The 70,787-nt window shown below is 39.6% G+C and overlaps 6 protein-coding genes, 2 long non-coding RNA genes and 1 other non-coding gene across 12 annotated transcripts in view; 7 read left to right on the top strand and 2 right to left on the bottom strand.

Moving 5' to 3' along the window:
- LOC110941928 (ACT domain-containing protein DS12, chloroplastic) overlaps positions 1–3,333 on the top strand; it is a 4,099-nt gene extending 766 nt beyond the window's left edge. The window contains exons 2-10 of the mRNA XM_022183622.2: positions 390–444; positions 529–654; positions 1,423–1,517; positions 1,618–1,702; positions 1,806–1,865; positions 2,213–2,268; positions 2,402–2,507; positions 2,905–2,973; positions 3,061–3,333. Coding sequence (XP_022039314.1) covers positions 390–444; positions 529–654; positions 1,423–1,517; positions 1,618–1,702; positions 1,806–1,865; positions 2,213–2,268; positions 2,402–2,507; positions 2,905–2,973; positions 3,061–3,123 — 715 coding nt within the window. The 3' untranslated portion in view covers positions 3,124–3,333. The remainder of the gene's footprint in view (positions 1–389; positions 445–528; positions 655–1,422; positions 1,518–1,617; positions 1,703–1,805; positions 1,866–2,212; positions 2,269–2,401; positions 2,508–2,904; positions 2,974–3,060) is intronic.
- Positions 3,334–13,571: 10,238 nt separating this feature from the next.
- On the top strand, positions 13,572–17,150 carry LOC110941926 (4-coumarate--CoA ligase 2). The gene is made up of 5 exons (XM_022183620.2): positions 13,572–14,681; positions 14,820–15,018; positions 15,109–15,319; positions 16,420–16,522; positions 16,818–17,150. Exons 1-5 carry the CDS (start codon positions 13,695–13,697, stop codon positions 16,935–16,937), a joined length of 1,620 nt encoding a protein of 539 aa, XP_022039312.1. The 5' UTR covers positions 13,572–13,694; the 3' UTR covers positions 16,938–17,150.
- A 277-nt stretch (positions 17,151–17,427) lies between these two features.
- On the top strand, positions 17,428–19,287 carry LOC110941927. The gene is made up of 2 exons (XM_022183621.2): positions 17,428–18,702; positions 18,909–19,287. Exon 1 carries the CDS (start codon positions 17,480–17,482, stop codon positions 18,479–18,481), a length of 1,002 nt encoding a protein of 333 aa, XP_022039313.1. The 5' UTR covers positions 17,428–17,479; the 3' UTR covers positions 18,482–18,702; positions 18,909–19,287.
- Positions 19,288–21,090: 1,803 nt separating this feature from the next.
- LOC110941924 (serine/threonine-protein kinase BLUS1) lies at positions 21,091–29,334 on the top strand. 4 transcript variants are annotated; one of them, XM_022183618.2, is made up of 21 exons: positions 21,091–21,220; positions 21,821–21,985; positions 22,663–22,917; positions 23,093–23,217; positions 23,319–23,363; positions 23,503–23,584; positions 24,306–24,374; positions 24,454–24,624; positions 24,710–24,775; positions 25,549–25,617; positions 25,727–25,813; positions 25,898–25,941; positions 26,727–26,843; positions 27,154–27,271; positions 27,347–27,388; positions 28,080–28,196; positions 28,285–28,333; positions 28,408–28,454; positions 28,580–28,641; positions 28,725–28,807; positions 29,175–29,334. In XM_022183618.2, the coding sequence occupies exons 2-20, from the start codon at positions 21,833–21,835 to the stop codon at positions 28,774–28,776; spliced, it is 1,770 nt and encodes a 589-aa protein (XP_022039310.1). In that variant the 5' UTR covers positions 21,091–21,220; positions 21,821–21,832; the 3' UTR covers positions 28,777–28,807; positions 29,175–29,334. The 4 variants fall into 4 exon arrangements, with proteins under 4 accessions (XP_022039310.1, XP_022039307.1, XP_035846191.1 ...); XM_022183615.2 differs by having other exon boundaries at positions 28,725–28,776; positions 29,175–29,217; XM_022183616.2 differs by lacking the exon at positions 21,091–21,220 and adding an exon at positions 21,243–21,383 and having other exon boundaries at positions 28,725–28,776; positions 29,175–29,217.
- Positions 29,335–29,372: 38 nt separating this feature from the next.
- LOC110941925 (ABC transporter I family member 17) lies at positions 29,373–31,709 on the bottom strand. Its single transcript, XM_022183619.2, has 4 exons — positions 31,532–31,709; positions 31,086–31,415; positions 30,310–30,497; positions 29,373–29,875 (listed from the first exon to the last, which is right to left on the bottom strand). Exons 1-4 carry the CDS (start codon positions 31,545–31,547, stop codon positions 29,624–29,626), a joined length of 786 nt encoding a protein of 261 aa, XP_022039311.1. The 5' UTR covers positions 31,548–31,709; the 3' UTR covers positions 29,373–29,623.
- Positions 31,710–48,575: 16,866 nt separating this feature from the next.
- Positions 48,576–48,682, bottom strand: LOC118492724. Its single transcript, XR_004894726.1, has one exon. It is a non-coding gene; the product is annotated as a small nucleolar RNA R71 (small nucleolar RNA).
- Positions 48,683–56,376: 7,694 nt separating this feature from the next.
- On the top strand, positions 56,377–57,971 carry LOC110939405. The gene is made up of 3 exons (XR_002592235.1): positions 56,377–56,500; positions 56,974–57,027; positions 57,696–57,971. It is a non-coding gene; the product is annotated as an uncharacterized LOC110939405 (long non-coding RNA).
- Positions 57,972–59,386: 1,415 nt separating this feature from the next.
- Positions 59,387–63,373, top strand: LOC110943983. The gene is made up of 5 exons (XM_022185712.1): positions 59,387–60,620; positions 60,987–61,185; positions 61,303–61,932; positions 62,602–63,244; positions 63,365–63,373. Exons 1-5 carry the CDS (start codon positions 59,387–59,389, stop codon positions 63,371–63,373), a joined length of 2,715 nt encoding a protein of 904 aa, XP_022041404.1.
- A 159-nt stretch (positions 63,374–63,532) lies between these two features.
- Positions 63,533–65,128, top strand: LOC110939404. The gene is made up of 3 exons (XR_002592234.1): positions 63,533–63,656; positions 64,131–64,184; positions 64,853–65,128. It is a non-coding gene; the product is annotated as an uncharacterized LOC110939404 (long non-coding RNA).
- Positions 65,129–70,787: the final 5,659 nt, after the last annotated feature.

Here is a 70,787-nt window from a genome sequence, read left to right as displayed (position 1 = left end):
GAATGATCAGTTTTGAGTGATTGGGGATAGTGATTATGATGAAATGGTTATATAATTCTGATTTTAGTTATTCGAGTTTCAATACACTTTTTAAGCACAAATCCAATCCAAACACCCCCCCTAAAATTTTGAAATCATGAACATGTGTGTTTTGGTTCATATGACATGTATGGAGATTTAGGATTCTTGTTGTAATTCTGATTTTAGTTATTTGAGTCTCAATAATCACTTTCAAAGCATATATCCAAACACCTCCTAAGGTTTTTTTTTTTTTTTTTTTTTTTTTTTTTTTTTTTTTAAGTTAAGAACATTTGTGTTTGGTTCATATTGCATAAAAAAATTGTAGATTTAGGGTTCTTGTTCTAATTCTTGATTTGGGTTTTACCCAGATTGTCATATTCATTGAGTACTATGATTCCAAAAGCATCAGCTACAGCTATTGAGGTATCAAGATAAGGGATTTGGTAAATCTTTTATTATAGACATATAAATATTATTTTTTAATTTCATTGGCTGTTTAATTTTTAGGATGGAAGCTATCAGGATACTGATGTGGTTCCAACACCCAAAGTTATTATTGACCAAGACTCTGACCCGAATGCAACTGTGGTAGAGATTACATTCGGGGATCGCCTTGGAGCTCTTCTTGATACCGTATATAAGTCTTTTTGACTTTTTTTTAATCATTTTAGTGCTTGTTATTTTACCTGTATTAGAGGTGGCAAGATGAGTGGGTTGGGTGCCGGGTTTGAGTTGAAACAAATCATTTTCTAGTATGGGGTTGTGCCTATACTTTATTTTATATGATTAATTTCATTAACTTATAAAAACTAAACTATAAAGTCCCCGAACTTCATTTCTAACAAACATGTTTTTTTTTTTTTTTTGCATGATTAAGTGCCTGAACTTTACATAAATGACCCTTTTGATAAGTTGTTTTTTTTAACAGTTCTCCTACTTACAGTGGCGAAGCTTGAGATTTCCGATCGGGGGGTCGAAAACGTATATACCAAAAAATTTTAGAAAACCGGGGGGTCAAAAACGTATATACCCAAAATTTTCTATACGAAAACTACATACTCTCCACTACTAATCGAAAAGTTCGGGGGGTCGGTTGCCCCCTCCCGCCCCGACAAAGCTACGCCCTTGCCTACTTAACCATGAAAAAAGTAAATTCAAAGAACTATAATGCGATAATTGTGATTACAAAAAAAAAAAAAAAAGAAAAGAAATATTATTAAAATAATCTGATGTTCAAATAAAAATAATTTGGAGGTTGTATGCCTTAAAACTAAACCTTGAACAATTTTCAACATGTTTGACCACCAAAAGGAAAATTATAATCATTTAGTAACTTTTGCTACTTAATACATTTTTTTTTGTTTCACTACTATCAATAATTACGTTGAAATGTACGTGCAGATGAATGCTCTTAAAAATCTTGGCCTAAATGTTGTCAAAGCAAACGTTTGTCTGGATTCTTCTGGGAAGCACAACACGTTTTCAATCACAAATGCGTAAGTATTGAAGTTAATGTTCGATGATGTTTACCAAATCTGATACTAGTTGTAGGTTGTTTTTAGGCCAAAACAATCAGATTTGTTAATGTTTTTGCAGCTCGACTGGACGTAAAGTTGATGACCCAGAGTTGCTTGAGGCGATCCGTCTAACAATTATCAGCAATCTTCTAGAATATCACCCGGTATTACACCAATCATGTGTCTTTATTATAACATATATATAAATAATAAATATAAAATAAATAAATAAAGACTATTATTGAATTGTTGTCATTACTGATTCAGGAATCAAGTGCTCAATTGGCAATGGGAGAAGCCTTTGGAGTCGAAGCACCAGCGAAAAAGGTACCCATTCTCGTCTTTTTGATATATAAATCATCAAGTTTTCAAGCCAAAATGACCAATTTGCCCATGTTCTTGGGTTGTTGCAAGTTCACAAGCCAAAAGGGTATTTTGGGTATTTTGCTATTCACTAAAATTATTGTTAGTAAGTTTTGTTTCGTAATACCCAATGAATATTGTGCGTTCTTGGCTTCTTGTAAATTTTTAAAGGTAAAATGACCTTTTTACCCGTGTTTATGCTATTGTTGTTGGTCCTCAAGCTTACTTTAAAGGGTAGCTTAGACATTCGGCTAATATGTCAACCATTATAATTTGGTTAATTTTATCTAACGAGTTTTGAATTGCCTCAGCTTGACGTTGACATTGCAACCCATGTCCATGTTTATGACGACAGCCCTGATCGAAGGTAATATAAAATGGAGGGTATTTTTGTCTTTTCCATCATACCGAAACCTTTTAAAAATTTCAAAGTAAAAAAACTAACTTATTTGACTTCTAATCGTTAAATTCCAACCTCTTTTCGATGTTATATTATGCAGTCTGCTTGTAGTGGAGACAGCGGATCGGCCCGGATTACTGGTGGATCTTGTGAAAATTGTCACCGACATAAATGTTGCCGTTGAGTCCGGAGAGTTCGATACCGAGGTAAAAATAATATTTGGATAAACAGATTTTTCTTCTGATTTATTTATCAGTTTTTGACAATCAATTTCATACTAGCTGCTAAAAAAACAAATTTAAATTAATAAAGTAAAATTTTAATCTTTCTTTTAACCTAATTTAATTAATAATAAATTAAATTATCTAATGCTAATTAATCCATCTAAACTGAGCATCACATGATCTGTTTCTATAACTTTTAAATCTATTAAAGTTCAATGTTTGGGCCCGTACCTGGGTAGGTTCAGCCCATTGGGCCTGATCTGATCCAGTCCACAACCGAACTGGACCGGATCGGATCAAGGACTGGTTTTTGGGTCTTCTGAGTGGACCGGCTTTATTGACTCCTACTTACAACTGTTTTAATTGTTTCTCGATGCAGGGTTTGTTGGCGAAGGCCAAATTTCACGTCAACTACAAGGGTAAAGCTCTTATCAAACCGCTTCAACAGGTAAAACCGACACCATAGAAAACTATATTATACATTGCTAACATTAGTAAATATATATTGATACATGAAATTTTTTTTTTTTTGCAGGTTGTCACGAATAGTTTACGGTACTTTTTGAGGCGACCAACTACCGAAGAGTCGAGTTTTTGATAACAAAATGTTGTCGGGTCACAACGGAGAATGCGGTTTATAAACGACGATGGTGTTGTAGTGTTTCAGAAAATACTTGGGAGCTTACATTACAAAATGTAAAGTCATTTACATTTATATGATACCAAAAAACTACATTTATGGTTCATAAACAATGTTTAAAGCCCGACTCGGGTAGTTATGAAAGACCCCTTATGGGTCATTACCCAACCCGTTTTTGAAAACCCGTTAGATAAACGGGCTGGTGGATTGATCCGGTAGCTAAACAGTTCAGTCTTTAACCCGATAAATAGAATAACGGCAGGGGAGCAACAAGTTGTGACCGGGTGAGTTGATGAACCTGAATGTGACTCGTATAATTATTTGTGTCAAATACATCAATCATAATACGGACACATTGGCAAAACAAGTTGTTGGAATATGGGGTTGTAAAAATTAGATAAATGGACTGGTGGATTGATCTTAAAAAGAAACTTTTTTTTTTTGTTATTATTTTTTATTAAACAAATTATAAATAATCTGATTTAGATTTTCCAAATTATTAGTTCTTTTTGTTATTATTTTTTATTAAACAAATTAGAAATAATCTGATTTAGATCTTCTCAAATAATTCTTTCTCATTTAAATTTTGTTATTATTTTTTTATTAAACAAAAATTATAAAATAATCTGATTTACAGATCTTTTTAAATAATTCTTTCTCATTTAAATATGTAGATTTAACATGATTCGGTATCGTGTTAAGAACAGACACCTCTGGCTGAATTATTAAAAAAAACATTGAAAGATTTGACATGGCTGATCTTGACCCGTTTGAACAAGAAAATTCTCAATTTGACCCCGTTTATATTCCAATTTAGCATCATCCTTACTTCTTAATCTAGAAACTCATATTTAGGTATAGACTAGTTTTTGTATAGACTTTTTTTGGTTAAAAAATTAAAATTTAATGACAATACTTCACATTATGTCAAAATATGTATTTTAACAAAAATACCACTATAACAAAAGTAGGAAACCAATTTTTTTACCACATAGAAACTTACACGTATTGCTTTTGTATATTATATATTTATTTTTCCTAAGAGATGTGATTATGTTTAGTATGCTACGTACAAACGTTTATATGACATGTGGATGCTACGTACAAACGTTTATATGACATACACATACATACGTCATGTAGTTATTGATGTGTAATAACATGGACGTACACACGTCAAAATACAAGGGTCACATCATCGTAGTTTTCTACACTTCACGCATTAAATCACTTTGTGAAAGAACCTACCATACGCCCCCCCCCCCCTCCTCCACATACACATATAATAGAGAGAGAGATGATTAAATAAAAAGGTTGTTAACATGTACATGCCATTGATCCAAGAAGTAAATGGTTGAGATGATGAGGGTGCCACGTCAACAAACTTTGTTTACGTGAAAAGGGGTCTTATGGGGGAGGGGGTACATTGAGTAAAAAAACGTATCGTTGTTGATTTTTTCAAGTTCAACGGTTTTTAGCGCACATAACTTTGTTATACGACTTTACTTTTTGTTTTTTTTTTTTTCTAAAATATTTCACCATAAGATTGAGAATTATATTCTCTTTAATATGAGGGTATTCTTGTTATACTCTTTTTTACATTCAACTTAAAAAAAGTGTCCAACGTGTGTAATTAATAGTGTACGTAATTATAAGCATAGGTTGCGTAATTAATTATCATATGTGATGCTTCACTATTTTTATTAGTTATTTATATCATCACGTTATTATTTACATATGTTGCATAATTGTCGTGCATGATTAATTATACATGGATGCGTAATTATTTAGTGTGTGCTTAATTTTATGCGTAATTATGTAATATTCATGCATAAGTATGGCGTGGCTGAATTTACCCCTCTGGTGGCATGGTGGCATCATAAATATATGTTGTGTGACCATCATATACGTTGCATAAGTATTATGTTCTCTTTAATATGAGTGTATTCTTTTTATACTCTTTTTTACATTCAACTTGAAAAAAGTGTTCAACGTGTGTAATTAATGGTGTACGTAATTATAAGCATAGATTGCGTAATTATAAATATGTTGTGTAATTATCATATGTGATGCTTCACTGTTTTTATTAGTTATTTATATTATCACTTTTGCCCCTCATCAAATGACACACAATTCATCCTGGTGGCTTCATATCCCTTAGACTAAACGGTATGGGGGCCGGCCCTGCCCCGGCGAGCCTCGGCGTCGCACCCCCACACCCCCTGCCCCGGGCCGGCCTTGACTCACCTCTATATATGTTTGTATGTGTCTGGACACATTCTTTGTAAAATCAAGTTGAAATAGTAAATTGTACACTTGTATTAGTGTTTCAGGTATATAATGAAAGTTAGAATGAAATAAGTTAAATTTCAAATAGTAAAGTGTACACTTCGCCGTTCAAAAAAAAAGTAAAGTGTACACTTCTATATAGTGTTTCACATATATAATAAAAGTTAGAATGAAATATACGGTGATAACATTTAATGATTACTAGATATACTAGAGTGAAAAGGGTATCATGGCTATAAGGTGTGGTCATGACCCTCATGACCACCATGACTCTCTATGTTAGTGTCATGTAACTAATCTTTAATCCATCATCCAAAACCACTACCCTAAGGGTACGGTCATGACCCAAACCATTAGCCCCTTATTTATTATCTTTGTCTAAACAAAAATGAAATGATTTGTTGAAAAATAGAAAGGATGACCATGGTTGCCATGGTCTAATCTATGCAAACCATGGTGGATTAATCAAGAGGGTGATGTAGCCTTCCATTCATGTTCCTAGATGGCAAATCATGTCCATAATCCCCACACCCTATAGTCTTAGTGACCGGTGATACAACTACATAAATGATTGATTACTAATGCCTATGCCCATGTATATATAAAACACCATGTGGTAGAAAAGGCAGCCAATATGTAACAGTTTCTATTATATTTACAATAATATATATTGATGTCACGTGGAAATCTAATGTCCACTAGTAACCATAAATTTTAATAAATGATCATACATAGCGCGTTTCTTGAATCTTTTTAAGGTCAAATGGATTCAAACACGATGCAAGGTTAACAAGGTTGAAAAGAATAATCTAAACTAAAGAACGCGTTTGACTTTTTAAGGATATCGAAAATGAACATATGTTTACAGAAAAGATTAAGAGGAAAAAGATACAACCACATCAAAATTTACAGAAAAGATTAAGAGGATAAAGATACATGTTGATCAGTTTTATTTTAAACATAATGGAAAACATGTAAATAATACCTGATACAGCAGACATATCAGCAGAGAATCCAGACAGAGATGCAGCCATGAAGTTCCACATGGTAGTTAGCTTGATCCGGTTCCCCTTTAAGATGTATGTTCTTGATGGTAGTACTGCGTTCTTTAGGGTTGAAGAACTCGTAGTAATGGAGAGAGAGAGAGAGAGGAGGTCGAATTTTAAGTGATGTTATGATTGTCTAACCCTAATCACTCTCTAGTAATTAAAAGTAACGAGTCAAATATCTTTGGTAATATACGTGTGGTATATTCCAACACCTACATTAGTCGAGGTGGCCTGATATATTTTGTGCAATTGGGTTTTGTTCATAGCCATATTTTTTTTCTTTCTTTCCTGAACCAATTATGTTTTGATGACCATATATTCATATAATTGTCCGTTAAACTGTTAAACCGTTAAATCCTATCTTAAAGACGATTAAGACGGTTTATTTTGTGTTAACTATAGTTACATGATTTGGCAAGTTTCTTTTGATATCAATATAAAATTAAGCTTTCGAGTTTCGACCTTAGTTCAAAACTCTAAAACTCTCAAAATCTAAGTTAACAAACAAGCTCCGACCAAAGATAGCTCGCTCGTATAAACTAAACTCGTCAAAACTCGGGTTGGTTTGGCTCGCGGGCTGATTTCACTTGTGTAACTCACGCTTGTATGTATTAGTTTTTTCCTTGGATAATGGTAGATTGATATTGTATTTTTTTGAGTGTTTTATAATTTGAGATTTTTGTTAACTTGTTATCTAAGACTTTTATAGAAATAACAATAACGATACAAAGTTGTCAAAAATGAGAGAAAAGAGTCAATTCGTGGATAGAGTTATAGATGAGCCGAGTACGAGGCATGTTTCGGACTAGTCTTATTGTTGTTAGCTTGAGTACTAGTTGAGTGTTGACCCGACTCAGGTAGCTCGTTTAACAACCCAAATAAAAAATATACTTAAGGAAACTACAATTTGTGTCCCTGAACTTCAGTCACCGCAATGAATTTTTGGATGCGTGAGTCCCCGTGGTTTTAAATTCGCTACATATGGTGTCCTTCCATCAAGTCTTAATTAGTTTGATTGTTAAAAATCAGTGAAATTACCAATATACCAATTTTCTCGTGAAATCACCAAAACACCCTTGATTTTTTCTCAAAATCCTAACATATTTATCGATTCAAAATCCTAAGATCTTCTGCACATCTTCATCTGTTCATCCTAAAACCTTTCTGTAACACTCTTTCCCATTCATACCTAATATCTTAAAAATTCGAACGATTAGATCCCAGATTTCTATATTTTTTTTTTGAATTACATAGAACTTACTAGTCTGGGTGAACTGATAACCCAGACAAACCGACATAACGAATTATTACTCATATATTATAGTCCGAACACAAAAAGGTTTTGGACTTGAAAACTTCGTCACGCATGATCATGCTTTAACTATCCCGAAAGGATGTTCCCGAGGAAATGGCGGTTTAGAAGTGTTCGGTTTTTCGTGTGCTTAGTCGTCTGTCTGGTTCCCTCCTTAGAGAAGGCCTATCATATACACTAAAAACAAATAGTATTTAAATTAAATGGTCAAACACGATTAAAAGCAACAAAAAAAACAATTTTGCTAAAATAGGGTGCCTCCGCGCGTCGCGGAGGGGAAACCCAGCTCCCTCGCATGGCGTGGGGGAGCAAAATGTTGACTATTGTTGATTGAGTTCCTCGTCTCTCCCTGCATAGCTCGGGGGAGACACTTTTCCAGAAAGTTGCCAACATCAGTTGGCTTCTCCCACGCTTAACCAATTTTCCTGATTTTTGCTCGGTTTATGCCTAAAATGACCCAAACCCAAATTATTTCACTTAGGAAATTTCCCTTCAAACTTTAAACCCGCAATTCATTATCCTAACCCGGATTTTAGTTTTCGCCCTTTGTTCGGTTAGGTGTTTATTAACCAAACCGACCTATTAGGAAGGCATTGAGCATTTTAGCTCAATGCTTCCATTTCTTTTTCTTTATTCTCATTCTTGTTTTCTTTTCTTCAACTACAGTTATACGCAAATATCACAAATTCTTTCGGTTTGAAGCTTTACCTAACCGACCAATTAAGAAGGCGTTGATCGTTCATGCTCAAACCTTCTATACTTCTTATCATTGTTTGCCCCATTAACCCCCAACAATAACCGAATTTATGGTTGGTTTTCTTGGACAATACCTTAGCATTCCAAAACTTTCTTTCAATTAGGTATTTTATCCAAGCCCATTATTCGATGGCGTTTTAGTCAAATTTAAGCTATTTTCTAAGTCGGAGATCTTCTATAAGTTTAAATGGGCACTAGAGGACACATTTAGCTCATTATCCCATTAAAATTAATTATGTCATTAAGGACATAAAGATTCCTTATGTCCTCTTACTTAAAAACTCGTTTTAGCCATGTTTCATATCATAAACGTATTTTTGGCTCTAAGGACCATTTCAGTTAATTATTAATAATACCACTCAGCACTCATGAGGTGGTTTGTTACCCCAAGGCTAGCTCAACCACCTTTTTTTTTGTATCCTAAGCCCTTACCCAAGGGTATGACCCGTTACAAATACCTGGCGGGGTCGAAGTAATGACCCGTTACCAATAACCTTCGATTCCTTTTGCTAATTCGTGGCAATGCATACCCTTACCATTCTGCTTATTCGTAAGTTTAGAACTCAACAAGACAAGCATTAACTATAAAATTCACATGGTGATAATATAACAACTCTAAACCGACACCCTCATAATTTTTCCGACACCCTAAAAATATTTAAAATATCCTAATATGTCCTTAAATACACCCCGTATGTGAAAACCGAGCCCAAATTATGATTTAACATTAAAAATAAAATAAAAACAAAGAAATTCACCTTGTCGCGGGCCGCGTAGCCCATGGCTACGTCTTACGCGGGCCGCGACAACTTAAAAAACCTGGCGAAACCCTAGGCCGCCACGTAGCCCAACACCCGGCAAGCCTACCTGCTGACCCGGACAAGCTACCCTGTTGACCACCTTTGACGCGGGCCGCGTAGGCCCTTGTCTTGTTTTATGCGGGCCGCGAGAAACCCGAACTCAGCCCCTATAAAGCTGGAGCTCGGGCCTTCAGTCGAATTCGTCCAAAACTTTCTTTCTTTCTCTCAATTTTACGTAGTGTACACTATACTCGGGTATTATACCCCCTAAATAGCGAAGTTCTGCTCCGTTGTAAGTATCATAACCCCTGGATACGTATTAGATACTCTGCCCGATTGATCTAGGGTTTTGTAACGGCTGTCGTGGTTCTGTCCGACGTAGTCGTTGGAATGCCGTCTCGGGGAGGGTATTGCTAATGTTAAAATGAGTTATTATACTAACACGCGTGCATTTGTGTAATTTATAGATTATTCCCAGGAAATCCTTACTGAAAATCCTAAGACATCAATGTGAGTAATCTCCTTTTTGCAAAATTGTTTTTACAAAACCTCACTTAATTAATTATATATTAAGCAGTCATTGAGTATTTGTAAGGATACAATTACAGTCGGTAAATTTGGGGTTTTGTATACAAAATTTGTTACTGCCTTGCGAGGAGTAATATGACCATAAGTCGGAACGACAGTACCGTGTGGTGGTAATTGATATGACTTGGAAACAAATGTAATTGCGGAATCGCCCTCAATACTGTACAATGGTGTTTATTAAAACTTGATTGAACTGGGATTCACTCACCAGTATTTCCCACTGACAAAATGTTTTTAAAACGCGTTTCAGGTAACAAAATGTGAAAGCCAAATAGAAGGAAGCTGGACAGCACTGAAGGCTTGGAAAAGTGGCAATAAAGTTACCTAAAATGGACAGATGTTTTTATTAAATGAAAATAGGAGTTATTCCTATGAAAATGTGTGTACTGAAAACCTGGGTTTTACCCATGTGTTTAATATTATGAAAGTGTGGTATTTACTCTGATAAAATATTTCCTAACTACGGTCCTGATGTAACATCCGCTGCCAAATTAGACAAAAACAAGATACCACCAAAACTGGCCGCGGCCGCCCGTTCCCGGGTTTGTACTAGGGGGACGGGGGTTGCGACAGATAACATCATCATTTGACCCGTATGACCTAGTAGTCCATTTAACCCTTTTTTGGTTGACCCCTTTAGGTGTCTCAACCTAACCATTTATTGTTTATCAATAAAATATGATTCAACACAATATTTACCCATTTGATCCGTTATAGACTTATGGTTTACACTATAGGGTCTTATCTCTACAATTATTTATTTAATCACCAACATGTGATTATTTACTATTTTACCTATTTGACAAGTTATGGTTTACACCATAGGGTCTTATTTAAGATGACTTTTGATAGGGTCTAAACGAGTGGAGCTGAGCCAAGTCTGAGTTTGGCACGTTTTAACTTAAGAGGGCTCGAGCTCGGCTTGTTAGGGCTGTATTTTTAAAACTCAAGCTCAGATCGTTTATTATTTATGATCCATTTATTTTTTACATATGTATTTATAATTTTTATATATAATATATTATATATTATTCAATATCTTTTCATTATTTTACATATAACAAAACACAAAAAATAAAATAAATAAATAAAAAACATGTTTAGGCACGCGAGCTGACTCGAGCTTGTTTATTAAATGGGCATCAATAAAAGCTCAAGCTCGAGCTCATACTCATTTAAACTTGACTCTGTTTGAGTTTTAAAGAATCAATCCTTTGCACTCTTTTTATAGGTGAATTTAACATTGGTAATAGACATTCAACATTCAATAAGGATCCCAAAATTAGCGACGAATGGCGGTTCGTTCCGGAGTGGGCGCGGTATCTTACTTCAGTTGCGGAGCTCTCGGAAATGCAAGACGTTGACTTCCTTCTTAATAATGTAAGTCTCTCTTGCGATCTTGATAGATGGTACTGGGGTGACAAAGGTACTGAGCAGTTGTCGGTGGCTGACATCAAGGATTGGATTAGAAAAGATACGGAAGTCAGGCGTGAACATTTGATGCGATGGGAATCATGGGTCCCTTTGAAGGTAAACATTTTTGTTTGGCGTACGGAAATGGGCCGCATTCCGACTAAGGAGGCCTTGATTAGGCGGAATATCAATATCCAGGATAGCTCGTGTCCGTTGTGTAACTCTGGAGTCGAATCTGTTTTGCACCTTTTCACTGGATGTGGTTTTGCGCATGGCGTGTGGTCGGCGGTGGGTAGCTGGGTTAGGGCGGCAATTTTTTTGGTGTTTGACTTCAATGATTTACTGTCGTTGCATGAACAGTTTAGCGATAAGGGAGCTCAGAAAGTGGTTAGAGGGATTATCTATACTTCCTGTTGGGCCATTTGGATCATGAGGAATGCCAAAATTTTTAAAGATGCGAATCCTAAAGCGGTAGAGACAGCGGCTTTGATTAAGTCTTGGTCGTTCTTATGGCTAAAAAATAGATCAAAGTATGCTAGGCTTGAGTGGAAGGAATGGTCTAAAAACCCTCTGTATCTGATGTTTTTTTTGTGGTGGCCCTCGCTTTGAGGCCTGCCCGTGTTTTTTAATGAAATTTTCCGTTCAAAAAATAAAATAAAATAAAATAAGGATCCCAATTTCCGTTCAAAAAAAAAAAAAAATCCGTTCAAAAAAAATAAGGATCCCAATTGGTATGTAACACAATTTATAATTCGGTATAAGATTAGGATTAGCAATAATAATCCTATTACTCTCATTGACTCATTGCCATCCCCTGGGCATGTAAGCAAATACTCAATTTCAAGTCTACCATTACATAAAACGATTTTTTTATACATTTTAATAATGATTTTAATTATGATTAACCCTTCAAACAAACAAACAAACATATTTTGACTGTAAATAAGGTTTATCTCCTTGTTTTGTTACATGCAAACAACATTTCCACCGTAAAAGCTTTGAAAATATATACTTGTTTGGTGAAAATATATAAACTCACCAAATCCAAGAAAGTTAGCTCATTTAGTAAGAATTATCAAATTATCCAGCTGGTTTTAAGTTTTGGAAACATGTAGTGTCGTAAATTACCAATATGAAGTGAAAACACACCATTTTTTTTTTAAAAACATTTTCGTTTATTAATATAACCAGAAAACTTGTTAAGTTACATCAAAACAGAAGGTAGACGGGCAACAAGCTGCGCCGCCAACCCTTTCTGAATTGCAAACCCCAACCTCCCGAACACAAACCCCTGCCCCCTTGGGGTCGAACAATTGCTGTGGATAACCCGTTGAACCCTCGTTTCCGGCGCTAGGGAGCCAAAAGTATCAAAGGCAAAAGGGATAACAAATATAATGCTAAAAGGGTATTAGTCTAGTTCATATCAATAGGGTTATGACCAAAACAAGGTTAGATTGAAACGAATCGTTTTAGAAAGTAAGTATCAAAATAGGTTCTGCCGATATATTTGTTTTGTGGTGCCTAGTGGGCTAGCAGCACACGAGGCAGATGTGGTCATGACAACAGTGGTGATGGTAAGATGACAAGGGACAAAGCTTGTGGAGGTCGCGGCAATTGTGATTGTGACAACAACAATGGTGTTATTTCGATAGCGTAGTTTAAGATCATAGCTTCGACAGTGGAATAGTGGTCATGCGACGACGAAAAATACTTGATCGTGGTGGACCATGGCACTTGGTAATAAAAACCAATTCTAAATCAGCAAATTGATAAAACTAACTAATTTAACATGCCATACAAACTAAATCAAACTATTTAATAACTTACCTTATTTAACTCATTTAATAGTTTCACGTGTAATTAAAACAAACCATATATTAAAAATTTACACCCTAGAAATATATAAAGAATGACACAAGATCGAGACATACATATAGAAATACAAAAAGAAATATAATTGATTTATATGGCATGGATGCATAATGCAAATCACTAGTGTGGTAGGTAAGCGAAATGGAGGAAAATGGTTTGGTTAATGTGATCTCAAGTCAACTTGACATCCAACAAAGACAGGTGGACCCACCTCACCAAAAACACCTACTCCCCTTCTCCACCAACCACACATCAAACTTCCCATTTTACCCCTCCCATTACTCCTTAATCTCCACCATGCCCTTCTCCACCAACCCCCGTCACCCACCAAAACCACCACCAACCTCCCCCCATTTAAGCATTTTTCCCCATCACCAATAACCAGCAGCAAGCACCCAATTTCACAAATCAATTTTCAAACATAAACATATTCGTACTCATCGTTATATTATGGAGGGTAAAACGGAGATCATTTTCCGATCAAAGTTACCGGATATTTACATACCAAAACACCTGCCGTTACACTCTTACTGTTTCGAAAACATTTCTACTTTCAAAAACCGCCCGTGTTTAATCGACGGTGCCACCGGTCACGAATACACCTACGCTGACGTCGAACTGACGTCACGCAAAGTCGGTTCCGCACTTTACAAACTCGGCATCAACAAAGGTGACGTCATCATGATCCTGCTACCGAACTCGTCGGAATTCGTGTTCTCGTTCCTCGGCGCGTCGTTCATCGGCGCCGTGTCCACGATGGCGAACCCGTTCTTCACTCCGGCGGAGATTATTAAGCAGGCGAAAGCCTCCGGCGCGAAGATTATCGTTACGCAATCGGTTCATGTTGCAAAAGTGAAAGATTTTTCAACTGAGAATTCGATTAAAATCGTGTGTATTGATGAGACTATTGAAGGATGTTTACATTTCTCCGAGTTGACTTCCGGCGATGAGAACGAGCTTCCGGCGGTTGAGATCTCGCCAGACGACGTCGTTGCGTTGCCGTATTCATCAGGAACGACTGGATTGCCTAAAGGAGTAATGTTAACTCACAAAGGACTTGTTACGAGTGTAGCACAACAAGTTGACGGTGAGAATCCGAACCTGTGGATCCATGAAGAAGATGTGTTGATTTGTGTGTTGCCTCTGTTTCACATTTACTCGTTGAATTCGATTCTGTTGTGCGGTTTACGCGCCGGTGCGGCGATCCTGATCATGCAGAAGTTTGATATTGTTCCGTTTCTGGAGCTGATTCAGAAGTATAAGGTTACGATCGGACCGTTTGTTCCGCCGATTGTGTTGGCGATCGCGAAGAATGAAGAGATTGTTGATAAGTATGATTTGTCGTCGATCCGGACGGTTATGTCCGGTGCTGCTCCTTTGGGAAAAGAGCTTGAAGATACCGTTAGGGCGAAGTTTCCTAACGCTAAGCTTGGACAGGTAGTTTTCCAAACAACTGCTCTGATACCATGTTAAACATGTATAAGTTTTGCATATAACTAGTGATATATTATTACTAGCCAAAGGCTTATTTAATTTATTGAATACTTATGATTATGTATGTGTATCCGTTTTCAGGGCTATGGGATGACGGAAGCAGGGCCTGTGCTTGCAATGTGTTTAGCGTTTGCGAAAGAGCCGTTCGAGATCAAATCCGGAGCGTGTGGAACGGTTGTTCGTAACGCAGAGATGAAGATTGTTGATCCGGATACTGGTGCTACGCTTCCGAGGAATCAGCGTGGTGAGATCTGCATTCGTGGGGATCAGATCATGAAAGGTTTGTGCTTACTGGTGGTTTGAATGTTGTGGATTAGTGCTGTTGGTTGTTACTGTTGTGTTTGAGATTGAAGGTGTGTTTTGTTGATAGGTTATATTAATGATCCGGAAGCGACTAAGAGGACAATTGTGGACGGGTGGCTGCATACCGGAGATATTGGTCTCATTGATGATGATGATGAGCTTTTTATTGTTGATCGGTTGAAAGAGTTGATTAAGTATAAAGGGTTTCAAGTTGCTCCTGCTGAGCTTGAAGCGATGTTACTCACGCATCCGGATATATCCGATGCTGCTGTTGTCCCGTAAGTTTGATCCGTTTAATTCATTTTTACAATTTATAAATTTGGTTAACACGTTTACAGTTTAATTAATACTAGGGCTGTAAACGAACCGAACGAACACGAACAAGGCCTTGTTCGTGTTCGTTCGTTAAGGAAATAAATGTGTTCACGAACGGTTCATGAACACTTACCGAACGGGATTTTATGTTCGTGTTCGTTCATTAAGGAAATGAGCGTGTTCGCGAACGGTTCACGAACACAAATAAATTTGGCGAACGCGACGAAGGATAAAGATAGATGGCCCAGAGAGTAGCACTTGAACTTGAATCCCTTATTGTGGAATGGAGGTCGATTGGATTTGTGGATGTAAATAATGAGAAATGAAAGGGAAATAATGCATAAAGAAGGTGAAAGTGGGTTTCCTAGTTTAATTGTTAAGGAAATAAAATAAATAAAAGTTTAATAATATAAAAAGTACAAATAAAATGTAAGAAAGTACAAAGATCTTCAATTAAAACACAAACATACGAACATAAACGAACGCAAATCATCAAATGTTCACGAACACCTTACCGAACGTTCACGAACACAATCGAACGAACGAGACCTTTGTTCATGTTCGTTCATTTAACTAATCGAACGAAATTTCTTGTTCATGTTCGTTCGTTTATTAACGAACGAATATAAACGAACTTCCCGCCGAACGGTTAACGAACTGTTCGCTGAACGTTCGGTTCGTTTACAGCCCTAATTAATACATGTAAACATGTTTAACGTGTTTTTGAAAAATAGGCTAATCTTGTCGTGTTTGGATTACACATTTTTTTAATGTGTGCAATATAGGGTCAGTGTATTTTACATGAATACAAATATAGGTTGTGTTGAGCCGTTGAGGTTAAACATTTCAAACCCGCCAATCCAAAACTTATGTCCTGTTTTTTGAAATTTAGTTATCCCATTTAATTCACTACTATGATCATGTTTTGAAATTTCCGATTATATACATAACTAATTATAGAATCATTTACAATTTAACTATGAGCATCTTTTTGGTAACTTTGTAATATTTAGCCTTTAAGGTTTATATCTTTTAAAGTTGACATTTTTCTTTTGTATTTTAGAATGGTAGATGAGAATGCCGGTGAGGTTCCTGTAGCATTTGTTGTGAAATCGAATGGATCAACCATCACGGAAACTGACGTTAAGCAATTCATCTCAAAACAGGTAAATTTTCTCGACATTAGTTTGTTTACCAACGATAAACGATGTCTATTAAATATGTCATTACAACTTATGTTAATATATAAAATTAGATTTACAATCAAAGCTGGAAGAGAGGGGGGGGGGTCCCTTACCCGTCACTAGAATGCTTTGTATTTTTGTTTTTTTTTTAATATAATCTAAAATAAAATAAAATGCGTTTGGCCACTTGGTTGTAGTCAAATGAGAACTTATGATAAAGAAGTTCTGATTCCGTCACTTTCTATAGTTTTAACGATGATGTGATTATGATTTGCAGGTGGTATTCTACAAGCGAATTAACCGCGTGTTCTTTGTTGATGCGATCCCAAAATCCCCATCTGGAAAAATTCTCCGTAAGGACTTGAGAGCAAAGCTAGCGGCTGGTGTTCCAAACTAATATGGTAATTGGTATTATTCTCTACAGAGGTGTATTGATTGAATATGATCAGAGTTAAACTTCTAGTTTGTAAAAATGTACAATATTACAAGTTTTTCTTTGTGTCGCATTCAATTGATTGAATCTGTAAGATAAATATAAGGTGAATGTTGTTTGTGTGTTCTCTTACAATTTTATATGATGTGATTCTATTGAAAGGAATTTTATAGTTTATTTTTTTCCTTTTTTTTAAAAAACGGCAAACTAACACACTCAGTCACTCACTAAACCTGCTTTAAATCTACACCTTTTGTTCGTGCGTGTTAAACCAAAAGTCTGTCATGTTTATTATTGTTAGAGGGTTGAATGTGTAATATTTTAGTCTTTATATTTCCCTGGTTGTAACTCTCTATTCATTCAATAAAAATCCAACCCTTTGGTTTTACATGGTATCAAGAGCCAGGAGCTCAACAGTCAACTGTTCCCCTTCCCTTCGCCGGTAACCTGTTTTTTTTTTTTTTTTTTTTTTTTTTTTTTTTTTTTTCGGCCAGCCTCTTTCAATCATGGCAACCTTGGCTGCCTTCACCACTGCTGAGAAAACAGCCCATAACACACACAAATTTGCTTTTACCCTAACCCCAACAAACTATGGGTATTGGAAAGCCATGATCGAACCTTTCTTGCTTACAAATAATCTGTTCGATTATGTGGATGGCACCATTCCTTGCCCAGAACCAACTGTAATCATTCCAGCATCTAAAGAAGGTGAAGCTTCTTCAACCACTGATAACCCCAGTTATTCCCGGTGGATTGCAAACGATGCCCACGTCCGGATGATAATCTTATCAACAATTTCTGAAGCATCATTTCAGCATGTTCAAGGTAACACTTCTCGTGATCTTTGGCTTTCTTTAGAACGTGCTTATGCACCCAACACAGCCTCTCGTGAATACACTTTAAAAACTCAATTGCTCAGAATAATGATGAAAGGGGATGAAACCCCAATTGCATATTTGACCCGAGCTATGGAATATGCCTCTGCTTTGTCAAATATTGGTGAACCTATGAAAGATAAGGACCTAGTTATGCTCACAATATCTGGATTAAGAGATGAATACAATGGTTTAAAATCCAATCTTCTAGGCCGACACCCACCAATCACGTTTAATGAACTGCCTGGCTTATTATCTGATCATGACTATATGATCAACAAAGCACACCCTATTACCCCTACCCCATTGCCTCAATTGTTTGCTGCTACCACAAATCAACAGCCTACAAACACCATTTCCCCTCAACAACAACTTGCAAACTTACAACAGTTACACCAGTTAGCAGCCCAAATGGGATACCAGTTGAACCCGGTTACACCGCCGGCCCAGCAACCTCAGGCCTTCTATGCTGCCCGATCACCGAACCATCGAGGCAATCGTCGGGGAAGCTCTCGGGGTAATTACCGAGGCAGTCAAAATCGGACCAGGGAAAATACACAATCTGGTGGTTCCAATAGACAGTTTTCTTGGGCTTCAACACATAATATGGTGTATGGTCACTGTAACACATAATATGGTGTATGGTCACTGTAACCGATGTGGCATAGGACATCTACCCTCACAATGTCCAAACCAATCTGGTCCTCGGTCTGCCCAGGCTCAGTCTCAGGCTAATTTTGCAAGTTTTTCAGAAACGGGTTCAACCTCAGGAGCTACGTGGTTCCCTGACACTGGTGCTAATAGCCATGCCTCTCCTGACTTGTCGAATCTTGACAACTCCGAAGTATATCAAGGTAATGATGCACTCCACGTTGGCGACGGTAATCCTTTGCCCATCCTACATATTGGATCATCCAAATCTTTTTCACCAAATAAAACGTTTAATCTTAATAATATTCTTCACGTACCTGCCATTCAAAAGAATCTATTATCTGTTAAACAATTTTGTGTTGATAATAACGTCTACTTTGAATTTCATGCATCTTTCTTTGTTGTGAAGGACGAGTTTTCACACACTATCCTTCTCATGGGTCCAAGTAATCAAGGCCTCTACTCCGTCCATCTACCTCAGCTTAAATCAATTTCAAAACAAGTCTTTTCAGCAACCAAAGCACCCTCAAAAATTTGGCATCAACGTCTTGGTCACCCACATGAACGGGTTTTCCAATCTGTTATTTCAAATTGTTCTTTGTCAATTTCAAATAAATTATGCTCAACATTATGTACTCCATGTCAGTTGGGAAAATCTTCCAAACTTCCTATGGATAATTCTAAGTTTCAAAGCAATAATATTTTGGATTTGATATTTTGTGATGTTTGGGGACCCTCTCCTACTGTTTCTCTTGATGGATATCGGTTTTTCCTATTATGTGTTGATCACCACTCGGGTTATATGTGGTATTTTCCGCTTAGAAATAAATCTGATGTATATGTCACCTTTACCAACTTTGTAACCATGGTAGAAAGACAATTTCATACTAAACTTAAGTGTGTCCAAACTGATTGGGGAGGAGAATTTCGTAACCTATCTCCTTTTTTCTCTAAACTTGGTATTATTCATTGACGTTCATGTCCCTACACTAGTGAACAAAATGGCATTGTTGAACGTCGTCATCGTCACGTTGTGGAAACCGGGCTTACTCTTCTAGCCCAGTCTCATCTTCCACAACGTTTTTGGCACTTTGCTTTTGAAACCGCCGTTTACCTCATAAATCGGTTACCATCCAGAATATCCTCCAACAAATCTCCTTTCCAGCACATTTTTAAACGCAAACCAGATTACTCGTTTCTTCGAGTATTTGGGTGTGAATGTTTTCCCTATCTTCGCCCATATAACCGTCACAAAATGGACTTCCGTTCTCTCCCTTGTGTCTTTCTTGGTTATAGCCCGGATCATCATGGCTATCGTTGCTTTGATCCAGTTACTGAACATATATATATCGCAAGGCATGTTCGATTCAATGAGGATGTCTTTCCTTTCCAAACTCCCGCTCCTCAATCATCCATTCCCGTGTCTACCCCATATGTTTCTGTTTACCCTACACCAGCTCCATCACTTCCCCTACACTTTGGTGTGACAATCTAGGGGCCACTTATCTCTCAGCGAATCCTATATTTCATGCTCGTACAAAACATGTAGAAGTAGATTTTCACTTTGTTCGTGAACAAGTGGCTCAAGGTCAATTAAATGTCCAGTTTATCTCTACAAGTGATCAGATTGCTGATGTTTTCACAAAGCCCTTACCATCTCAACGGTTTCTACACTTAAGGTCCAAGTTGCAGGTCGTTCCCCGCCCTCAACTTGCGGGGGAATGTTAAACCAAAAGTCTGTCATGTTTATTATTGTTAGAGGGTTGAATGTGTAATATTTTAGTCTTTATATTTCCCTGGTTGTAACTCTCTATTCATTCAATAAAAATCCAACCCTTTGGTTTTACAGTGCGTGGACTTGAACACTTACTACTTTGGGAGACACGCCTTTTTCAAGCGTCTTAGTATCATTCAGCCAAGGACCCTTTAAATACAATGTTTAAAGTTGTACCTTTCGAGTTTCGAATAACTTCTTACAGAAAAGGTAGAAAATAAACCTTCCTATATGAGAAAAAAAAAAAAAAAACCTCTCCTTATTGTCTACTGATATCTCTCCATATCACTGAGTGAGCAGACATAACAGGTAACCGATGGTACCCCGATGGCTCGGTTTGTTTTGATTAGGCATACCATAACCTTTCGATATATTCGAACCGATGTGTGATCATATAAGATAATGTTGAACCAGAAGATGTGACTAAGGCCATCTCTTGTTGGGAGTCCTGAGCAGCATGTGAGTTTGATCGGTTATGCGTATTGTTTATGCACCGTTTCCCTTTTTTCTTAGACTAGGGCTTCAAGGTTTAGCGCCGCTACCTCCCTCCATCCACCTCTAGCCTCGGCCGCCTTCGGCGATATTATTTGTGTTCGTGAACACGTTCATTTTTCCTTAATGAACGATCACGAACGAGAAAATCTCGTTCAGTAAATGTTCAGTACACTGCTCATGAACACATTATTTTCTTAACAAATAGTGTTGTTTGTATTCGTTTGGTTCGGTTCGTTTACATCCCATACAAAATAAAAATAAAAATAAAAATAAAAATAAAAATAAAAATAAAAATAAAAATAAAAAGTTAATTTTTACACACCAATTACGCTTTTCCTAATTCCTATCGTTTCTAAATGATATCATACAAATGGCGGGATTTTAGCATACAAACGTTCCTCCGTTCGAGCGGTGATCAAATACGTTCTCTCTCTATAATCATCAATGCATTTGTAAGTTTTTCTATTTTGCGTTGCGATCCGTATGATTTCGCATCTGATTACTGTTAATCGCAGCGATTAATATGCATAATCTGAATCGTTGATGTATCGGAAGTTGATTCTGTGTATTTCTAGGTCTTATACGTACAATTGATTTCAAACGCCTTACAATTACGTAAGTTTTGAAGATTATGCTCATCTAAATCCTTTATTGTTTGATTGATCATATACGGTGTTTAATTGTTGATTTCGAATCTGATTACTGGAAATTGCGTCGATTAATTTGCATAATCGATGTAGCGGAAGTTGATTCATTGTGTTTCTAGTTCTTATACGAACAATTAATACAAAACGTTATACATTTATGTAAGTTACGAAGATTATGCTTATCTGAATCGTTTTATTGTCCAATCAATCATATACAGTGTTTAATTGATTAGTTTTTTAGCGTTTTTGATGCTTTTATGGTTTGTTTAGCGATTGATTGACGTACAGTTGATATTAAACGTCTTATATTTGTGTAAGTTTCGACGATTATGCTCATCTGAATCGTTTATTTTTGTTTAATGGATAATTTTGTTAGCGATTTTGATGTTTATGCGGTTTGTTTAGTGATTGTTTGAAATGAAGAAATATCCGATCGGAGCTGAGCATTATGAGCTGTATGAGGAGATAGGGCAAGGTGTTAGCGCCTCGGTTTACCGAGCAAAGTGTCTTGATAATGATGAAACTGTGGCTATTAAAGTGCTTGATTTTGAAAGAGGAAACTGTGATCTGGTAAATACAGATTTTGTTTCTGCATTGTTGTTAACTTCGTCTAACTATATATATCCAATAGTTTTGTGTTGCTAGATAGAAGTTCCATTGGAGTATAGCATTGATGATTGTATGCTCATGTATTTTCTATTGAGAAAGGGAAAATGTCACCTTATAGTAATCAAGTTTTTGTTCCGATAAAAGTACCTAAACGTTTTTTGAAATGCAGAGATCACTTAAGTTTCATTATTGTTATGTTGTTTTTTTAGTTTTTTTTTTTTTATAAATGTTAAAAGTAAATGGCCTAAATGGAACATATGGAACCTAGTTACCATTTACTGATTAGTTTTTTTCAAGTTTGACCTAACTAGGAGTAATTGTGAAAAAAAAAGTTACTAAATAGTAACTCCATTTAGGTAATTGTGTTTAACAAGTTCGAAAAAGTTTCACAACAATGAATCGATATTGAAATTTCAGACTGAGTTTATAGAAACAATATTAAAAGTGGTTACTGCTTCATGATTTAATCCCATTTTAAATCTCATTCTATTCTGGATCATATATTGGGAATTGACATTCAAGGAAGAGAACCAAAACTATTTGAACTGAGCTCATTTTCGTTTGAACTTGAAACTAATGGCAAAATGTTTTTTGTTTAATTGTTGATCTTTGTTGCTTATTTGTTTATGTGTTCCCAGAACAATGTATCGCGTGAGTCTCAGACAATGATCTTGGTTGACCATCCAAATGTTCTTAAATCGCATTGTTCTTTCGTAAATGACCATAATCTATGGGTTGTTATGCCTTTTATGGCTGGTGGTTCTTGCCTACATATGTTAAAGGCTTTCCATCCCGAGGGTTTTGAAGAAGCTGTTATTGCAACTATATTACGCGAGGTTTTAAAGGCATTGGAGTATCTTCACCGTCATGGCCACATCCATCGTGATGTTAAAGTGAGTTTCGTTCTGAGTGTTAATTCATGTGTTATTATTTTTTATTCTCGCAATATAAAAAAGTACTATATTTTGGATACTGCTCAGTTTTCAATATAATTTTTATTGAAATGTAGACAAAAGAAAACTTAGCAAAACTATAAATTTAGATTTTTATTACATATTTACATTATAGGCCGGAAACATTCTCATCAGCGACCATGGTGCAATCAAGCTGGGTGATTTGGGTGTTTCTGCGTGCTTATTTGATTCTGGTGATCGACAACGGGCAAGGAATACATTTTGCGGGACACCATGCTGGTATTATTTTCTCTCCGTTACTAATTCTCATATAATAAAGTATATCAAATAACTCAACATATGCAACTCACTGAGGCGTTATGTTTTTTTTTTTTGGCTAGGATGGCCCCTGAGGTTATGGAGCAATTGCATGGATACGACTTCAGGTGAGTAACTTCATTTTCATTCAACAGTAGATCTTTTTATACCTATTTCATGAATGCCATATAATGAAGTAAACTATAAACTAAACTTCTGTTGCAAAAAAGGTAAGTTGGTGATTTTCCTGCTTGAAAATTTCTGCAGGGCAGATATATGGTCTTTCGGTATAACAGCTCTCGAGCTTGCTCACGGGCATGCTCCTTTCTCTAAATACCCCCCAATGAAGGTGCCTTAACTTTGCACATATACATATTATATACAGGGGCACACACAATTAAGAATCAATAATAAGTTGACAACACATACATCCTTGTAGCCTTGTAGGTAGTGCATCAATAGTCGTTCTCTAATAAATCAATTTTTAATATGAAAAGGGTAAGCATGCAAGATTGCAAGTTTATTTATTTATTTTTCTCACCCGGATTCTCTCTCATCTCTTTTGAAAATTAAGTTTTCATGTTAAACTTCCAGCGACATGTGCATGTAAAATTGCAACAAAACTTAAAGTTACTTCATAGTTGTCAATAGTGATCGCTACGGTCGCTATAGCGAATAGCGTGGCGTATAGGTCCATGCTCGCTATATGGTCTGTAGTGATAGATAGCAGCCTTTATTTTTTTTGTATTTTTTTTAATATAAATAGCAATTGAATATAGCTATAAAATAGCTGGATTTTAGGTTTTTGTTAAATATACGTGTAAAATAGCGTATATACCAACCAGGTTATGTTGATATAATATACCTATAAATTTTTTTCTGTAGTGTATCGCTATTTATAAAATAGCGCCCACTATTTATCGTTATTCGCTATGTAGCATATAGGTACTTTATCGCTATTTGTCGCTATTCGCCATTAACAACTACTTACTTGATTAGAATGATTGAGACTCGTGTCTAGCTATATATACACCTGAGTTTTCACAAAGTAAAGTACCTTTACATTGTAGGTTTTGCTAATGACCTTACAAAATGCACCTCCTGGTCTTGATTATGAGAGGGACAAGAAGTTCTCCAAGGTAACATGTTTTGTTTTCGTTTACCATTTTTTGTAAAGACATAATCCGACATTTCTCATGTTTTGTTTTCTGTCTTAAGTCTTTTAAGCAAATGATCGCAAGTTGCCTGGTTAAAGATCCTTCAAAGCGCCCTTCTGCACAGAAGTTACTGAAGCATTATTTCTTTAAACAAGCTAGATCAAATGATTACATTGCACGCAAGCTGTTAGAAGGCCTCCAACCAATTGGTGATCGCCTTGAAGCAATTAAGGTTGGTCTATAATATTTCTCTAAACTGTTTATGCTATTTTAACCATGTTTACCGTAATAACAAGTTGATTTTCTGTTAATAATAGAGAAAGGAGGAAGACATGGTTGCTCAAAAGAAAATTCCAGATGGTCAGAAGGAGGAAATTTCACAAGTAAGTTTTTGCAAATGAAATGAAGCTTATCTTAGGGCCAGGCTTAGGCCTGTAAATGAACCGAACGAACACGAACATACGTTCATTAAACTTTAACCGAACTCAAACACAAACATGTAATCAAACACATTTTTTTGTTCATGTTCGTTTATTAAGAAAAAATGTGCATGTTCGTGTTCGTTTTATTTTCGTTCATTTAAAACCTACACGAACAATTAATGAACGTAAATGAACATAAACAAACAAACATACTTAAATGAACATAATTTAATAAACACAACTGAAACATAAATTAAACACAAATGAACATAATCGACTAAACATAAACGAACGTAAATTAATTTTTATATAAATTAGTGATTAATCACAATAAATTCCGTTGAAAACCCCATTTTTATTACTAGAAAACCAATTACCAATTGGTTATATATATATATAAGTAGTTAGAAAGTTCCTTTTTATGTTTAATATTTATATTAAATATAACTACTTGTGTATTTAAATTGAAACAAATAAATATAAACAAATGTAAATAAAAAAGATAAACGGACTTTCACGAACATAAATGAACGAACAAAATATGTGTTCATGTTCGTTTGTCTAATTAAATGAACCAAAAATTGTGTTCATGTTTGTTTGTTTATTAGATAAACGAACTTCCAGCCGAACAAGTTCATGAACGTTTGGTTCGTTTACAGGCCTAGCCAGGCTAACTTTGTTTTTCTTTTTTAGTTAAATTCTCATTTGTAATTATGTTTTTAACTGGCTTCTAGAACGAATATAAAAGAGGGATTAGCGGGTGGAACTTTGACCTTGATGATGTGAAGGCACAAGCTTCCTTGGTATGATACCTTAAATCTGACGATAAAGTGCCAGTGGTCCTTTTCAATATTCAAATAGCCATCTTAAGTTCAATGCTTATTAGTGATACCATTCTTAATGTAATAAAAGATTCAGGATGAGGACAATACTTCTAGTGAAAGGAAACTTCAATATCAATTGTCAACCTTGAGTGAGGCTTCTGAAATTGCTGAAGTTGTATGTCAATAGCCTTTTGATGATTCTTTATCTGATTTTAAGTTTGGATTTAGAGTAACGATTTAAAGTTTAAATTTCTTGTAGGAAGGATCTGCTCCATCTGGCTACTCTACTATGGGTTTCTCTATGTATGACAGCTTCTATATATTTTTTAAATACTTCAAAATTCCGACAAATAAAACATTTAATAAGTGTCAGTGTGTTGTAAGGTTACATTACAACGTCACCACATGATGCATGATTAACCATCCGTGTCTTCAAAATAAGAGACTGATTGGTGCATGCACCGCCGTGTCTTTCAGCTATCAACGTCACCACATGATGCATGATTAACCATCCGCCACTTTTAACGTTATTTTCGCGAAATTAGTAAAAAAACGTTAAACTTAGTACCATTTCACTTTTGCCCCCCGCGCGCCCACACATATACACATTATATGTGCACACCGCAAGCGGGGCATACGGACATAAAATCTCGTTCAGTAAGTGTTCATGAACAGTTCGTGAACACACATATTTCTTAACAAACGAACACGGACAAGGGCTTGTTTGTGTTCATTTGCAGCCCTACGCAACTCAATGGAGAAGAAAACTCGGATATTTTTAAAAACAAAACTATTATTGTTATACCATAGTAACCATAGTTTTTGTAATCATATTTAATGCAGTAACTATTTATAATAAAACTGACACAAAAACCATTCACCCGGCAACTCAACCTGGCGTGGCCCATGCTAAAAAAGATCTTTTTGAATTGAACCTGTTCTCGCATGTTACTCAACTCTCCCTTTTTCTACCTCTAATGTGTATCTTATATGTTTTGCTGTTGATTTAAGTATTATAAGTTAGCTTGTTATGCCCTTTACTATATGCTCTTGATTAATTATATTCTTTTGTGCCTCTCACATGTTAGAGCCAACTGTGAGAACTCTGAAGATGAGCTAAGCATTGCTAGTTCTGCCAACGTACATTTATCACAGACTTCTTCTCCTCGTGCTCATTCCCACCACAGAGCAGCTTCATTTGATAGGTATGAAACTCAAATAACTGATCGTAAGTGTACTTTGTGTCTGACATCCTCCTCCCATACCAACCAATTACCAATATTGTTCTCTTTGTCCACAAGTAAAGAGCGTAACAACCCGAGCTTGAGCGCTTTAGCTTAACATAGCTTTGGCTCTCTGGCCCGTGAGAAAATTTTCAATCTCGAGCTTGTCTTGGGTCGGATTCGACTCGTTTTTTATTAATTAACTATTTCGTTATTTTATGTATATACTTATATAATTTTATTAATATATTTTTCTAATTATATATATATTCTGCTCTTCTACCATTGACAGTTTCAGTGAGAAATTGCAAGGTCAATTCTGTAGAGTCCCAAGCTGCAATGAAACAGCAAGAGGCATCCAACATAAAGGGCGTTTTAAGGTTACCTCTGGGAATGTCGAGTTTGACAAGGTAGTAGTTCAGCTGTTTTATATTTAAGGTTTCTGTGTTTCTAGATTAATTTGGAAATTACTATGTTTTCTGCAGGCAGCTGCACCTCATCTGTTACAAAAGAGTCACAGTCTGCAGGTTTGTATATAATCTACTTATTCACCACAAAACATCATGTTTCTCCTAGCATCTTGAAAGGGGTCACATAACAGGGGTATTTTTGGTAGAGGCCGCAATTTTTGATACGATACGAATCAGATACAAAATAACAGGGATCCACCTTGTTAAAAATGTTAAGAAAGCTTTAAAAAAGTAACATGGTTACCTTAAAAATACCAGATACAAAAGTAAAATATTTTGGTCTGAATTCTGTAACATGGTTACCTGTAAGAAGTCAAATCAAACGATGTTATCCACTCATGCAGTAACCCATTTTGGTAATCGCGTGCAAGTAGACCCATCTTGGAATACCTCACCTGGTATAGGCATTCGAACGGGTCGCTTTGGGTTTTATTTTTAGCTCAAACGGGTCAAATTATGAAATTTAGCTATATGGACACATAACCTCCTATGCCTTTTTTCTTAAAAATTATGATTTTTATTATATACATTTAGTTTATGTAATCTTTATTAACGCATTAGTTATTTAATAAAAATAAACAGTGCAAAACAGTGTTTGGCCGTCAATTCAAGCCAACTTGATTCAACCAGTCTGGCCAACATAGATTTTTCCACACATTGCTCTTTCTTTACCTAAACAATATAGATTTTTATTAGAAAAATACAACATTTTTAGTAACCTGTTTTGAAAACGTTATGTTCTCTATAGGTACTAAGCCAAAGTCACATTCATCAACCTTATCATGTTGATGGTAGTCCTATGCCGCAAAATCATCTTCCTTTTCCAGCCCTACAGTTTATTATGCAGACAAATACTCTTCAAAGAGTATGTATCATATATAGATGTATCTAATAATCTTCCGCGCTTATCGGTTTGATAAAAGTAAAAATAAGTTTAAATGTTACTCTTGCAGGATTGCATTCTGAGTCTAATGAAGGCAAACTCCACCAGTGATTTTACAGGTTATTTTAGATCATTTTTTTTCTGTTTAATGAATGTTTTTCTTACTTGAGTGTTTCACCTAACTTTAATATAGACGGAGGATGCACATCATCAAACATTCATGGGGTAGATAAATCTATGGTATGTACCCGTGCAAATTCTTTGTATAATCTTGCGTGTGGTAAGATTAGGGTCCGGGTTAAAATGGGTCCGAGTAAATAATACAAAAACAAAGTTATGGTAATCTGTTGATTTATCATTCACAGTTGGATGCAAACAGTCTCAGGGAAAAGGAATTACTTAATGAAATCACTTATTTACAATGGAGGTATGCACACACTCGTAGCAAACCTATTTATATTTACTGAAATTAAATATACTATATAATGTTCTTTTTTACGATATACATAGGCTCGCATGCGCACAAGAGGAGCTTCAGAAATGTCAAACCGAAAATTTCTAGGTTATTTTGCAACCCTGCCATATGTCTATTCGTAAGTTATATTAAGAGGCGCAACACTTTTTTTCTAAAAAAAATCACATTTTTATAAATAAATAAGGTATCAAATTTTTATAAATAAATAAATAAGGTATCAAGTATGATTAAAAATCTATATCAATAGTAGTCCCCACTATTTAAATAAAATGATTTAGGAGGTTTAATGCGTTAAAAATGCACTTAACGCCGATTTTGACCCGTTTTCTTTTTAACTATTTTTTTTTTTTAAATTTACATATTTAATTTGTGAGAGATAAAAGATAAACTGAATGGACCCTTTCATAACTAAACGGGTCAAATTTGTCACCTCTCATTGGATTATGTGTTTTGAAAATATCAAAGTTGTAACATGTCATTTGCAGGTATGACTTTTATTATACCTTCAGGTAACCCCCAAATCAGAAACAGAAGTTTTTTCCTCACCCTCACCCCACCCTTATGTTAAGGTGTTTTCATTTTATTTATCTTTTTAATTAGTCACTAGTAAAACAAAGCACAAACATTTCTTGTCCCTTTTGTAAATATTGTATAAATAATTAATCATGATTACAAACACACTATTATGCGAATCATTATCTATGTCTTTGGATAAAACAAATTGGAAGGTTAGAATTTGGATTTCAATCCGTTCGACTCATTGGACCCAATCCCTCATTTTTGGTTTGACCCGTTTGAGACTAAACAGAAACTCAATCAAGTTCAGCATAAGTACGACTAATGATACAAAATTACAAACTGCATATTCTGATAAAACACGATTATTGGAACAATTAATTACGATTCATATATGAGATATGGAGATGGAAAAGTTTTAAGAGCTGAGTTCAAGAAATCTTCTTGCCATAGGATGGTTAGCTTCTGATAAATGGTTGGAGTTCAAAACTTCAACAATCTCACCCCCAACAAGAAGACAAACCACATCTGCAATCCTTTGAATCTGTTTAATGCTGTGAGAGACCATAACAATGGTCATCCCCTTACTCTTTAACTTCACCAACACATCTTCTATGTTCTGTGTTGATATCGGATCCAACGCACTTGTTGGCTCATCTAACAACAAAACCTGTAGATGAAAAAACGTGATTGTTCGTCTCAGAATCTATAGGGAGAAACAGAGACGGTTACATAACCGTCATGTGTATCACATTCAAAACAACAGGCACAAGTACACTATGCCATTCTTGGGGCTATTTTAAGGCGAGAACAACATAAAACTTATATTATTGCTTATAATGCGATGCATAAGATATTGCCTCTCTTTCTCGGTCTTACTACATGTGATTATCTTCTATGCACTACGTCTACGTACGAGTGCTTATGTGGTTTCTATAGCTGTCTCCCTGTAATGGTTCTGTATTGAACGCGTCTCTATTACTTGAATTCATTTTTAGTCTTCTGATATGACTTTTTAAATGGATTTCAAGAAATAGAATCATATAATAAGTGCTGGTTAAAGGGAACGTCAAACAAAAATTGATGCGAAATGAACCGGATTACCTCTGGTTCATTGGCTAATGTTCTAGCAAGTGCAACCCTTTGAGCTTGACCAACCGACAGTTCGCTGCCCGGTTTATTGAAGAAAGAGGCATCAAGGTCAGCAAAAGTCAGCAATCTGTACACTTCTTCATCTCTTAGTTTCTTTCCTTTCAACTGTGGCCCATATCTTATATTGTCTGCAACTGTACCTGCTCAAAAATAGTTCGCAAAAATCAAAATGTTAATCAACCAACCTATGATTTGATCATAAATACTATAAAATATCATAGTCAACCATAATCGTTAATCACTTATAAGCCAATTCACCGTACATATAAACAAGATATTTCATGATTGGGGTTAACATTGTAAATAAGCCGAATTAGGTTAGGTTGGGCCCGAGCCCGCTCAGGCTCGAGCTTGAACTTAAACGAGCCAACTCATGCTCAGCTCATTTACAAACAAACTCTTTTCAAGCCGAGCTTTTTTCTAGCGAGCCACAAGCTTTTTGAACAACCTTAATTGAGGTTAATCACTTGGATTAACCTTTAAGGGGTGGTGCACCGGTAGACACTTGATCAGGTTGACAGGTTCGAAACTTACTTCCACTAGTTTCCTACCATAACCTTTTGACGGCCATCTACTCTGCGCAAGTTGTGATTTACCTGATCTCGTTGGTTAGCGGGGTATTGGTGGGTCCCGTAAATTTACCATTAACGAGTTCTCATAATTAAAAAGAATATAAAATCACTTGGATCAAACACACTAAACAACAATGAATCTACTTCATTACATACCTTCAAACAAAACTGGAAGCTGAAACAGCATACCCACTTTACGCCGGAGCTCAAGAACATCAAGACCGGTAATATCTTTTCCATCCAGAAACACGGTGCCAGAAGGCGGTTCCCACAGCCGATTCAGCGCTCTTAGCAGCGTTGACTTTCCGCTACCACTTGGCCCTATGATCCCCATAATTTGGCCTCTAGGGATATCCAAGTTGACATTTTGAAGTATGGAAACCCCTTTGTCTAACGATCTTGACAAACCCTTTACTTGAATTTTGCTTTCTGATCCGTTAACCACACAGTTTTCGTCTACGTTTAGTAAATGTTCTCGCGCACTATCTGTTTGTTGAAATGCCAAAGTGAAAACAAGCAGATCATGAAGTGTAAGTTATTAAAAAATATGAATGAAGGGGTTCAGTAAGAAGATTGATTAATGATGAAAGTTTTGCATTTACCTTGGAAAGTCTCCATGGGAAGTGAAGTGAGTTGAAGATGAATAGTTTGATGTGATTGACAGAATTTGAAGATGAGCAAATGGCCTTCCTCAGTATACAACTTGTTTTGAGTTTGTATGGATATTACCTGCCCTGCTTTGTTGTGGAATCTTTTGATTTAGTGGAATGACACATCATATTCATATGGGACAGGATCAATATCCTTCTTTTTAACGCCCAACAAATCAATACCAAGCGTTCTTGGGGCATTCACTCGACAAACGGAGTACCCCGAGAGTAACCTGAGTGGTCCACCACCAATTCCGGGAAAAACCCGGTAACCCACCCGCTCGTAGGCATGACGGAAAATTACTAGTAAAACCCGTTTGGCTCAAGGATCGAACCCAGGTTTCCCTTGATCTCCTATCACTGCCCAGCCCACCAGTGCCTCACTCCTTTTTTGCACCATATGGGAATTGAACTTGAGGGGTTGTTTGTTTACCTCTTAATTAAAAGTATTATGGAATTGTATATTTCTGAATGAATCATACGAATACAATTGATCCCATTATATAGGGATCAGACATAATCTCTGTACAAGGAAATATAAATCATAACCATAATACAATATCGTAAATATAGAAACTCAATCAATCTCGGCTAATACTCCCCCGCAGTTTGAGCGGTCAATGGTCCAACGGTCAAACTGGATCGGAAGGACTGAAACAGTTGACGTGAGAGTCCCTTGGTGAAGATGTCAGCGTATTGAAAAGGGGCAGGAACATGTAATACCCGAACATGTCCAAGGCGAACCTTTTCACGAACAAAATGGATATCTATTTCAATATGCTTCGTACGCTGATGCTGAACTGGATTATGAGATAGGTAGACGGCCGAAACATTGTCGCAGTAGACTACCGAAGCGTGAATGAGAGTGTCACACCCCAACCGATGGCGGAAACATCGGGGCATGGCACTGAGCGAAACAGATTGTCCAGAAGTTTCCATAACAATTATCATTACCAATCAATTTAAAGTAACATGTCCCATACCATGTCTCAAAAGGTAAACAAATTATTACAGACAAAATCTAGGCAAATAGTTCTGTTCCGACAACTCAGATTTTTCAAATAGAGCAATTGTTTATCTGCTTCTAGAGACTCTTGATTTCTTTTGTACAGACAACTATTTGTTGGCCTCTAGAGCTTTATTCTAGCCTCGATTTCCTAGCAGATAAGCATCCTAAGTTCCTGTCACATACGTTAAAATAAGGTCAATACACATAGTGTAAATGTGAGCATATAAGTTTGATAATAGCATATAGAGTTCGAAATAGTTTACGCATAACCAGCACGTACACAGAGGAAAACGAAGCATGTTAGCTATCGACATGAACCTATCGATACCAATGACTGCCGGTTGACTGCCCAAGACAGTTCGTAATACATGATCACCACCGTAATCCATGCAAATAATTGTCCTTAACAACCCCCGAGTGAACGGGTGCTGAGTCCAAACTAATAGTACTATCGTTGCTAAGGCAGATAGACAGCATTCCATGTGTAAACATAACAAACAAGCATTCATTAAGTCACGTAATACATGCGGTAACGGTTAGCGTTTAAAGTATTGCGTAGTGTGTTTGATGTGACTTCGTATAAGTAACGTATGTAACACCCAAAAGTGCTTAAAGCAAAAAGGGATCGAGTATACTCACAGCGGTTGATGGATTGAAGGGAGCGCTTGAGAGTAGGGTTAGCCTGAATAGTTCGGTAGCATAACGATAAGTGATGCGTAAACGGAAACAAGTGTCGATGGGTCGGTCAGCTGGTCGATCGGACGGCAGTCCGATCGGACAGCTGATCGTGTGAGTAACAATCCGTTCGGACGGTTGTCCGATCGGATGGCCATTCGAGTGAATTGTTTCTTCCTTTGAGAAGAATGTGTTTGTGTATGATGGCTTGACTTTTGAAGTTTTTGTTGTAGCATTTGAAAACATTGAAGTATCTTTACCTTTCAGGTCGGTCGATCGGACGGTCGTTCGATCGGCCGGCAACCCGTTCGGTTGGTACTTCAGCGAGAAAAAGTTCTCAGCAGGATGTCACTCGATCGGACGGCAGTTCGATCGGGTGGCATTCCTAGTGCATTGAACATGTTGAAAAATCAATTAAGTGTTAAAGCCCAAGTATCTCATGATCCGAAGGGTAATCCGGTCGGATGGCAGTCCGATCGGTTAGCAATTCGTTCAATACTCAAACTTCAGTTGAGGTTGGTTAAATGTGGGTCGCATAGTGCAAGCCGTTCGGCTGACCGGCCGTTCGGGTGGCTGTCCGTTCGGACAGCAGTCCGATCGGACGGCACCCTGTCCTGGTCGTCCTGTTCGTCTCACACTTGGTTATTTCGTTCATTTGTCGTTTTATCGAGGCATTCTGATAACGAGTTAAACAACAGGAACCTTGTCAATACTTGGTTCTCCTGACCGGACAGGAATCACCCAAATCCGATTAGTGAACTGTTCGAGACGGTGGTTCACGTCTAACCCGAAATCGGTAAACCTCATGGATAGGATCCGGATCTTGAGCTAACACGACCACAGATCGGGTAGTAGTCGGCACAAGTTCCGATTCTATCGGTTTTGAGGGTATTGAGTGTAAAAGAGTTGAAAGAAAGTTAGAAAACATTCTCTCAATCCTTTTTCACTGTGAATATGTTCAGATCTATGAAAGATCTTTGTTGTTTATGTGGAAATCGGTTAGATCTAAGTTGTTCTTGGTGAATTGAGGCCAAAACCTGAAGTTCTTCAAGAACACCATAATGACATCATCTTAGAACACCTCAAATCTAGTGATTTCGCGGTTATAAGTTAAGATTCAAAAGATAGAAAGGTGTAGGAGTGCGTGTAGATCAAGAAAGTACAAGATTTAGGACGAGATCTTACCGGAATCGAGAGAAATCTGAGAAAAGGTGAGGAGAGCGTGCTGATCGGTCAGAGAGTTGCCAAAAGTAGAAAGAATGAAAGTGACAGGTGTATTTATAGAGTTCCAAAAGAGGAAAGGGCTGGCCGATCGGCCAGGCAGCTCGATCGGACAGCCTGTCCGATCGGACGGCAGTCCGGTCGGACGGCTGGTTGGCTGATCGATCGGTCGCCTGGTTCGAGTGTTCGGTGTGACGAGTTTTGCTGTTTTGATTTCGATTGCGAGTGATGCGAATGCGATAGAGTTTACTAATCAAATTACTTTTAATCCCAACCACTCATATCTCGCACTATCTCTTCTCCACTAATTATCATACTATATCAACATACAATCATCCTTATTTCGTATTCGTTTTGCGATTGCGATTGAGTTCGATTGCGCTTCGATTGATTACCACACATAACATAAATAAACATGCACAAGTAACATATAAGCCACACACACACGTATAATAAACACCACAATTGCGATATTCGAGTTTGCGAGCGCGATGATGATTGGGTTAGTTCGATTAGCGTTTAGTTAACTTTATCGCATTGTTACTTCCTACTATTCACAGTCTAAAGCGATTTGTAGCGATAAATACTCGATTACTGCGATTGTAATTAATTACTCCACATAATACAACTAACGTAAAACACAAAATAGACTAACTACAGTTAAAGAAGTCAAAACAGGGATTGAGCAAGGAGAGACAGATTGCAATTAGCAATCTTTTCCTCCTTTGACTTCAATCTTGACTTTGACTTTGACTTCCGAAACACTGGGGTGTTACAGAGAGGAACCCGTAGTTCCAGCAATAAGTTACGGATCCAAGTAAGCTCGGCAACAGCATTGGCGACTCCTCGATATTCGGCCTCTGCACTAGATCGGGACACTGTAGGCTGTCGCTTAGAAGACCATGTGTCACACCCCAACCGATGGCGGAATCATCGGGGCATGGCACTGAGCGAAATAGGTTGTCCAGAAGTTTCCATAACAACTATCTATATAATCCAGTTAAAGATACGTCCCATACCGTATCCCGAATAGACAAATACATTATTATAGATAACATCCAAACAAGTAATTCTGTTCCGACAACTCAGATTTAATTTAATACAAAACGTAAATATTGTTCAAATGCTCCTAAAGACCCAGCCTGACAAGATCTACAGACAACTATGCTCTAGTTGCTCGTTCCTGACAGACAACTATTTGTTGGGGGCCTCTACAGCTTTATTCTAGCCTCGTTTTCCTAGCAAGCAAACATCTTAAACACCTGTCACATACGTTAAAATACAGTCAATACATAAATGTAAAGGTGAGCATACAAGTTTGATATAGCATATAGAGTTCGAATAGTTTACGCATAACCAGCACGTACACAGAGGAAAACGAAGCATGTTAATTATCGACATGGACCTATCGATACCAATGACTGCGGGTTGACCGTCCGAGACGGTTCGCAATACATGATTACCACCGTAATCCATGCAAGTAATTGTCCTTAACAACCCTCGTGTGAACGGGTGCTGAGTCCAAACTATAGTACTACGTCGTTAAGGCAGGTAGACAGCATTCCACGTGTAAACACAATCAACAGGCATTCATTCAGTCACGTAATACATGCGAGTCGGTTAGCGTTCAAATAGTTGAGTAGTGTGTTCGATAGTGATTTTGATAAGTAACGTATGTAACACCCAAAAGTGCTAAAAGCAAAAAGGGATCGAGTATACTCACAGCGATTGATTGATGGATTGAAGGGAGCGCTTGAGAGTAGGGTTAGCCTGAACAGTTCGATAGCATAACGGTGAATACACATAGAATGGAAGCAAGTGTAAGTGGGTCGAACAGCCTAGTCGATCGAACGGCAGGTTCGATCGGGTGGGTTGTTCGTTCGGCTGGACAATCCGTTCGGACAGTCTGCCCGATCGGCCGGTAGGCTCGATCGGTTGGGCTGTTCGAGTGGATTGTTTCTTCCTTTGATGTGTTTGTGTATGATGGTTTGAACTTTTGAAGTTTTCGTTGTAGCATTTGAGAACACTGAAGTGTTCTTACCTTTCAGGTCGATCGATCGAACGGTCTGTTCGATCGGTCGGCTCATCCGTTCGGTCAGGAACTTCAGTAGTAGTTCTCATCAGGTTGTCACTCGACCGAGCAGCATATCCGATCGAACAGCCTGTTCGTTCTGATAGCATGTTCGATCGGTTGGCATCCCAATGCGTCGAACGAGTTGAAAATCGATTAAGTGTTGAAGCATAGTATCTCATGATCCGAAGAGTAATGTTTACCAATCGATTAGGTTGTTCGATCGGTCATTACTTCGTTCAATACCATACCTCATGAATTTGTCAAAGTGTGGGGCCACATGCTAGCCGATCGGCTGGCCTGATCGATCGGCTGCCATGTCCGATCGGTTGGGCTGGTCTTTCGAAAAGCCTAACCGCGCGGTCAGCATCCTGACCTGGTCGGCCTGTTCGTCTAACACTTGGCTGTTCTGTTAATTGACGTTATGTTGAGGTAGTTTGACAACGAGTTGAACTATGACACTTTCGTTCTTACTTGTTTCTCCTGCTCGGACAGGAATCACCCAAGTCCGGCCGGTGAACGGTTCGGATCGCTAGTTTAACGTTTAACCCGAAGTCGGTGAACCTCGTAGATAGAACCCGAATCTTGAACCACACAACCATTGGAATGATCAGTGAGTCGACTCAAGCTCCGTTTCTACCGGTTTGAAGGCATTGAGTGTAAATGAGTTGAAAGAAAGTTGGAAATCCTCCTTTCAATCCTTTACATCATGTAAATGTTTAGATCTTCGGTAGATCTTGACTTGTTTATGTGGAAATCGGTTAGATCCGAGCTATTCATGGTGGATTGAGGCACAAACCATGATGTTCTTGAAGAACACCATGATGACATCATCCTAGAATGCTTAGATCTTGATGATTTCACGGTTAGAAATCAAGATTTGAAAGATAGAAAGGTGTAGGAACATGTTTTGATTAAGGAAGTACAAGATTTAGGTTGGAAACTTACCGAAATCAGAAGAAATCTGAGGAAAAAGGAGGAGCACGAGCTGGTCGGTCAGAACTTTCCAAAAGTGGTAAAGAGTGACAATGACAGCCCTATTTATAGGCTCCAAAAGAGGAAAGGGCTGGCCGATCGGCCAGGCATCCCGATCGGACAACCTGCTCGATCGGACAGTCTGTCCGATCGGCTGGGCTGTTTGATCGGCTGACAGCCTGATCGATCAACAGCCTGGTTCGAGTGTTCGGTGCGACGATTTTCGATATTTCGATTTCGATTGAAGACGAGACGAGCACGATAGAGTTTCCTATCCAAATTACTTTCAGTCCCAACTACTATATCTAACATACAATCTCCTATGATTCACCCTATTCCAACGTTACCATTCGTCGTAGTTCGGTTTTGATTGTATTCGATTTGAGTTTCGAGTTTCGATTCGAGTTTCGATTGATTCGATTGAGTAACACACCAAACATGAATTAAACACGCACAGGTAACACATAAAGCACACACACACGTATACAACAACCAAGGTTCGCACAATTCGAGATTCGAGTTCGATGATAGTTAGATCGGTTTGATTATAGATTAGTTAACTTTATCGCATTGTTACTTCCTACTAATCACAGTCGTAAATCGGTTCGCGTTGATAAAGCATTCGATTACTTTGATTCTTTCTGATTACAACACTTACTCCACATAATACAAATAAAACTGAAAATAGACTAACTATAGTCAAAGAAAGTCAAAGTTGACTTGGACTTGGACTTTGACTTTGACATTCGAAAACACGGGGTGTTACAGCCTCCCCTTGTTTAGGGAATTTCGTCCCGAAATTAGGCTCGAAGCTGCACATCACCATGAATTACCAATTTGACGCTTCAGATCTTTATTTGAACAACTGTGGGTACTTGGCCTTCATGTCGCTTTCGAGTTCCCAAGTGAACTCCGCGCCTAGTTTGCCTTCCCATCGGACTTTCACGATTGGGATGCGAGAGCGCCTGAGTTGCTTGGTTTGGCGATCCATGATTTCGACGGGCTTTTCCACGAAGTGTAGCGTTTCGTTGACCTGAAGATCGTCGAGAGGTACAATCAAATCATGATCAGCTAGGCACTTTCGGAGGTTTGACACATGGAAAGTCGGGTGGACGTTACTGAGTTCCTCCGGTAGTTCGAGTTTGTAGGCGACTTTCCCGTTCCTTTCCAGAATCTTAAAAGGTCCAACATATCGAGGCGCCAGTTTCCCTTTCTTGCCGAATCTGACTACACCCTTCCAAGGGGATACCTTTAGGAGTACGTTGTCGCCAACGTCAAATTCAAGGGGCTTGCGTCTTCTATCGGCGTAGCTTTTCTGTCTATCCCTGGCCTTTGCCAAGTTGTCGCGGATCTGGAGGATTTTGTCGGTCGTTTCTTGTAGTATCTCGGGACCAGTTAATTGCGAATGACCAATCTCGTGCCACACAATAGGCGAGCGACATCTTCTTCCATACAGGGCCTCGAATGGTGCCATTTGTATGCTGGCATGATAGCTGTTGTTGTACGAGAATTCGACTAGCGGCAGGTGTTTGTTCCAACTACCACCGAAATCTATAACACATGCGCGGAGCATGTCTTCAAGAGTACGGATCGTTCTTTCAGTCTGTCCGTCAGTTTGAGGATGGAATGCAGTACTCAGATTAAGCGACGTACCAAGGGCCGCTTGAAACATTTCCCACAGTCGCGAAGTAAACTGAGCGTCACGGTCTGAATGATGTCACGAGGCGTACCATGATTACAAATGATCTCGTCGGTGTAGATTTGGGCTAGTCGTTCTACCTTGTAGTCTTCCCGTATTGGCAGAAAATGGGCTGATTTGGTCAGACGATCTACTATAACCCAAATGTTGTCGTGACCTGACGGCGTGGGCGGAAGTTTGGTTATGAAATCCATAGCTAGACTCTCCCACTTCCATATAGGAATTGGAGGTTGTTCGAGTAAGCCGGAAGGTCGTTGATGTTCAGCCTTGACTCTCGCACAAGTCAGGCAACCTCCAACATAGAGAGCGATATCCCGTTTCATACCCGGCCACCAGTACTTATAACGAAAGTCCTGGTACATTTTATCGGCACCGGGATGAATAGAGTATCGGGACTTGTGGGCTTCATTCATTATAATCTTTCGCAATTCAGTCCGCTTGGGGATCCAGATTCGGTCCAGATAATAGAAAATCCCATCTGCTTTGCTTACAAGCTGAGCTCCATCGTGATAGATCCTCTCCTTCTTCAAAGTGCGTTCGTTGAAACAAGCATGCTGAGCTTCGCGGATAAGAGCTTCGAGGTTGTGCTGCGCTTGGGTATTGCGAATACTAAGCATATAACTCCGTCTGCTGAGTGCGTCGGCAACAACATTTGCCTTGCCTGGGTGATAACGAATCTCACAGTCGTAATCGTTAAGAAGTTCTACCCATCGGCGTTGACCCATGTTAAGTTCTTTCTGATTAAAGATGTGTTTAAACTCCTGTGATCGGTGAAGATCGTACACTTGGTACCATACAGGTAGTGTCGCCAAATTTTCAATGCAAAAACAACTGCGTCTAGCTCGAGATCGTGGGTCGTATAGTTCTTCTCGTGGATTTTGAGCTGACGAGATGCGTAAGCTATAACCTTGTCTCGTTGCATGAGGACACAGCCGAGACCAAGGTTAGAAGCATCACAGTAGACAATGAAATCGTTGTTTCCGTCCGGCAATGTGAAAACGGGAGCATTGCAGAGCTTGCGCTTAAGGGTTTGGAAAGCAGACTCTTGTTCGGTTCCCCAAACAAAAGACCTGTCTTTATGGGTAAGAGCGGTAAGCGGCACAGCGATCTTAGAGAATCCTTCGATAAACCGTCGGTAATAACCCGCTAATTCGAGAAATGATCGGACTTCAGACGAGTTCTTTGGCGTAATCCAGCTTTTAACTGCTTCAATCTTTGCGGGATCGACATAGATACCCTGACTATTCACGATGTGACCCAGGAACTGAACCTCTGATGTGGTAAATGTGGTCTAATAAAAACTAACCTAATCTAGACACCCTAGTTTTAAATTTATAAACTGAGACTCTCTAAATGCTAGACCACTGACAGGCAAGTGTACCTATCATACGTAGTAAAGCCTAATGAAGTCCGAGTATCGAACCCACGAGACACTAGCGACGCTAACTAGATTCTGACTCAACTAATTACTTAACTGGGTTATTTGATTTGTTTGGATTTTGGGGTTTTAACTAATTAAACTAAATGAATTAACTAAGACGAACTAGACTACCTAGACGCAGGCTGAAGGCTACTAAGGTGAAATCAAGGTTGAGAAAGTACTACCCAGGTTTGGAATCCTATTCGTGACTATCGGTTTTCTCTCGGTAATGGTAACTATGATGAAACCAGCTTCTAATAATACGACACTCTAAGACTAAATATAAGTTGAATCTCCTCCCGGTCTCATCAACTTCTTCTAAGGTCTAAAGGTCAAATAAAGCTCACTAGTATGGGTTGAATCACCTCCCGGTCTCTCCAACAATACTAAAGTACCCAAAAACTAGATCTTCTCTCGGTCTCACTAATCACAATACACCATAGAGTGCACGGGGTAACCTAAAAACACTTGACAAGACTTAGGAAAACAAATAATACTAGGCCACTTAGACAGATCTCCTCCCGGTCTCATTGCACCTAAATACCTAGCACTAAAGACAATCCTAACTATCTATCTCCTCCCGGTCTCAAGAATAGGTAGAACAGTAAACTCCTCTAAATCACCAAACAAAGTTCCTATGGAGTACGTGCGCCATAAACCATAAACTAGTTACAAACACAAAGTAGGTAACCTAACATGCATCTATACATGAAAGACATTCACAGAGACACACGAGGAACGTTTGAACGATAATAAATCAAAGTTAAGCATGCATATACATCTAGTCAAATATAATTAAGTCTTTTACTTTAGTATTAAACAATCAATGAATTACCAAAACCGAGATATAACTAAGTATCAATAAATATTCATCACAAACCCGGGTAGAAAATACGAACTAGCCAATAATCATAACTAGAAACATAAAACGAGTCTGAAACGAGTAGCAAAACATAGTATCAAATCTGAAAAACACAAAGTTATTCGAAACTGAAACTAACTAATCGCTAACCCAAACTCGAATCTTGAATCGTAGATCTTGAACTTGAACCGTATAACCTTCTCCTATTCGCCCCTTATTCTCTTCTCAGCCTTCAGACCGTCGAACTGAACCACCTCCTGCCGTCTAAGAGTACCCGTATAATTGTATTAGATATCAAAACTCTTTTTCATCTTGCTGGGCTTCCATTGGCGGTATACTAAACACAAGTGGGCTGGACTTCTATATTGTGTCAACACATGCTCAAAACAAAAGAACACATGCCTGCGGTCAATGTTTTGATTTTTTGGTCAAAAGTGGGACCCTTGTGATTCAAAGAAATATACGTATTTCTTTTCTTTTGTTGCAAGGTATGAATTAATTGAAACTTTCATCATTTTATGCAACAATGGCCCCTCAACTCTTAACATATATCAAAATCAATTTTTCACTTTCATAATTTGTTGTTCAGGTCCCTTGAGCTTTATTATATATTTCTCAATTCTTCATTCTATATTCATGCAAGCTCGTTTATGATTTTTTTTCACGCCAGGACCTGTAATAAATAGTCTAATCAAATAAAAGCTAAAAACTAATAAAAACTACTCTAAAACTATTTAAAATAATACAATTTACATAAGATAAATGTATGTGTTTTACAACACATCAACCTCCTCCAACCAAAATTCGCACTTGGAGAATTTGGCATAGAGTTGGTTCCCCTGGAGTAACTCGAGGACTAAACATAGATGTTGCGCGTGTTCGGCCTTCGATTTAGAATAAATCAGGACATCGTCGATGAACACAATGACGAAACGGTCAAGATAAGGCTTACACACGCGATTCATCAGATCCGTAAAAACTACGGGTGCGTTGGTTAGACCAAAAGGCATAACAACGAACTCATAGTGGTCGTATCGAGTGCGAAAGGCTGTTTTAGGTACGTCTTCTTCTTGTATGCGCAACTGATGATAACCTGAACGTAAATCGATCTTCGAGAAACACTTGGCACCTTGCAGCTGATCAAATAAGTCATCGATTCGAGGCAAAGGGTAACGGTTCTTGATGGTCAGCTTATTCAATTCCCGATAGTCGATGCACATCCTGAACGAACCGTCCTTCTTTTTGACGAAAAGGACTGGCGCGCCCCAAGGAGAGGTGCACGGGCGAATAAAGCCTTTTTCAAGTAACTACTGGAGTTGGTTAGAGAGTTCCCTCATTTCGGATGGCGCGAGTCGGTAAGGGGCTTTGGCAACAGGGTTAACTCCAGGAATGAGGTCGATACGGAAGTCGATATCACGACTTGGAGGTAGTCCAGGAAGATCATCAGGGAACACCTGAGGAAATTCACGAACCACTGGAACGTCTTTGACTTCAACCTTCTTTTTCTTTTCCTTCTCCGCTACTACAATGTTGGCCAAGAAAGCGCTGTATTCCTTGCGGAGATACTTGCTAGCTTGGACGCATGACATAAGCTTAAGACCCTTCGAAGCTGTTTCACCGTACACACACAATAAATCTCCATTCGCGAGCGAGAATCGAATCATCTTTTCGAAGCATACAACTTCAGCATGGTTTTCGCGAAGAAAGTCCATGCCTACTATGACGTCAAAACTTTCGAGTTGCATCGGAATAAGGTCGATGGGAAAGAGATGATTGTTGAGCTCGAGAGTACAATCACGGAGAACAGAGTTAACTGCAACGGTTCTTCCAGTAGCAACTTCGACCTTGAATGACGAGGGAAGATAAGAACGCTTACGACTAAGGAGCTTCTCGAATTCAAACGTCACAAATCAGTTATCGGCTCCAGTATCAAACAAACAGGATGCATAAATACCATTCACAAGGAACGTACCATTAACCACATTGTTGTCAGCCTGGGCTTGACGGGCATTGATGTTAAAGGTTCTGGCACGGGCTGCTTGCTGTTGCTGCTGAGGCTGCTGCTACTGCTGCTGGGGTTCTTGCTTCACAACCCGGTTCGGGCACATATTTGCAAAGTGGTTAGGGTCACCACATGCAAAGCAGACTCGAGCATTGACCGCGGGCGCTTGAGCTGCAGGTTGGCCTTGAGGGGCTGGAAGTAGAGCTTGATGAGCGGCGGCTTGAACTGGGGCTTGATGGGGACCATAGCGGCAGTTTGCAGTGAAATGGCCGTAAAGGTTGCAGTGGGCGCAGAAACGACAGGCGACTCCCACCGGATGATGGTATGAGCATGTCGGGCAGAGCGGGTAGGGACCTGTGTAAGCGCGCTTAGCTGGCGGCGCATTGATCACTGGAGCTTGTCGGTGGTGTGACTGCTGCTGAGCCGGTACGGCTTGCAGAGGGGCAGCAGTTGTTGTCACAGCACAGTTCTTGTTGCTGGAGCTGTTGCTGTGTGCTTCTTCTTTCTTCTTGACGACTTGGAGGGTTGAGCAGTGGTGGGGTCGACGGTTGACGTGGCGGTAGCTTGGTGCAGAGACTTGGATGGCTTATCCCAGAAACCAGATTTTACTCGCTTGTCATTGATCTCGGCGGCAAGCAAGTAGGTCTCCTCAATTGATGATGTCTTGGCGGCGTGAACAAAGTCGGCTACACAGTCGGGTAGAGCTCGAATATACTTCTTGATGGCCATGTCTGGAGTCTTGACCTGATCGGGACAGATGATGCTGAGCTGCTTAAAGCGTGCAGTTAAAGCAGCGTTGTCTCCATCCTTCTGATTGATGTTCCAAAACTCGTCCTCCAGCTTTTGGCGTTCATGGGGAGGGCAAAATTCGTCCATCATAATTGCCTTCAACTCCTCCCAAGTCAGCTCATAAGCTGCATCATTTCCGCGCTTGTTTCGCTCGGCCGTCCACCAGTCTAGGGCTCGGGACTGGAAGATGCCTGTAGCATTGAGGGTGCGGAGATTCTTAGGACAACCTCTTTGGCGCAGAGTGACTTCAACTGAATCGAACCATTGAAACATGGCGGTAGGGCCATCTTCTCCGGTGAATTCCTTGGGTCCGCATGCTTTAAACTGTTTGAAGCTGAAACCAGTTTTGCTAGCATCTTTGGGAGCGTTGGTTCGCGACTCTTCAGACGACTTGCTAGCGTTCTAATATGCGTCTCTTACAGCTTTTGCCACACTCTTGGCGATGAGAGTAGCGAGACGCTTGTCTCTCTTCTCTTGGCGGGTCAGATGGTGTCGGGATCCAGACGACGACATGGTCTGCAACAGGCATCGTCACAGGACTCAACACATCGTAATTGAATCTCACCTCACACGTCTACTACTTACTTAAAGCTTAGAAACACGCCGAACATGCATCACACAAACACGTAGGCACACAACCACAGATTCACGTAATCACAGAAACATATAGGCACGTAGGGCACAGAGACTCATAAACACAGAAGCACACATACATTCAAACACAGAAGCAGTCAGAATACAGAAACCTATCATTCAAAGCTCGCGTGTCGTTCGTATAGCATATCGAGTAGTTTCGTATAATCGTATAGCATGTCGAGGATAGTATAGCATATATCGCATTATAGTACTGTATAGAATTGCAACGACTTGTTAGCGATGTGTAGTGTGTTGTGTGATTTGCGGAATCAAAAGGCGTTAGATCAAAACCCAAGGTACCTCAAAACGCTAACAATTTAAACACACAAACAGGTAATTACATATAAAGCACATATAAATCGGGGTAATAGATTGTCTGTGGCTACTAGACATTGACTACCCAAAGCGATTCGACTATTCACAATAGACTTGTCGTCACTTTTCGACTTTCGGGATCGCGTTTCTGCCTCGATTCTTGGGCATTCAACACGTTTTCCTTAAGTCATACTTGTGAGTTCAGGTCGTTGGAGTCCGTCGAGGCTTTGGTGAGATGAGTAAAAGTTGGAATAAGTTGCCAAGGTTCGGGTTTCACCCCTGGCTTAGCAATTTCTTCCTCGTTTTAGTAAAAATTTGAGGGAATTATTCATCAAAATACAGATTTCACTCCTGATTTGGTATAATTCTCCTCGTTTGTTGTTCGTAAATCGTGGGAAAATCATAGGTAAATTGATGAAATCGACATTAGTCCAGTAATCTAGCCGGGAGTTTGCGGCTTTCACACCTATTCCTAACTAAATCGCTCAACCTTAGTCATAAATTCGAGTGCAGTGCTAGCGAGGGTATCTGGTTATAACACCTAACTGAGTCTTGCTGGTTCCTATCTATAGTCTAGGTCTCTAAGACAGCGACCCGGACTAGGTCGTGTCTTGCCTAATTCCCTATAGTTATGGCTCTGATACCAATCTGTCACACCCCAACCGATGGCGGAATCATCGGGGCATGACACTGAGCGAAACAGATTGTCCAGAAGTTTCCATAACAACTATCTATATAATCCAGTTAAAGATACGTCTGATGTGTGTAAAATGCAACATATAAATTACATCAAATGAGACATAAAACTAACCCTTTTTAAGTACTAATATTGGAAAAAGCATGTTTTTGTCTTCCTTTTGTGTTTTCAGGATTAAATGAGCTCAAATTAACAAAAGAAGCAAAAAGACAGCTAAATCTAACATAAATACAAGAAAAGGAACAAAAGTGGACTGCCCGACCCCTCGACAGCATCCTCCCAAGCAAAATAGAGAAGGCAGAAGACTGAACACGCCCCGTGCTCAGCGAACACGGGGCCGTGCCCAAGAAGCAGCAGAAAAGACAAACCTATAGAAGCTTCTATTGCTCACCACGGGGCTGTGCCCAGTGAACACGGGGGCATGCCCAAAGCACTGCAGGCGCATTAATTGTAATTGCGAATTACAATTAATGAAGAGAGATAGTGTCAGACGGGCACGGGGTCGTGCCCAGCGGACACGGGGCCGTGCCCAGGCTTCTGTTCAGCCTATAAATAGGAGTGCTTGGAGCCATTGCAACTCATCCCTTGGCACACCACCTCTCTCACACTTCATCCACCACCCACCACCATCACAACACCATCATCCACCACCATCATCCATTGTCCATCATAGAGTGTGTGAGTCGTCTCGGGATCCAAGATTGATCGTAAGAGTTCTTGACAATCAAGGCCATGTTTGCCTAAGTCTCTTACATCACTTGGTGAAGACAAGTGTTTAGTATAATACTTTTTATTTTTAATCTTTTGCACTTTTTAATTGGTTTTGTATTAATGACTTTAATAACTAGTTGCTTATGTTGAAGGTGATTCTTCCTTATCGTTTGTCCGTGGTGTCTTGGCATTATTTTACTGTCTATATAAAATAAAAGATTTCACCATTCATATCTCCACGGTCTATATGGAGCTATGTTGGCTACCTGGTCGGGGGTTAAGGGAACGTTTTGGTAAGGGTCTTGCCCTTGTTCAGCGTTTAGAGGTCCTACAAGGGACCTGGGTCAAATTTAGTAGTACCTCCTTCAATACCCAAAGGTATTGGATGGCGGGGGTCCAAACTCTTTGACCCCCTCATAAGTTAACTACTATTAATACTATAATCCGGCTACTTAGGACTGTATCCCTGCTGACTCAGACTACTTAGTCGAGGGTAACGTCACCTCCAAAAGTGGGGCCTACCATAATTTGCATTAATAACTTAATTCATTATCTTTCAATAATCCGACCCTTTAGGATTGTATCCTTGCTGACTCAAACTACTGGGTTGAGGGTAACGTCGCCTTCAAAAGAGGGGCCTACTACAATAACTAAGATAATCTCTTAAACAAGTGCAAAAGTGCGAAAATAATTAAAGGTTATACTAACACACGAGTCGGATCCAAGTGATTCATCTTGTCTATCTGTTTTTATTTTTATTTTATTTTTCAGCATTTAGTTAGTTTTATTTTCTTAGTTTAAAAATCTTTTTCTAACATTTTGATTTGATTAGACGTTGAGGATAAACCGGTACTAAAAGCTCTTGTGTCCTTGGACGACCTCGGTATCTTACCAACACTATACTACGTCCACGATGGGTGCACTTGCCCATATGTGTGTTTAGTGTTAGTAAATATCGTGTGTTATAAATTTAAAACTTGGCTAAAAAGTGTTAAAAGGGCTTAAAATGTATATCTAAAATATATTACACTACACACGCATCAAGTTTTTGGTGCCGTTGCCGGGGACATAAGGATTTTAAGAAAGTTAGGAATCAACGGCCTAATCATTTTTTATTCTCTTTTTAATTTTTTTAGGATTTTCTTAGTTTTTCAGCTTCTGCAGAGCTCAACACGGGCCGTGCCCAGCGTTGTTATTGGCAGTTTTTATTTTTCCAAGTTACAGAAGGCTGACCACGGGGCCGTGTCGGTGCAACACGTGGCCGTGTCCAACTCTCCAGTAACTGGGATCTGGAAAACAATCACTGTAACTCCGAGCACGGGCCGTGTTCACTGAGCACGGGGCCGTGGTGAACCTTCTGACCAGCATTCTTTTCTGTTTTTGTTGCAGGACTTGGAACCAGACGCCACCCCTACGTAGTGTATGAGCTCCAGTTCTAATAAGGACATAAAAGAACCTCTAGAAGAACCCGACCGCTTTCTCAGAAAAAGACTAAAAGCCAAAAACCAAGAGAAGGTTTCGGGGAACCCACTTCCAATGGCGGACCAACGTACTCTCATGGATTATCTACGACCCACCGTTGGTAATCTCGGCGCCGCTATCAATGCGCCGAATGTTGAAGCCAATAACTTCGAACTTCGACCGCATTTGATACAGATGCTTCAAAACTCTGCAACCTTTCATGGGCTTGCGGACGAGGATCCCCATCTACATATTACTAATTTCTTAGAAATATGTGATACTTTTCGGATCAATGGAGCATCAAATGACGCCATCCGCCTCCGAATGTTTCCGTTTTCACTCAAAGACCGAGCGAAGGCATGGCTTAACGCCCTCCCAGCTGGATCGGTAAACACCTAGGATGAACTAGCCCAAAAATTTCTATATAAGTATTTCCCTCCCGCTAAAACGGCTAAATTAATGACTGAAATTAATACTTATTCACAAGAGGACAGGGAATCCTTATATGAAACTTGGGAAAGGTTCAAGGAGCTATTGCGAAAGTGTCCTCATCACGGTCTTGTGACATGGCAACAAGTATCCACTTTCTATAATGGGTTGTTGCCACACACAAGACAAACACTTGACTCTAGCTCCGGGGGACTTTTAGGTAATCGACGCCCGCATGAAATATATAATCAAATTGAGGAAATTACTCAAACCAATTTCCAGTGGCACACTCCCCGAGGCAATAAATCTATTGCCCCGGGCGCCCATAAGGTTGATGAAAGCACCTCTTTACAAGCCCAAATCGAGGCCCTTTCTTCTAAAATTAAAAAGTTAGAAATGACAAAACAGTCTCGGTTATGGCTTGTGAGGGGTGTGGTGGGCCACATGAAAATTGGAGTTGTATGAAAGAAACGGATGATCAAACAGAATCGGTAAACTACATTGATAATAGACCTAGGCCGTCGGATCCTCCAACGGGCACCTACAACCAAGGATGGCGAAACCACCCTAACCTTGGTTGGAGAGAACCCGGCAATGGTAGTAACCAACAAAATCAAAAAACCAACTTTCAACAACAAAGAAATGAGTCACAAAATTTCCCTCAACAACAAGGTGGACGAGAAAGGCTTGAAGATACAATATCTCGCCTTATCTCCGACACCGAAAAGAAAAACTCGGATAGATTTCTACAATTAGAATCAAATTTTAGAAATCAACAAGCTAGTATACAAAACATTGAAAAACAAATAAGTCAACTAGCCCAAAATTTCTCCGAGAGACCGCAAGGCGCGTTACCAAGTAATACTGAAACAAACCCAAAGGCGCAAGTACATCTCATCACCTTACGGAACCGTACCGTGGGTACCACGGAAGGGCCATCGCCTACTAAGGAGACCACATCGCTGCCCCATCAAGAGGAGGTTACTCCGCCACCATCAGAGCCCACCAAGGCTCCTCCGGTTCCATACCTCGGTAGGTTAATCCGTCAAAAGACCAACGAGCAATTCACAAAATTTGAAAGTCTACTAAAACAATTGCATGTCAACATTCCTTTTATTAATGTCCTAACTCAAATGCCTAAATACTCTAAGTTTATGAGGGACTTCCTCACTCATAAAAGGAAAATTGAAACATTGCAATTAGTTAACTTAGGCGAAGAATGCTCCGCCCTCGTACTCAACAAACTCCCCCAAAAGAAAATTGATCCCGTAAGCTTCACAATTACTTGCTCGATCTGGGACTCCCCCGTTCGTAATGCACTAGCCGACCTTGGGGCTAGCATTAACCTCATGCCCGAATCAATGTTCAAAAGACTCGGCCTAGGAAAAACGAGTCCTACAAAAATGAGTATACAACTTGCTGATCGATCCGTCAAATTCCCACAAGGTGTCATTGAAAATGTTCTAGTCAAGGTGGACAATTTCGTTTACCCGGCCGACTTTGTCATACTTGATATGGAAGAAGATACCGAAGTCCCCCTCATACTAGGGAGACCCTTTCTCGCCACCGCACAAGCAGTGGTGGACATGAATGACGGAACGCTCACTTTAAAATATGGGGATAATGAAGTAAAATTCGGCGTTGGGAAGAAGAAAGAGGACGATGACCCGGTCAATTACATGAAAGTTACTGATTCGAGTTTGGATGCTGCTCTCCGACGGTACAACATGGGATGCAAAATATCCCACTCAGAAAATATATAACCTCACCTTGGGTCTAGCCAAGGACCCTTATAAACGTGGCGCACCACGGAGGCATTCCGCGGAACTATCCTTAGTTTAGTTTAATCTTTTAGTTTTAACTTGCAGAAATAAAACACACTCATGGTGGTCAAGGATAACAAGGGAAACGAGAAACATGGCCCCATGCACAAAAACAAGGCCATCCGACAATAATTTCTCTATTACAGTAAGCTCAGCACGGGCCGTGCCCAGCCAACACGGCCCCGTGCTGAACACCCTGCAGACAAATGCCCAGTTCAGGTAACTAGACACGGGCCGTGTTCACCGAACACGCCCCCGTGTCCAGGCTTCTGTTTCTTTTCTTTAATTATTTTTACTGGCACCTGAACACGGGGCCGTGCCCGGTCACCACGGGGCCGTGTCCAGACTGCCAGTAACATAAATTTTTGCTTTTAACACCATGTTACACATTCAATCAACCTAAAAATTTATTTTTGGGACACATTGAGGACAATGTGTAATTTAAGTGTGGGGGGATGCTAAAACCTTGAATTTTGCAAGTCCTAATAACAAGCCTTACACAAATCTCTATTGGAACAGCTAATCACCCTAATTTTTTCAAAAAAAAATTCATTTTTCTTACTTGTCTAAGTTTAAGTTGGGAATTCTAAGACTAACAAGGTTATATTTTTATAAGTTTACAACCGATAGCGTCGTGATAAAAAAGAACCAACATAAGAAAATTATGAAACGCATGACAAGCTTAGTTAAAATTTGATTATATATACTTGATCACATAAAAGAACCCATTCCCACAAAAGTGAGTTTTGAGCCTTTATTGAGCATACAAATATACATCTTTACGTTAAATGCTCATTTTTCGTTTCTTGTGTGAATAGCCGCTTGGTTCTTACGACTCTAGAACTTGCCACAACAATTCATTCCCGGTCCTTACCAACTTAAACCCAAGTAAGTAAATGATGGAAGCATTAGGACTAACCCTTTTTCTTTCAACACCATTTATTTTTATTTTTCTTTTCACCTACCCAAAAATTCCCCCTAGTTAACCCCTTTGAGCCTAAACTTTTTCATTTCTTAACCCAAAACCCTTTTTACCCACCAAAAGCCCTTTTATTTTTACCTTTTATTTTAGTAACAGACTCGGTTTTCGTGTGACTAAAAAAAAAATTTTACAATGAAGTTAGAAATAAACAAACAAAGCTCCTCAAAAAAAGCTTGTTTGAATAAATACTTCATTAAAAATAAAAAGTCACAAAAACAAAATGTTTTACGAAAACCGACGCTTTTTACGCTTTTCGCCCTTTTCTACTAACCACTAACCCAATTACCCACATTTAGCCCAAGCCTAACCCTTTACCCAAAAAGTCCTCTTGATATTTACAAAGGTATAAAGTTAAAAAGGAGGAGGATTGATTGCTTGGCAAGCTTATGGTAGGAGTAAGTTCCATGCCGCTCTCGAGTGATTCACTAAAAATACACCTTCGGCCGAGTGTTGAGTGATTTCCCCCGTGAGGTATGTGAACTTGTATATAAATGAGATTTTAAAAAAAGGCATGTTATGCCCTAATAGATAATTTACCTTATGAAAAGTTTTTAATAAATCATGACGAATAGGATTGTAAATAAGTAAAAATAAAACCTAAACAATCTTGAAAAATCCCGACACTCTATGACAAGCCAAAACCTTCTCTTCTACCCATTCCATTTGGGAGTGTAAGCCACATATTAAAGAGTTTTGCTTGAGGACAAGCAAAAAATCAAGTGTGGGGATATTTGATGTGTGTAAAATGCAACATATAAATTACATCAAATGAGTCATAAAACTAACCCTTTTTAAGTACTAATGTTGGAAAAAGCAAGTTTTTGCCTTCCTTTTGTGTTTTCAGGATTAAATGAGCTCAAATTAACAAAAGAAGCAAAAAAGACAGCTAAATCTAACATAAATACAAGAAAAGGAACAAAAGTGGACTGCCCGACCCCTCAAAAACATCCTCCCAAGCAAAATAGAGAAGGCAGAAGACTGAACACGCCCCGTGCTCAGCGAACACGGGGCCGTGCCCAAGAAGCAGCAGAAAAGACAAACCTATAGAAGCTTCTATTGCTCACCACGGGGCCGTGCCCAGTGAACACGGGGGCGTGCCCAAAGTACTGCAGGCGCATTAATTGTAATTGCGAATTACAATTAATGAAGAGAGATAGTGTCAGACGGGCACGGGGCCGTGCCCAGCGGACACGGGGCCGTGCCCAGGCTTCTGTTCAGCCTATAAATAGGAGAGCTTGGAGCCATTGCAACTCATCCCTTGGCACACCACCTCTCTCACACTTCATCCACCACCCACCACAATCACAACACCATCATCCACCACCATCATCCATTGTCCATCATAGAGTGTGTGAGTCGTCTCGAGATCCAAGATTGATCGTAAGAGTTCTTGACAATCAAGGCCATGTTTGCCTAAGTGTCTTACATCACTTGGTAAAGACAAGTGTTTAGTATAATACTTTTTATTTTTAATCTTTTGCACTTTTTAATTGGTTTTGTATTAATGACTTTAATAACTAGTTGCTTATGTTGAAGGTGATTCTTCCTTATCGTTTGTCCGTGGTGTCTTGGCATTATTTTACTGTCTATATAAAATAAAAGATTTTCACCATTCATATCTCCACGGTCTATATGGAGCTATGTTGGCTACCTGGTCGGGGGTTAAGGGAACGTTTTGGTAAGGGTCTTGCCCTTGTTCAGCGTTTAGAGGTCCTGCAAGGGACCTGGGTCAAATTTAGTAGGACCTCCTTCAATACCCAAAGGTATTGGATGGCGGGGGTCCAAACTCTTTGACCCCCTCACAAGTTAACTACTATTAATACTATAATCCGGCTATTTAGGACTGTATCCCTGCTGACTCAGACTACTTAGTCGAGGGTAACGTCACCTCCAAAAGAGGGGCCTACCATAATTTGCATTAATAACTTAATTCATTATCTTTCAATAATCCGACCCTTTAGGATTGTATCCTTGCTGACTCAAACTACTGGGTTGAGGGTAACGTCGCCTTCAAAAGAGGGGCCAACTACAATAACTAAGATAATCTCTTAAACAAGTGCAAAAGTGCGAAAATAATCAAAGGTTATACTAACACACGAGTCGGATCCAAGTGATTCATCTTGTCTATCTGTTTTTATTTTTATTTTATTTTGTTAGCATTTAGTTATTTTTATTTTCTTAGTTTAAAAATCTTTTTCTAACATTTTATTTGATTAGACGTTGAGGATAAACCGGTACTAAAAGCTCTTGTGTCCTTGGACGATCTCGGTATCTTACCAACACTATACTACGTCCACGATGGGTGCACTTGCCCATATGTGTGTTTAGTGTTAGTAAATATCGTGTTTTATAAATTTAAAACTTGGCTAAAAAGTGTAAAAATGGCTTAAAATATATATCTAAAATATATTACACTACACACGCATCAACGTCCCATACCGTATCCCGAATAGACAAATACATTATTACAGATAACATCCAAACAAGTAATTCTGTTCCGACAACTCAGATTTAATTTAATACAAAACGTAAATATTGTTCAAATGCTCCTAAAGACCCAACCTGACAAGATCTACAGACAACTATGCTCTAGTTGCTCGTTCCTGACAGACAACTATTTGTTGGAGGCCTCTAGAGCTTTATTCTAGCCTCGCTTTCCTAGCAAGCAAACATCTTAAACACCTGTCACATACGTTAAAATACAGTCAATACATAAATGTAAAGGTGAGCATACAAGTTTGATATAGCATATAGAGTTCGAATAGTTTACGCATAACCAGCACGTACACAGAGGAAAACGAAGCATGTTAATTATCGACATGGACCTATCGATACCAATGATTGCGGGTTGACCGTCCGAGACGGTTCACAATACATGATTACCACCGTAATCCATGCAAGTAATTGTCCTTAACAACCCCCGTGTGAACGGGTGCTGAGTCCAAACTATAGTACTACGTCGTTAAGGCAGGTAGACAGCATTCCACGTGTAAACACAATCAACAGGCATTCATTCAGTCACGTAATACATGCGAGTCGGTTAGCGTTCAAATAGTTGAGTAGTGTGTTCGATAGTGATTTTGATAAGTAACGTATGTAACACCCAAAAGTGCTAAAAGCAAAAAGGGATCGAGTATACTCACAGCGATTGATTGATGGATTGAAGGGAGCGCTTGAGAGTAGGGTTAGCCTGAACAGTTCGATAGCATAACGGTGAATGCACATAGAATGGAAGCAAGTGTAAGTGGGTCGAATAGCCTAGTCGATCGAACGGCAGGTTCGATCGGGTGGGTTGTTCGTTCGGCTGGACAATCCGTTCGGACAGTCTGCCCGATCGGCCGGTAGGCTCGATCGGTTGGGCTGTTCGAGTGGATTGTTTCTTCCTTTGATATGTTTGTGTATGATGGTTTGAACTTTTGAAGTTTTCGTTGTAGCATTTGAGAACACTGAAGTGTTCTTACCTTTCAGGTCGATCGATCGAACGGTCTGTTCGATCGGTCGGCTCATCCGTTCGGTCAAGAACTTCAGTAGTAGTTCTCATCAGGTTGTCACTCGACCGAGCAGCATATCCGATCGAACAGCCTGTTCGTTCTGATAGCATGTTCGATCGGTTGGCATCCCAATGCGTCGAACGAGTTGAAAATCGATTAAGTGTTGAAGCATAGTATCTCATAATCCGAAGAGTAATGTTTACCAATCGATTAGGTTGTTCGATCGGTCATTACTTCGTTCAATACCATACCTCATGAATTTGTCAAGGTGTGGGGCCACATGCTAGCCGATCGGCTGGCCTGATCGATCGGCTGCCATGTCCGATCGGTTGGGCTGTTCTTTCGAACAGCCTAACCGTGCGGTCAGCATCCTGACCTGGTCGGCCTGTTCGTCTAACACTTGGCTGTTCTGTTAATTGACGTTATGTTGAGGTAGTTTGACAACGAGTTGAACTATGACACTTTCGTTCTTACTTGTTTCTCCTGCTCGGACAGGAATCACCCAAGTCCGGCCGGTGAACGGTTCGGATCGCTAGTTTAACGTTTAACCCGAAGTCGGTGAACCTCGTAGATAGAACCCGAATCTTGAACCACACAACCATTGGAATGATCAGTGAGTCGACTCAAGCTCCGTTTCTACCGGTTTGAAGGCATTGAGTGTAAATGAGTTGAAAGAAAGTTGGAAATCCTCCTTTCAATCCTTTACATCATGTAAATGTTTAGATCTTCGGTAGATCTTGACTTGTTTATGTGGAAATCGGTTAGATCCGAGCTATTCATGGTGGATTGAGGCCAAACCATGATGTTCTTGAAGAACACCATGATGACATCATCCTAGAATGCTTAGATCTTGATGATTTCACGGTTAGAAATCAAGATTTGAAAGATAAAAAGGTGTAGGAACATGTTTTGATTAAGGAAGTACAAGATTTAGGTTGGAAACTTACCAAAATCGGAAGAAATCTGAGGAAAAAGGAGGAGCACGAGCTGGTCGGTCAGAACTTTCCAAAAGTGGTAAAGAGTGACAATGACAGCCCTATTTATAGGCTCCAAAAGAGGAAAGGGCTGGCCGATCGGCCAGGCATCCCGATCGGACAACCTGCTCGATCGGACAGTCTTTCCGATCGGCTGGGCTGTTTGATCGGCTGACAGCCTGATCGATCAACAGCCTGGTTCGAGTGTTCGGTGCGACGATTTTCGATATTTCGATTTCGATTGAAGACGTGACGAGCACGATAGAGTTTCCTATTCAAATTACTTTCAGTCCCAACTACTATATCTAACATACAATCTCCTATGATTCTGTAACACCCCAAAAATACGCTATCCATTTATGTTGTTTTAAGTATATAAAAATATAGAAAATTTAACCAAATTAAAAGAATATGATATTAATTAATAAGAAAGAAAGTTAGTGTGAAAAATGTCAACACTTGAAACTTAGGGGCTGAACTTGTTAAATGTAATATTAGTTTCACTAAACTAGTGAAACCACAAAAATAAACACACTGATGTGTGTTGTAGTCGACCAGAAGCAAGACAAAAAGGGGGAAAACCCTAGTTTTCAAGGATTCTCAAGATTAAGAAGAAATTGAGAGCCCAAATCAATGCTAGAACCCGAATTGTCAACCATCTAAGCTCGAACATCAATAGGTAAGTCGAAAATCCTGTTTTAGTGAGTGATGAGAAATGGGTTTTTGACCCAAACGTGAAATTAGGTGCAATTCTTGTGCAAATGTAAGATACGAACTCATAATAGACTGAGAATTATGTTTGATTTCGATTATTGAAAGGGTTAGGGTTATACCCATATGTTGTATACTTGCATGAACAAGATGATTTTTATAATATGCTTACAATTGCGAGTTGTTGCATGATCTTGAATGTGATAAAGAAATTAGACAAATTATCATAAGATGAAGGAAAGATAGGAATTTAACCAATTCTTGTTAAACTAGAAAGTTAATCAAGTAAAATCCATGCTATGAACACTTGTACATTATGATTGTAAATACAATGCCCACCAAGTGTTTGATAAAATGCTTAAGAGATGATTATATATGTAGTATGAGAAGAAAATGATGGAATGACTTGATTTAACTAAGTAAACGAATGTTGTAATGTAGGCGTGAAGGAAGAAAGCTCGAACACTAGTAAAGCGGGAGGTGTACAAGATCGAGGTAAGATTCATTGCATACAAATTCTTGTTATATTCTCTTTTTATATAATTGAGATAGAACTATTCTTGTATAACAAATGTGACAAGTAGCAAGTACGCGACAATCCCTTGTGGATTTGGGTATGCTAACGAAGTTGTGTTAAGTTATATATGTTGACCGATTGAAATTAAGTCGTGTCAAGTAATGACGAACGCTATCCGTTTTTAACGAGTAGCTTTGAATGCCATAATGAATGTGAAAGTTAGAATCCGTTATGCGGATTTAACGAAGAGTAATGTGTATGCTTAACTCTCAACGAGAGTGTTTATGCCAACCCAATTAAACGGGTCGAATATGTATGCTTAACTCTCAACGAGAGTGTTTATGCCAACCCAATTAAACGGGTCGAATATGTATGCTTAACTCTCAACGAGAGTGTTTATGCCAACCCAATTAAACGGGTCGAATATGTATGCTTAACTCTCAACGAGAGTGTTTATGCCAACCCAATTAAACGGGTCGAATGTGTATGCTTAACTCTCGATGAGAGTGTCTATGCCTAACCCAATTATTTGGGTAGTCGAATGCGTAAAAGTAAGAATGTTTGGTAAGGATAAAGCTTAAACGAAAGAATTATGATTTTTAACTAGGGTGATAACTAACCTTTTGAATGTTGATTGTTAATGTAGGTAAAACTCCGCTATAGGCGATTTGGGAATATGGAGCGAGCACATGATCAAGCCTTATTATACCAAACGCTTCCGCTAGTTTTTTATACATGCTTTGGGTCCATGTTTTGTTACTTTGTTAGAAGTCTTACACTTGAAAACTTGTTGTTTTGTTTGGGTAGTTTAAAGCTAGTAGGGTCGTAGGTGAATATTGTCTATTATGTCAAAAACAGGGGGCATGTCCGTTTTACAAACGGGTCATGCCCAAATTTTGTAAAAATTTTTAGTTTGTGTCAAAGTTGGTATTTTGATGTCCGGAAAATTATTCTTTTGAAAGTAATCTAACGTTATCGAAAAACGGACCTTACAAGTTGGTATCAGAGCCAAGGTTTGAGGGATTCGGCAAGAGTATAAGTGCTCGAACTCAAACCAATGGCTCGTGCAAATGTGCTCGCTCCGAAATCGCCAAGGAGGTAAAACTTTTAACGTTCGTTTATTATGAACATGTATAATGCGCCACGGTTTAAGAAGTAAGATTTATTGTGTTAAGAAGTGTTAAGATGGGTTAAATAAGAAATCCCGGGACCCGGGAAGCTGAAAACGGACCCGGAAAACAGCCGGAACAGCCAAAAACCATCTGCAGTGTTTTTGCTGAACGAAGGGCCGTCGCCGACGGGTGCCCTCCCGTCGCCGACACCACCCCCACTGCCGACGCCTTGATCATCTGCCGACGGGGAAGTTTGGCCGACGACCATTTACAAAGCCCGTCGCCGACGGGTTGGTAAGCCGTCGCCGACGGCTTGTCTGATCCAGCCCACGATTTTCTTTAATTTTTCCAAAAATTTAATTAACGGAACTTCCCGGGAGCCGGATTCACAATTTCGTCGGGTCGATGTGGGGGCAGATTAAGCATGTAAGGGATAAATAGATAATGATGATGGTATAAAACCATTAAACGTTGAACGAAATGTGTGTGAAGATATGAAACAAACAATGAATGTATGAAATAAAACTCGAAATGTAAGAACGAGTATAAGTGACACAGATTGATGAATAACGATATGCTGAAGCCTATGATCCGTAATAAGTGTAAACATGATTTTGTGTAGATGGCTGATGCAAGAAATGTTAATGATGATAATGATGATAACAATGATGTGGCTAGACAAGAAGCATTCGAGAACAAAGTTACGGAAGTAGCGGAAGGGGTTATGCAAGCCAATCTTCCACGGTTGGCTCAAGAAGTAGAAAGCCGAGTTCTGGGGGTTGTGGATGCTATGATGACCAGTAGGTTCGAAGAATTGAAAGAATTAATCGAAGGATCCAAGGGTCGAGATAAGGAACGAAGGTGCACTTATAAGGATTTTATGGCATGCCATCCGACGACGTATGACGGTAAAATTGATCCAGTTGAATGTCAAAGATGGGTCTCGAATATAGAGGCGGTGTTTATACGAAGTCGGTGCGATAAGGAGGACCAAGTGATGTTCGCCACCGGTTTACTAACCCATCAGGCGAAAGATTGGTGGGATGCGCACAACAAGGAAGTAGGCGAAGATAGACTGCAAGTTATGACTTGGCAAGAGTTCAAGGGGCCCTTCATGAGATATCATTGCCCCCAGTCGGCTATCGACAAGATTCAGGAGGATTTCTTACGCCTCCGATAGAAAAACGAATCAGTAAATGAAATATCAAACACTTTTATGGATAAGATGAAGTTCTGTGGGGATTTGGTAACAACCGAAAGAATGAAGATAAATCGTTTCTATGGCGTGTTAAAGGCAGAAATTAGAGAGTTCATCACTCCCTCAAAATGTGAAACCCTCGAGGAGCTCATTAATTTAGCACGAGATAGAGAGATCGAGATTAAAAGGCAAGAAGAGCGCGATGAAAAGAGACCGAGTGAAAAGGGTGCAAGTTTTAGTCCATCTAAAAAGGGGAAGTTTCAGGATCAAGGAAGAAAGGGTAAGTCGAAAGGTGGAATTACACCATGCAAGACTTGTGGGAAGCTCCATACCGGAGAGTGTTTGTTAGGCAAAAAGGGGTGCTTTAAATGCGGTAAGGAGGGGCATTCGTCTTATCAATGCCCGAATAACCCGAAGACTTGTTTCAACTGTTTTGAAAGGGGGCATATCAAGTCGGAATGCCCAAAACTTCAGCAAGAGTCAAAGAAAGAAGATAAGAAGCAAGAGGGTTCTAGGGCGAAAGGGAGAATGTTTCAAATCACTTCTGAAGAAGCCAAATCCCAGCCAAATGTGGTCTCAGGTATCTTTCTAATAAATTCCATACCGGTTTATGTTTTGTTTGACACCGGAGCCACTATGTCGTTTATCTCTAGCGAGATCGTTCAACATCCTTCCTTTAAGATTGAACGAATGTCGATGCCCTTAGAAGTAGAAATAGCAGATAGTAAAAATTATTTGCTGCACGAAATATGTAAGAATTGTAAACTAACCATTGAGGATGAGGAGTTTGCCATTGATCTCATACCTATGATCTTGGGAGAATTTAAAGTAATAGTGGGTATGGATTGGATGTCTCTAAACCACGCGGAGATAAATTGTGAAACCAAAACTATACTTCTCCAAACTCCAAGTGGAAGACGATTAAATGTACAAGGCGAAAGAAAGATGGAAGCAAAGTTATGTACTCTCGTTCAAGCTACCAAATATGTGCTTAATGGGAGTAGAGCATATTTAGCTTACGTGGTAAATACTCAACAAGGCTCCCCGAAGCTTGAAGATGTTGAGATTGTGAACGAATTTCCGGATGTATTCCCGGAGGAATTACCGAGACTCCCTCCCGAGCGAGAGGTAGAATTTAATATCGAATTGAATCCGGGTGCGAAACCGGTTGCGAAGGCTCCCTATAGATTAGCTCCCACGGAAATGCGGGAATTAATGACACAATTACAAGACCTCCTAGACAAGGGCTTCATACGCCCAAGTGTGTCGCCTTGGGGAGCACCTGTCTTATTTGTTAAGAAGAAAGACGGGTCGATGCGCATGTGCATCGACTATAGGGAGTTAAATATGCCGACCATAAAGAACCGCTACCCTTTACCTAGAATTGATGACCTTTTTGATCAGTTACAAGGGGCGAGTTGGTTCTCCAAGATAGATCTGCGATCGGGGTACCATCAAGTTAGGGTACGAGGAGAAGACATTCCAAAGACCGCATTTAGAACCCGTTATGGACATTACGAGTTTTTAGTTATGTCCTTCGGGTTAACTAATGCGCCGGCAGCATTTATGGACCTTATGAACCGTGTATGCCGACCCATGTTGGATAAGTCTGTGATCGTATTCATAGATGATATTCTGGTTTATTCACGAAGCAAAGACGAACATGCAGTGCACTTGCGTGAAGTACTTGAAGTTCTCCGTAATGAGAAACTCTACGCAAAATTCTCAAAATGCGCCTTTTGGCTCAGGGAAGTGCAGTTTCTGGGGCACGTGATAAATTCGGAGGGTGTTTTAGTTGATCCTTCAAAAATCGATGCTGTAATGAAGTGGGTTTCTCCGAAAAACCCAACAGAGATAAGAAGTTTTCTGGGTCTTGCGGGGTACTACAGAAGGTTCATACAGGATTTTTCCAAGATAGCCTTACCCTTAACAAAATTGACAAGAAAGAAAGAGAAGTTTGTGTGGGGAAAAGAACAGGAGGAGGCTTTTCGAATGTTAAAAGAAAAACTATCACGTCCCCCGGTCTTGACATTACCAGACGGAACCGAAGACCTGGTGGTCTATTCAGACGCTTCGCACCAGGGATTAGGTTGCGTTCTAATGCAAAGAAGGAGAGTTATCGCTTATGCTTCACGACAATTGAAGCCACATGAAGTGAACTACCCAACCCACGACTTAGAATTGGCGGCGGTAGTGTTCGCATTAAAGATTTGGAGGCATTATCTATATGGGGCAAAATGCACCGTCTACTCGGACCACAAAAGCCTTAAATACTTCCTTGAACAGAAAGACCTAAATATGAGGCAGCGGAGGTGGTTGGAACTTATCAAAGATTATGATTGTGATATCCTTTATCACCCGGGAAAGGCAAACGTGGTAGCCGATGCGTTAATCCGTAAGGAGTATCCATCTCCCCTTCGAGTGAAATCCATGAAGATGACAGTTACGCCAAGATTACTCGAGACGATACGCGAATCCCAAATAAAGTCGCTCGGAGCGGAAGACCTGAAGAAAGAACGATTAAAAGGTGTGATCGATAATCTAGAAGAGAATTCGACCGGACTTAAGAGGCGGTTCGGCCGGATTTGGATCCCACGATTCTGTGAAGTCAAGACTGCTTTGCTCGACGAGGCACATAAGTCTCGATATTCGGTCCATCCCGGGGCTACAAAGATGTATCGGGACTTGAAAGCCAATTATTGGTGGCCGGGCATGAAGCGTGACATAGTTAAATACGTCGCGAAATGCTTAACATGCTCCCAAGTGAAAGCAGAACATCAAAAACCGTACGGGAAGTTACAACCCTTGGAGATACCGGTATGGAAGTGGGAAGAACTAACGATGGATTTGATAACCAAGCTTCCTAAAACAAAGAAAGGGCACGATACAATATGGGTAATCGTAGACCGACTTACAAAAAGCGCTCACTTTCTACCCATCAAAGAAGCTTACTCTTCCGAGAAGATGGCAGAAATTTATATGAACGAGATCATATCCCGACACGGAGTGCCCGTGTCGATTGTCTCGGATCGGGACACTAGATTTACTTCTCGTTACTGGCAAAGGTTTCATGAGAGTGTGGGTATGAAATTGCACATAAGTACCGCCTACCATCCTCAAACTGACGGCCAGTCAGAAAGAACCATTCAAACACTTGTTGATATGCTGAGGGCGTGCGCCTTAGATTTTGGGGGAAGTTGGGACGACCAATTGCCACTGGTCGAATTCTCTTATAATAACAGTTACCATAGTGGTATTCAAATGGCACCTTACGAACTACTATACGGGAGAAAATGTAGGACTCCCGTATGTTGGGGCGAAGTAGGACAAAGAGAGATTGCACCAAGTGATTTAATAGCAGTAACGAATGAAAAGATTGAAATGGTTAGAACAAAGTTGAAAGCAGCCCAAGATCGGCAAAAAGCTTATGCAGACAAGAGAAGGCGTCCTATTGAATTCCAAGTCGGAGATTTTGTCTTGCTAAAAGTGTCCCCATGGAAGGGTATAATCCGTTTTCGCAAACGGGGTAAGTTAGGTCCCCGTTACATCGGACCGTTTAAAATCCTAGCTCGGGTTGGAAGGGTTGCGTATCGATTAGAATTACCGCCTGCTCTACAGGGGATTCACAATACCTTCCACGTGTCGCAATTGAGGAAATGTCTTGCGGATGACACAGCATTAGTACCTCTCGATGACATTGAGTTAGATGAGGGGTTAAACTATATTGAAAGATCGATATCCATTAAAGACTTCAAAGTGAAGAATCTCCGCAACAAAGCTGTTAAACAGGTGTTGGTGCAATGGCGGCACCGGAGGGGTTCGGATCTTACGTGGGAAGCAGAAGATGAAATGAGGAAACACTATCCTTTTCTCTTCGGAATGTCAGTATTTAAATTGGTTATGTGCTTAGGTTTCGGGGACGAAACCTCTTTTAAGGGGGGTAGACTTGTAACACCCCAAAAATACGCTATCCATTTATGTTGTTTTAAGTATATAAAAATATAGAAAATTTAACCAAGTTAAAAGAATATGATATTAATTAATAAGAAAGAAAGTTAGTGTGAAAAATGTCAACACTTGAAACTTAGGGGCTGAACTTGTTAAATGTAATATTAGTTTCACTAAACTAGTGAAACCACAAAAATAAACACACTGATGTGTGTTGTAGTCGACCAGAAGCAAGACAAAAAGGGGGAAAACCCTAGTTTTCAAGGATTCTCAAGATTAAGAAGAAATTGAGAGCCCAAATCAATGCTAGAACCCGAATTGTCAACCATCTAAGCTCGAACATCAATAGGTAAGTCGAAAATCCTGTTTTAGTGAGTGATGAGAAATGGGTTTTTGACCCAAACGTGAAATTAGGTGCAATTCTTGTGCAAATGTAAGATACGAACTCATAATAGACTGAGAATTATGTTTGATTTCGATTATTGAAAGGGTTAGGGTTATACCCATATGTTGTAGGACTTGCATGAACAAGATGATTTTTATAATATGCTTACAATTGCGAGTTGTTGCATGATCTTGAATGTGATAAAGAAATTAGACAAATTATCATAAGATGAAGGAAAGATAGGAATTTAACCAATTCTTGTTAAACTAGAAAGTTAATCAAGTAAAATCCATGCTATGAACACTTGTACATTATGATTGTAAATACAATGCCCACCAAGTGTTTGATAAAATGCTTAAGAGATGATTATATATGTAGTATGAGAAGAAAATGATGGAATGACTTGATTTAACTAAGTAAACGAATGTTGTAATGTAGGCGTGAAGGAAGAAAGCTCGAACACTAGTAAAGCGGGAGGTGTACAAGATCGAGGTAAGATTCATTGCATACAAATTCTTGTTATATTCTCTTTTTATATAATTGAGATAGAACTATTCTTGTATAACAAATGTGACAAGTAGCAAGTACGCGACAATCCCTTGTGGATTTGGGTATGCTAACGAAGTTGTGTTAAGTTATATATGTTGACCGATTGAAATTAAGTCGTGTCAAGTAATGACGAACGCTATCCGTTTTTAACGAGTAGCTTTGAATGCCATAATGAATGTGAAAGTTAGAATCCGTTATGCGGATTTAACGAAGAGTAATGTGTATGCTTAACTCTCAACGAGAGTGTTTATGCCAACCCAATTAAACGGGTCGAATATGTATGCTTAACTCTCAACGAGAGTGTTTATGCCAACCCAATTAAACGGGTCGAATATGTATGCTTAACTCTCAACGAGAGTGTTTATGCCAACCCAATTAAACGGGTCGAATATGTATGCTTAACTCTCAACGAGAGTGTTTATGCCAACCCAATTAAACGGGTCGAATGTGTATGCTTAACTCTCGATGAGAGTGTCTATGCCTAACCCAATTATTTGGGTAGTCGAATGCGTAAAAGTAAGAATGTTTGGTAAGGATAAAGCTTAAACGAAAGAATTATGATTTTTAACTAGGGTGATAACTAACCTTTTGAATGTTGATTGTTAATGTAGGTAAAACTCCGCTATAGGCGATTTGGGAATATGGAGCGAGCACATGATCAAGCCTTATTATACCAAACGCTTCCGCTAGTTTTTTATACATGCTTTGGGTCCATGTTTTGTTACTTTGTTAGAAGTCTTACACTTGAAAACTTGTTGTTTTGTTTGGGTAGTTTAAAGCTAGTAGGGTCGTAGGTGAATATTGTCTATTATGTCAAAAACAGGGGGCATGTCCGTTTTACAAACGGGTCATGCCCAAATTTTGTAAAAATTTTTAGTTTGTGTCAAAGTTGGTATTTTGATGTCCGGAAAATTATTCTTTTGAAAGTAATCTAACGTTATCGAAAAACAGACCTTACAGATTCACCCTATTCCAACGTTACCATTCGTCGTAGTTCGGTTTTGATTGTATTCGATTTGAGTTTCGAGTTTCGATTCGAGTTCCGATTGATTCGATTGAGTAGCACACCAAACATGAATTAAACACGCACAGGTAACACATAAAGCACACAGACACGTATACAACAACCAAGGTTCGCATAATTCGAGATTCGAGTTCGATGATAGTTAGATCGGTTTGATTATAGATTAGTTAACTTTATCGCATTGTTACTTCCTACTAATCACAGTCGTAAATTGGTTCGCGTTGATAAAGCATTCGATTACTTCGATTCTTTCTGATTACAACACTTACTCCACATAATACAAATAAAACTGAAAATAGACTAACTATAGTCAAAGAAAGTCAAAGTTGACTTGGACTTTGACTTTGACTTTGACATTCGAAAACACGGGGTGTTACAGCCTCCCCTTGTTTAGGGAATTTCGTCCTGAAATTAGGCTCGAAACTGCACATCACCGTGAATTACCAATTTGACGCTTCAGATCTTTATTTGAACAACTGCGGGTACTTGGCCTTCATGTCGCTTTCGAGTTCCCAAGTGAACTCCGCGCCTCGTTTGCCTTCCCATCGGATTTTCACGATTGGGATGCGAGAGCGCCTGAGTTGCTTGGTTTGGCGATCCATGATTTCGACGGGCTTTTCCACAAAGTGTAGCGTTTCGTTGACCTGAAGATCGTCGGGAGGTACAATCAAATCATGATCAGCTAGGCACTTTCGGAGGTTTGACACATGGAAAGTCGGGTGGACGTTACTGAGTTCCTCCGGTAGTTCGAGTTTGTAGGCGACTTTCCCGATCCTTTCCAGAATCTTAAAAGGTCCAACATATCGAGGCGCCAGTTTCCCTTTCTTGCCGAATCTGACTACACCCTTCCAAGGGGATACCTTTAGGAGTACGTAGTCGCCAACGTCAAATTCAAGGGGCTTGCGTCTCCTACTAATCACAGTCGTAAATCGGTTCACGTTCATAAAGCATTCGATTACTTCGATTCTTTCTGATTACAACACTTACTCCACATAATACAAATAAAACTGAAAATAGACTAACTATAGTCAAAGAAAGTCAAAGTTGACTTGGACTTTGACTTTGACTTTGACATTCGAAAACACGGGGTGTTACACCATGAGAGTAAATTGTTACCGAGGAAGACACAGTAACCACTAGTGCAGCGCTGGGAATCTGGACATCCTCCCCAGTCAGCATCAGAGTATGCAACAAGAGACTGGGTAGGAGATTTCACCATACGTATACCATAATCTATCGTCCCTTGAATGTATCGCAGGATGCGTTTCATGAACGCATAATGAGGATCATGAGGCTCATGCATAAATAAGCAGACCTGCTGTACTGCGTAGGAGATGTCTGGACGTGTAAAGGTAAGGTACTGAAGAGCACCGGCAAGACTGCGATACAATGTTGGATCATGAAATAGCGGGCCATATGTGGCACTTAACTTGGAAGACAGATCCACTGGAGTAGCACAAGGTCTACAGGATTCCATGGAGGCCCTCTGAATAATCTCTTTAGCATGTTGTGCCTGGTCCAAAAACAAACCCGAAGTGGTGCGGGTGACTTTAATGCCTAAAAAATGATGCAACTGACCCAAATCAGTCATTGCAAACTCCCTTGAGAGTGTATGAATGATGTGTTGCAGGAAGCTATCCGAAGAAGCTGTCAAAACTATATCATCAACATATAATAACAGATATGCAATCTCATGACCCTTGTTGTAAATAAACAGGGAATTATCGCACGCACTGGTGGTGAAACCATGAGATAAAATAAAATTGGCAAAGCGTGTATACCATGCTCGGGGGGCCTGTTTAAGTTCGTACAAGGACTTTTTCAACCTGCAAACAAAACCCGAGTACCGTTTATCAACGAACCCTGGTGGCTGGTGCATAAACACGGTCTCATTAAGGTGGCCATAGAGAAAAGCATTTTTTATGTCCAACTGATGAATAGGCCACGATCTGGAGACTGCCAGTGACAAGACCGTTCTGATGGTAGCCGGTTTAACAACCGGACTAAATGTGTCATCACAGTTAACCCCCACGATTTGAGATTTCCCATTAACAACTAACCGTGCTTTATACCTCTCGAGTGTACCATCAGATTTAAATTTGTGGCGAAACAGCCACATACATCGAATGACCGGACTATCAACTGGCCGTGGAACCAAATCCCACGTCTCGTTTTCCTGTAAAGCAGTAAATTCAGCATGCATTGCGTGCAGCCAGTTCGGGTCGGTAAAGGCCTGGTTGTATGTTTTCGGGACAAGAGAGATAGTAAAGGTATGAAGGTTGTAGTGGGGAGGCTTAAGGGACCCGGTTTTGGATCTGGTGGCCATGGGATGTGTGGAGGGTGGTCGGGTCATGGGTGCAGGCTGCTGTTGTGAGGCCGTAGAGGGCCCAGCAGCAGAAGTGGGTCCCGAAGAGAGGTTGGGCCGGTGAGGGGAGGTGGGAGCAGGTGGGGTGTGGGCTGAGGATTGGGTCGGGTTGGCTGTAGGTGGAAGTGGTGAATGGGTCGGGTGAGGTGGTGGATTTAGTGGTGGTCGAGGGCGGCGAGAATAGGTGAATCGGAAGGGAGAGGTGGTTGTGGGCTTAGGTGCGGATGGTTGAGTGGGAGTAGATTGTCCCACGGGTCTAGTGAAGGTGAAGCCGGGAGGGGCAGTATCGTCAAGGAATTGATAAGAGGAGGTGGGTGTTGGGATGGTATAAGGGAAGACCGATTCGTCAAAGGTGACATGCCGGGAAATAGACACTTTCCCGGTCGTGGGGTCAAAACACCGGTATCCGCGAAAATCTGGAGGGTAGCCAAGGAAAATGCATCAGGTAGAGTGGGTGTGAAGTTTATGAAGTTGAGTAGCCGAGGTGTTTGGGTAGCAGGCGCAACCGAACACCCGAAGGTGGTCATATGTGGGATGACGGAGGTAGAGGGCAAAAGTTGGGGTAAAGAAGTTTAGGCGTTTTGTGGGAAGAATATTGTGAAGATAGGCTGTGGTGTGTAGGGCTTCTACCAAAAACTGGGTGGGAGGTGGGAGTGAATGAGGAGGGCACGAATGGCGTCATTGAGGCGACGTATCATGCGCTCTGCACGACCGTTTTATGAAGAAGTTTGAGGGCATGAAAAACGAAAGAGGAGGCCGTGTTGGATGGCAAAAGTCTTGAAGGCGTTATTGTCGAATTCGCCGCCAAGATCACATTGGAATGTTTTAATATTTCGGTTAAATTGTGTGGATATGAGGCGGTGAAATTTGACAAATGTGGAAAATGTTTCGGATTTGTATTTTAAGGGGTAGACCCAAACAAAATGCGAAAAAATTATCTATCAAGACCATATAATATTTGTATCCTGTTTGACTTGTAACAGGAGATGTCCAAAGGTCACAGTGTATGATATCAAATGGTGCAAATGTAAAAGAATTTGACGAGTAAAATGGTAAACTTTTACTGTTTGACAGTTGACAAGAAAGGCAAATATTAGATGATTTATCTTTATTACAAGAAAAAGGAAAATAACGACTAAGAACATCCAAGACTTGAGTGCCGGGGTGCCCCAAACGATCATGCCATGGAAGGGAAGCAGTGGTGATGAAGGTAGCTTGTGGCGGAAGTTCTGGCGGTGTTACTGGATACAGATCCCCGGTGCTATTGTGGCGGGAGAGTAGACGCCCAGTGCGAAGGTCCTTCAAACAAAAATCAAAGGGGTCAAACTCAATGGAAACACTATTATCACGAATAAACCGCCGAACAGAAATTAACTTTTTAATAATTTGTGGGCAGTAAAGGATGTTAGGTAAAATGTAGGTACGTTTGGGTAAGGTTAAGTAGCCTGTTCCAAACCCTTGAACTGGCAAAGACGCGCCGTTGCCGACCAAAATTTTACTACTAATAGCAAAAGAGTTGGGTACTTGAATCGTACCTTGTTCGTCAGTGGCGTGTGAGGTGGCGCCTGTATCCATGATCTAGTTTGGATCCTGATAGTTCAGCTGCATAGATGCCATTGCCGACTGGAGATCAGAAGGACAGAGAGGATTGTAACCGGTCGATGTATTGGTGATGTAGTGGGCCTGCGGAGTCAAAACAGGAGAATAGGGAGTGGTCGGGTATTGGGCTGGGTTAAAATTTTGGGCTGGTTGAGGTATGGGGTGTTGTTGGGCTATATAGTGGGCCATCGGAGGTGGTGCAGCGGGCTGGGAGAAGTGGGTATTTGACTGAAAAGCGGGTTGTGTGGGGTAAGGGCAAGGTGGAGTATTCCACTAAGCCCATTGTGGGTAGGAGGGATTGTTTGGAGGCCAAGTTGGCTGCTGTGAAGGGGTGCCACGACCAGAACCGCTTCCGCGATTACCGCGTCCACGGCCCCGACCATGTCCGCGAGTTTGATAGGGCTGCTGGGGTTGGTTGTAATAGGGCTGCTGGGGTTGATTAGTAGGGTTGGATTGTGAACCGGCTGGTGTTCGGCTTTGGGTAGTATTCGGTTGCTGTCCAGAAGCAGTAACCAGAACCGAATGTGTGGTCTTTTGGTGTGCCTCCTGTCGAATGATCTCTTCCTGCAGCATACTGCGTGCGAGATCCCAGTCAGCGTCGTTGGCATTGATGAGGGAGGCCGTGGTATCATACTCTGCAGGTAGGCCTCGAACAAGCTGTAAAACAAGTCTTTCTTTGGTGACCGGATGGTCAACATCTTTAAGTTGATTTGCGAGGTCCTTAAGACGCTCGCAATAATCGTCCAACGATGAACAGGCTGCCAAGGTAAGGTTGCAGAATTTAGTTTCGAGAGCACCGGCCCGCGCCTTTTTATTGTTGAGATAAACTTTTTCAAGTTTCAGCCAGGCATGAAGAGCGGTCGGTCCAGCATAAAGAACACGAGGCAGGTTGTTGTCTAACACTGTGCTATAAATCAATTGAAGCACAAATGCATCCAGCTCCTGCCAAGATTTAAAATCTGCATCAGTTTTAGCCGGTGAAGGGGAACCATCGATATGATCAAGGACCTGATAAGCCAGAGCATGCAGTCGAAAAAGCTTGACCCAATAAGTGTACGTAACCTTAACACCATCAAGGGTACGTATCTTCGATTGGATGTTCGTAACAGAGTATGCTGGGTGCAGGGTTTTGATGGTTTTGTCGGCTGAAGATGATTCGTGTCCATCTTTCTTGTTGCCGAGATCATCCTTCTTGTTGCCGTTATCCCTTGAATGCTAGGGTTTGGATGAAAAAGTAAAGGAGGTTGTCGAAACAGCAGGGGAATCGAAAAAAAAAAGGGAAAAAGGGTAATCAGAACCTAATGCTCTGATACCATAAAAGTATTATGGAATTGTGTATTTCTGAATGAATCATACGAATACAATTGATCCCATTATATAGGGATCGGACATAATCTCTGTACAAGGAAATACAAATCATAACCATAATACAATATCATAAATATAGAAACTCAATCAATCTCGGCTAATATTAATGATTCAGACCTCTTACTGGTTCAGACTGTTTGTTTCACGAGCAAATGTCTAAATGGTTCAGACATTTGCCTCTAAGTGGTTA

This window comes from Helianthus annuus, chromosome 5 (genome assembly GCF_002127325.2).
Source record: "Helianthus annuus cultivar XRQ/B chromosome 5, HanXRQr2.0-SUNRISE, whole genome shotgun sequence".
In the NCBI taxonomy this organism is placed as follows: Eukaryota; Viridiplantae; Streptophyta; class Magnoliopsida; order Asterales; family Asteraceae; genus Helianthus; species Helianthus annuus.
This window is presented reverse-complemented; position numbering and strand designations above follow the sequence as displayed.

Coding starts and splice junctions, on each gene's coding strand:
- LOC110941926 (XM_022183620.2), top strand. CDS start 13,695: ATGGAGGGTAAAACGGAGATCATTTTCCGATCAAAGTTACCGGATATT. Junction 14,682..14,819: donor CTAACGCTAAGCTTGGACAG/GTAGTTTTCCAA, acceptor ATCCGTTTTCAG/GGCTATGGGATGACGGAAGC. Junction 16,523..16,817: donor AGCAATTCATCTCAAAACAG/GTAAATTTTCTC, acceptor TATGATTTGCAG/GTGGTATTCTACAAGCGAAT.
- LOC110941927 (XM_022183621.2), top strand. CDS start 17,480: ATGGCAACCTTGGCTGCCTTCACCACTGCTGAGAAAACAGCCCATAAC.
- LOC110941925 (XM_022183619.2), bottom strand. Junction 30,498..31,085: donor GCTTCCAGTTTTGTTTGAAG/GTATGTAATGAA, acceptor ATTTTTGAGCAG/GTACAGTTGCAGACAATATA. Junction 29,876..30,309: donor CATTAGCCAATGAACCAGAG/GTAATCCGGTTC, acceptor TTTCATCTACAG/GTTTTGTTGTTAGATGAGCC.
- LOC110941924 (XM_022183618.2), top strand. CDS start 21,833: ATGAAGAAATATCCGATCGGAGCTGAGCATTATGAGCTGTATGAGGAG. Junction 22,918..23,092: donor ACATCCATCGTGATGTTAAA/GTGAGTTTCGTT, acceptor TTTACATTATAG/GCCGGAAACATTCTCATCAG. Junction 26,844..27,153: donor AGAGCAGCTTCATTTGATAG/GTATGAAACTCA, acceptor TACCATTGACAG/TTTCAGTGAGAAATTGCAAG.
- LOC110943983 (XM_022185712.1), top strand. CDS start 59,387: ATGAAGTTCTGTGGGGATTTGGTAACAACCGAAAGAATGAAGATAAAT. Junction 60,621..60,986: donor CAAGGGCTTCATACGCCCAA/GTGTGTCGCCTT, acceptor TCGTATTCATAG/ATGATATTCTGGTTTATTCA. Junction 61,186..61,302: donor AAAATCGATGCTGTAATGAA/GTGGGTTTCTCC, acceptor AAAATTGACAAG/AAAGAAAGAGAAGTTTGTGT.